Raw genomic sequence first — 72,089 nt, 5'->3', positions numbered from 1 at the left:
GCTGAAATTTAATAAAAATGCTACAGTACCACTATCATAATCTGGCTTTAAGAGAAATCTAATGTTAAAAATGCCAGAAGTGTTTTCATGAATATCAATGCACTACTGAGCCAGCAGTTATATGAATGTACTTTTCTTGCTTGAAAAAATCCAGAAGCTTAGGGTTTTTTGACTATTGAAATACTGAGAAGTGCTTTGTGGTAAAGTACAAGGGCTAGGAATATTTTCAGAACTAGTGTGTGCATACAGGATACATCCTCAAGTCTATGTTGGTCTTTATAGCAACTAGGAAAAGATTTACAAGCATATCCATGAGATGTGGGCATAAGTTATATAAACAATTCAGAAAATATCACTACTATTTATCCAGAGGTGACAAAACCTCTGTTTCTTCTTTAGAAATAAAAATAAGTTTAAATATGGATTTTTGTCAATGGCTAAAACCAAATTTGATTTAGAGACCTATCTTTTTTAGCTTGCTACAAAATTTTCAGTTGTGAAATTTGTTTTCTTGACAGAAATAAGAAAAGGAAGTGTTTATCAATTATGTTGGCCTAAAAAAAAAGGTTATAGATTTATTTTGCGACGCTTTGTTTTGGCTATAGTAGGTTCTTCCTGTCATGCTATTGTCAATTAGGTAATTAATTAACTATTCCTTTTAGGCAGATCTGATAAGACTACATTTAACATATTAGTGTTCAGTTTTTCTGTAATAATGCTATTACCAAAATATCATGGTATTTAGCCAATCTACATAAAATGAAAAAAAGTCATTAATCTCTTAGTGGTCTGCCATCATGTATTATAAAGAAGAAAACCCTACGGTTTGAGATAAGAACTATTTTTATTCTCTTGTCCTAATCAATGCCACAATAGCTCATTACACAGTGGGATAGTACTCTTTGCAAGCACTTTATCCCATGTAAAGAAAAGCCGCCTTCAATTTTATTCTGTCAGGCAAATCTTTACAAGTCTTACCATTTTGCTGAAAGTAGAAGCAATTCTGTAGATGCAGGCCTGCCTTGAGTAGATTAATCAGTGGAAAAGCATACAACTGAACCCCTGAGGGAACTTTTCAGTACTCAGGTCACTTTTTAGGTAGCTCAAGGAGGGAAGAGCATATCCCTCTTCCTCTGTAAAATGAGGATGCTGATACCAACTTCAGTGATGGACTGTGAGAATTAACATATTAATGCTTAGAGTCCTTGGATGTAAGATTCTGGATAAGAATGAATCATTCTTATTATTAGTATTAAAAATAATTAAGAGGAACTATGGCCAATTTCTCCCAGTTTCCATGTTAGTAGTTTGATGTATCTCATTGATTTTTTTGTGAGTCTGTATGGAGAAAGAGGTAATGAGTAATACTGTAGTGCTGAAGAGGGGTAAGTTAACATCTTTTTCCCCCTTTCATTTCCAGCACGTTTTGTGAATTAGTCTTTGTTAAAAGAACTTTTTTTTTTCTTTTCACTTTCAGTTTGATCCTGTATCTTCTCAGGAGTTCTCAACACAAGTAAAAAGAAGGTGCCAAAACACATCTGTTTAGATCTGAAGGCTATGCTACTGTATATCCTTATGTACTGGAAGCACTTCAGAATAATTCTTGTTCAAACTTGTGGCCCTTGAACAAAGGATTATGTATATTAGATATATATTTGTTCTCATGTGGATTGGCATGAGGAAAACCCATTAAAGCTAATGGGAGGTAGAAGAGCATATGTGAAGAACGCATCATCCCTGAGGAGGTAATAAAGATGTTCCATTTCTGCCTACATAAAATGTCAGAACCATCTAGAACTAATCTTACTTATTATTAAGAAAAAAAAAGCTTGAAATACTGTTGGAGAGTGAAAATGCAAGGCTTCGTCTCTATGCTTAAGTGTGATTAGAGGAAAAAAGTATAACTTAACTATTGTTTAATCCATATTTGGTACATGCATATACAAAACTAAGATCATAAATGCCATAAACATACTGTCATGGAACACTCGGCATTACACAGAGTAGCCGTGCTTGAGAAACAACTGAAACAATGCAGCTACTCCCATTAATCAAGGAAATCCATTTATGTTTCTGCTCATCCCCACAGTATTAGCTCCTCTGTTTTTTGGGTTTTTTTGTTTGTTTTTTTTTTTCCTTCTATTCTGAACATGGGTATAAGATGGATTCTCATTTGATGAGTATTTCATTATAAATGAGCAAACTTTTCAGCCTGGTCATAGGCCCACAATGCTTCTGGATTATTCTATGTGTCACTGACACTTTAATGCAGGGCTGAAAAGCTTTTATATTAGTCATGTTCCTTTCTTCGGAGATGGATCTGCAGTGGTAATGATATTTTATCTTTCATTCTTTCACTAAAATAGCATGGGCGTCAGGCTGTCTCAACCAATTAAATGTCAATTCATTTGAATCTTACACATGCCTAGCGATATCACTTTTAGACCAGTGTAATTTTAATAGGTATCTCAGCAAAGACTCAGCAGAAACAGGAATGTATACTGAATGCCTTGAAATTGATTGCGTTGTTTCACAGATTCACATAATCACAGAATGGTAGGGGTTGGAAGGGACCTCTGGAGATCATCTCGTCCAACCCCCCTGCGTGAGCAGGGACACCCAGAGCAGGGGCCACAGGAACACATCCAGGTGGGTTTTGAATATCTCCAGGGAAGGAGACTCCACACCCTCCCTGGGCAGCCTGTGCCACTGCTCTGGCACCCTCGAAATCAAGGAGTTTTTTCTCATATTGAGGTGGAACTTCCTGTGTTCCAACTTGTGCCCATTGCCCCTTGGCCTGTCATTGGGCACTACTGAAAAAAGCCTAGTCCCATCATCCTGACACCCACCCTTCAGATATTTATAAGTATTGACAAGGTCCCTCCTCAGTCTTTTCTCCAGGGTGAACAAACCCAGGTATCTCAGCCTTTCCTCATACAGAAGATGTTCCAGTTCCCCGATCATCTTGGTAGCTCTCTGCTGGACTTGCTCAAGCAGTTCCCTGTCTTTTCTTGAAGTGGGTAGCCCAGAACTGGATGCAGTACTCCAAATGTGGTCTCACTAGGGCAGAGTAGAGGGGGAGGATAACTGCCGTTGACGTACTGGCCTCGCTCCTTTTAATGCATCCCAGGATACCATTGGCCACCTTGGCCACAAGGGCACAGTGCTGGCTCAGGGTCAGCTTGTTGTCCACCAGCACTCCCAGGTCAATCTCAGCAGAGCTGCTTTCCAGTAGTTTGGCCCCCAGCCTGTACTGGTGCGTGGGGTTGTTCCTCCCCAGGTGCAGGACCTTGCTCTTGCTCTTGTTGGATTTCATTAAGTTCCCCTCAGCCCAGCTCTCCAGCCTGTCCAGGTCTCGCTGGATGGCAGCACAGCCTTCCGGTGTATCAGCTGGTCCTCCCAGCTTGGTATCAACAGCAAACTTGCTGAGGGTACGCTCTGTCCCTTCGTTCACGTCATTGATGAATATATTGAATAGAACTGGACCCAGTAAAGACTCCTGGGGAATACCACTAGTTACTGGCCTCCAACCAGAGTCTGCCCTGTTGATCACGATGCTCTGAGCTCTGCCGTTGTCAATCCACCTCACTGTCCTAAGGAGGGACAGGGCACTGTCCTCAGGACAGACTGCCCCTGATGGGGAAAGTGGTGTTTTAACTTCTTGGGTCTTAAAAAAAGTCAGATCTTATAAAATACAGTTTTTTTCTCTTCACTTCACACAAGACTATGGACATTCCCTATCTGTGCATGAACTGCAGGTAGAAGGGGAGAGGCAATGAAGAGCATTGTACACATGCTCTATCCTCGAGGCTGGTAGGACTGCTCATTGAGAAGGGACAAGGAATTACATTAGCTGTACTTTCCCTAACAGGAGCTTTGAAAAGGAGGCAAGTGGCATTCTGTCCATAAACACAAATACACATAAACAAATTATTCCATCCCCTAAACTATCTTCAGACTACTAGTTACATGAAGCATGTGCAAACCATGTTTCACCATTCAAGAAACAGTATCTTGTTTCTTAATTTTTCATCCTATTCGATAATGTTTATTTTTCCTTTGCACCCACCCTCTGGAACAATTTTAGTGAGGGTGCATAACTGTTTGGCAGGTCCCGTGAATAATTATGCCCAAGAATGCACTCCTGCTTCTCAGCATCCAGTTCTCTGAAGATAATTTCATGTGATTTTCTCTGCTTTCCTTTTTCTTTCTTTCCAAAGCTTATATTAAGGTTAAAGTGCCACCTCTTCCCATTGAATTCCCATGTAGTCTGTGTCAATCAGCATCCCTGGTGTACGTTGCTGTGTTTTTAAACCAGTGGTATATTTGGACCTCAGCAATTGTGATTATAAGACAGTGAGGAGATACTGTATTTCAGCTTTAATATATGTCAAAGAGAAATGGGGCAATAATAGAATCATGACACATTATTTTTGACTTTTTAAATGTTCTGCTCCCTCCTCTTGCTTACATCTTACTGACAAAAATATTAAAGACACTTCCTAGTTTGGAATGTAACAAGAGAAAATTTATGTGATTGATTTACACTTCAAATGAGAAGGGTGGTAACTTCTCCCAAATTCGGCAAAATAGCAATATGAAATTTTCATAAGCAAATCAGCTTCTCTTTTATCATTTGAAGATACACTTGCACATCAGAAATGAACAACAAATAAGATTAACATGTTTTATTGACAGAACAAAATCATCACTCTAATAAAATAACATCTCTACCAGGTTGTTGTGGTACTAACAGGCTCTTTGGTCTTGTAGAAACAAAATAAATATTAATAGTTATGGATTTGAGAAAATATCTCCAAGACAAAAACTCCATTTACCTTCCTTGTTCTTCCAAGTTCTCCCATCACAAGCTCACATTTGCTTGTGAGCTATGTGCAGTTATGTGCCCCATAATCTATTCAGGATCCCTAACTGTGTTTGTTGATATCACATTTACATCTCTCTAACATTAACAGGAGCTTTAACATTGCAAGCACCTTTCTTTTTTTTAAATGTCAACAAAGCCAAGCTTCAAATTTTTGTTTTGAGGACTTAAAGTGCTAAAAGAGCTCCATTATATGTTCTTCATTTTAACCTAATGAACTAATACTTTGAAAGTTTTATTAATTAACAAAACCATCTGACCTCTTCTATGTCAAAGGTAAACCATTGCATACTATCCTACTTTTATTTCTGTTGTATAAATGGCAAACTTCTTCAAAAACTCACTTTCTGTTTATGTTATTAGAAGTGTTAATGCAGGCAACAATATTTTATTTAATAATAATTTCTTTGTATCTGTATTATGAAAATGTCTATGAGTGGTAGTCAGAGCTCTTTTACCACATAGACATTGCCTTCTGTTTAACAATCTAATAGAGGTTTGCAAACTTATATTAATTAAGCATCAGAAGGCCCCTTTGAGGGAGACACGGTAAGTGGCATTATCCTTGTTATACAAATAATAAAGAGGTTTCAACTTGCTGAAAGTCACACAGCAATTTAGTTCTAGACATGGAATTAGAAATTAATTGCCCTGTGTTGTAATGATTCTTCCACTATTCATTTTTTCAAGTATGATGGTGATAATAAATAACAAACTAAATACACAATGGATAGCGGAGATCATGGAACAATCTGATTGTTAGTATCTGTCCTTGGCTGCTTCATAGCAGAGAGGTTAATTCAAATGTGGTGCTTTGGGTAACAAATACCAATAAGGGATATGTTCTCTTCTCAGTATGTGTTTGTAAGTCTCATTAATGATAATGGAAGTTATGTGCCTGCAGGAGAATGAAAGGAGAATGCATCTATCATGTCAATGATCCATGAAGTCAGAAGAAATTATATAGCCTACTATAAAGGCGGTGAAGGAGTCATTATAGCCTATTAGGTAAATAATGCGTTTTTTAAAAGTCTCTACATAGAATATGCATGGAGCTAATAAACTATAAAGCTCAGATGGAGCCACTGTATTATTATTGAATTACTGTGCTTTAAGATAGTGATCTCCAGCTGAATATCCAGGCGACGGTTTCAGGAGAAGGACAAAGAGTTTACTGCAGATTTCTGGTGGCTGTGCAAAGGGCCTGTGTTGGAGTGTGCCTGTAGCAACCTGCACAGGGACAGGTGACAGCAGCCATACAACAACTTCTGGGTGTTGACTTACAGATCTTTTGACAGACCCAGTAAATGGCTTGATACAAAAATTCACATTCAAGAAGCCAATTAAGCTTTGAAAGGGGGATAAATATTTTGTTGAAGCAATACAGTGTCAGGACTGTAAGGCACTCTCAGTTGCCAGCGGAGAGGCAGTAGAGTATGATACTTATGATGTAACTAAAGGAGAGATTTTGAGCACTTCTGTAAGGAGTCTGCAGCTTTTGTTTTGTAGCACTTAGCAGTGAGACACCGGGTCTCAGCAACCTGACATAGAGCACAGAGGTTATGGTGTGTAGGTTCCCTAATGGAGAAAGTTAAATGTCTTTGAAGCCCTGTGACTGAAGTCATTACACGCAGCATTAAGGTGCTTTATAGGTAGCCAAGAGGAAATAGGAAGTCAAGAAGAGTGACTGAACTTCCCTCGTCCAAGAGTTACAGCACTCTTTGAGTCCATGTATGGCCGATGTGATTTTTCTTTCTAGCAACCTGGAATCTCAGCCCTTTAGAATATCTGCAGAACAGCCAAGACAGATGGGACATGTCACAAGTTGTGAAGTAACTTGGCTGAAGTTAAGCAGCTGAGTAAAGAGTAGCAGAGCCAAGAATAAAATCCAGGTCTTTCAGCATCTGATTTGTTGCTCCATCCCATAGACTCTAGAGCTCTTTTAGTTCCTGAAAATTGTTCCTATGTCACATTATCTCCAAATGAAAACTATCCTTTTTTTTTTTTACTGCACCTCATTTACTCTGTGTGTGAAATAGCACAGTAACCCCAGAAACATTACACGGAAGAACTTTATCTGTGCCTTTTTAATATGCTAACTACTGCAAAAAAAGAGATGCTTACATCTTCTTCTAGATACATCATTGAGATTCAGCATAATTGTATCCAGGACAAGTCTTACCTCTAGGGGGAAAGGGTATGTATCTATTTAGATCTTCAAAAGCTAATGTCTCTGCAACATGAAAAACTGTGATAGTGGAAATGGACTGTTTCTCACCAGTTGGCACAATAGTTGTGAATAACAGTGAAAGAGCTGTTTTCCAGGTGTTGTTTGTGTCTCCAAAAACCAAAAGAAAAAAGAAAGGAGAGGAGGGAAAGAGCTGTTTAGTAGCTCCCTGCTTACTTGATATGGAAATCCTTCTTTCAAGTCAGTAGGAAAACCCATGTTAGTGATTGCTGCTGAAGTGCAGTCTTTCCAGCATGTGGAAGTCCATGCTGTTCATCATATAAATACTTTTATTTCCATCATGTCTGGCTGCCAGGTTTCTTCTGTCAGCTGGTTGAAATAAGTAAGGGTTTCTGTTTGCACATTTGTAAATAGAGAGATAGTATGGAGTCAGTTACTTTTACAAAGTTGGGGTGTGGACCACTTCCACATTTCTGATGTAGTTGGTGTAATGCCCAATTCTATTGTAAGAAATTATTGATAAAATAAATATGTAGGATTAACTTTTGCGTAAACCTTCGTGCCAGTATACTAAATGGTGGTCTAGCACTGCTGTGCAATGAAAGCTTTATCAGTACTAAGCTGAAACCAAAGGTTTGCAGCCAAATATCTCACTTGGATTCATCTGCTCTGGCAAAATAGCTAATTGCTGCAATAAATTAAAAGAGATGTTGATTAATTCTGTCATCTATGCTCTTCAACATTTGAAATTTGAAACCTATTCTTGTCTCATTAAATTTTGGAGAAGATCTTGCACTAACTTCAGCCAGAGAGGATCAAGCCTTTAGACAGTGTATTTCTGATTTGAGACTGGGAAGATATTCTGTTAATATAATAGACCTCACATCCTGAAATCTGCATTTCTTTTTCTTATTTCAGATGAGATTTAGGCAGTTTTGCCATATGAGTCTCATCAGATCAATAATGGAACACATGGAAGCTTGGTAATTATAATGACTTACCTAAATTGGTGTTACGCCCTCATCATTCCAGGCTAATAGGTCTTCTATAACAAAGAGACTTCAGAAGCACCTAGAAATGTGATATACTATCTGAGAAAAATTTTTAGATTCAAACTGACATGATGAGAGAAGAAATGGAGGTCAGGAAAAGAGACTAGAACTGTATCAGCATGGAGGAAGGAAGGAAGGAAGGATAGGAGGAAGATGATAAGGAGACAAAAGTAGATAACCACGGACATGAAAGAATTAATGAAGCTTGACAGGAAAAAGACTTAGAGTGAAAATAATGTATCGTGCATAAGGACCTTCAGAATTTCATTCCATTTTCTGGTTCTTATGTTTAGAAAAACTTACATTTAGGATGTACGTGAGATTTGTAACAGCAATGGAGGCAGTGGCTGGAGATGAAGTTATAGCTGCTTCTAAAGAGAGAGCCTGGAGTCCGCTTCACCCAATTTAAAGGTGACATCAAGAACTCTTACACCTGAGGAAAGACTGTGGATTAACTTTTAAGATAAATTTTTCAATTATTTGTGAAACGGCACTTAAAAACAATAGTTCCACACTTGTTACGGAAGGCTTCTGTTGGAGGGATACTGCTGTTATGTTATTTACGATCACTTGGTATTAGCATATCTCCCTATTTAAGCATTCATACTGTGGCCAAGTGCAGAAATAGGGGTTTGCATGTGCAGCCAGTAGCCAGTTTTAAAGTGAGTTATCAAGCTTTTGCAAAAAAATTCTGAGCTTTTGTGGGCCCATGACCTGGAAATCTTGAACTGACATACTTATTGAGTGGGACTCTTGTATGGGGGACGCAGAGGAAGTATTGTCCTAGTCTACAGATTGCCTATTAATTAGGACTGGAGCAGTTTTTGACCAATCAATGATTAGTTTTCATCCAATCTATTTTATGAAGCTGGACCCTTACAGATGAAATTATATTGACATAATCTCAATGTAAAAGTTTAATAATGTTTAGATAAAATGCAATGCAAACAGAATGTTTGTCAGCTATTCTTATTGGAATGCTTGTCATTGTGCCTTGATTAGTGTTTTTTTTTCCCAAGTACAGAACCATTCATAAAACTTAATATTTCTAAAACCAGAGATTAAAATGACAAGCAAAATATACCTGCCAGTATTCTGCATAGTAATCAACTCAAGAACAAAAAGTAATGCATTTATGAATTTACATCTTCCTGACAGTCTTCAGCTGTATATCAGTCATGATAACATGTGCCATATCTCCCTGAATCCCAGTCATGCATTTGGAAATTGCTGTAATTTATCAAAGCTGCAACACAAGTCAAGTTTTGGCAATAAATGAGGTTTGAGGGGATTTGATCTCTATTCACAACATGTTTCATTCAGCATCAACGGAGGACCATGATTTTTGCCTATTAATACAGCAGCTTTCAGAAGGTAAAGAAGAAATTAGCAGAATATAAATTGCTAAATTCACCTGTGGTTTGGTACTACATAAAATCTTCTTTTGCCTTTTCTTCTCCTATCTGAAATGGCAGTGACTCAGTAGCCTGTATTTCCTATAATAACACAAGGCTTGCCCCAGTCAGTCGTTGCATATTTGAGAAAAAAACACAAATACAGTTTCATTAAAATAATGCGTATTCTCGCAAAACATCAGGTTTGAAGAAAACCTGATCTATTCCATATTCTGATCTAAACTTTTAGAAGTGGCCAATATCTTTGGATGATGTTATTTGCCTTGGTCATTCTTTTTTATTGCATCAGTTAAAGAATTAACATATTTCAGAAAAACTACACAAATCAGAAAGCATTCCTAGCTAACCTACCTTTAAAAAAGGTACCTGGGCTATCCTAAAATCAACACAAATGAGCAGAAATTGCAAAGACATAAGGAGTTGCTTGGACTGTTGTACGTTTCTTTGCATGAACAAAGACATGTTTTATACTTGGGTTTTTTTCTGCTTGCAGTCTTATTTGCTAGTACAGTTTAAATATTTTGTTTTGACAATGTAGTCTTTTTGTATTTTATTTTCTCTCAGGTCCAGTCCTGTATGTATACCCTCAACTTTTCTAAAGAAAGAGACTTGGTCAGTGATTGCTCTGATAGGTCCAAAGTGAATCCCAGTGATAAGTGTTACCAGGATCTGCTCCAATTAATTCCATACCTCTGCAACCAGATGATGAATTTCCTTACGGTGTCCTTCACTACCACTACAAAGTAGTAACTAATTTAATCTGCCACTAGATGTCATTCCTTTTTCATGCAAACATGAAAAATGCAAATTTCTACTTAAAAATTTCAGTTAAAACATAGGTTTTAAAATCAAAGAATTCATTTGCTGTATTCATACCTAAAACAATACCTTTCTCTTCATCATTTGCAGATGTGAATGGGATGTTGTAAACTTACTGGGGACTTTCAACAGATACCTCTGTGCTTAAAAGAAGATGTGAAAAGATTTCATATGCTCAAGCATCACATTGTTACTCTGTCTTCATAATTAGTGATTCCGGGTGGTAGAGGTTGATCCTGTTAGGCGAAATTCATGACAGTATCAGAGGTTCAATGGCATCTATTTTTATATTTGTTCAGCCCCAAATCCTTTTTCACTAAAACACAGAACTGCTTTTCTTAGTGTATGTCACCTGTCTGCTCAGAACTGGTTTCCTTGCTGTCTTTTCTCACAGCCTCTCTGATCTTTTCAGGCTTCCTTTCATGGCTACCTAAACTTTGCAAAGCAAAAGCCAATGGAATTCTTCAACCTTTTTATGCCTTGCAGGAGGCTTCATTCTGGATAGTGACAGGTGCCTGTAAAGGCCTTTATTCTTTTGATTATCTGTGCCCATTAAAAAGTGTAGCCATTTCTTTCTGTTTTTTGAGATGAAGATTTCTGAAAAATCCAAACAGCCTATAGGAAACACTCTATTAGGTTTTATATTCAGTGCTCACAGATTCACTTTGTAAAATATGTTTTTTTACTTTTTAGAGAAAAAATGACTTATGCAACATTATTTTTACTTATTTTTTTAGCTGTGCTTAAACACAAAGTTGAATGTACACTACAATAATAATAGAAAAAAGTCTTGCAATCTTTATGCCAATAATTGGATAGCCTTTAGCACATATTTCACTGCTCCAGTCACAGCCTTTCATTAAGAGTTCTGGGCAAGGATGCAGCACCAATTTTTCAAGTATGCTCTGCAATCATTTAAATAACATTAAACATAATAAAAATGTATTCAGTGAAGCATGACAATCTACATCCTCTATTTTCTGTAATCTATGATCACAGCAGGGATGATGACTTTCTGGTCCTCTATGAAAGTAAGATGCATTTGAAATGAGAAATATAGTCATTGTTTTAATATGTGCTAATATGTTTTGAACTGTCATAGCCTTTTAGACCACAGACAATTTACTGTTGATAATATTCTACTAAAATACTAAGATGTTATATTGTTGGTATATGAATTTCCTAACACTTCTGCTTTGTATCAAATATTGATGTTTCCTTTAAATTTCACCTCACCTTCATTTCCATCTACTTTATCAGGCTGCAGGTCCTTTGTTGAAAAGCGTAAATCTCTGACATATTTGTATATGTTATTATTAGAAATGCCTTCCTTTTTTTGGAGCCACATTACTTAGTACAAGACCCACAATGTATCGAATTTAGTTATAGTACCAAAAAGCAGATAAGTCTGTCATACAATGCAAAGATTAAAAATTAAATATTCCAGAACCTTTATAGAAATTTGTGCTGGATGTATTGTGAAATATGATTGCTCTTTTTCAACATGGAAACTGAAATTCCTTGAGAAAAGAGAGATTTGATGAATCTCAGACTTGAGATCTGGGAAAATCCAGTTCCTCCATGGATTCCCTTCCTAATCCCTCGACTTGTTATTTTAGACTCTACTCCTTGCAAAATGACCCTCACGGGTCAGCGTTCCTGTGTTTCAGTTAGAAACGTGTTCTGTTAGCACAGTACTGATATAAAGTGGTCTGGGTCACTGGCTGTGGTTTGGCTCATCTTTCCCTACCAGAATAAACTCTTCCATTGAATTGCTTGACCGTAGTAGTAGAAAATAGTTAATAATCTGTTGAAATGCCAGATAAATAATGCCAGTGTGGGAGAAGTTTTGGCATGATCAGAGGTATGGCCTCTTATTGAAACATTCCGTTTCAATGTAATTTATTTTTTCTCTATACTACAGTTTGTAGGTGTTTTCTGAGTCACTCACCTATTCTCTAATTTGGTTTGAGTAGACTTTTACATGAAACTTAGCTTGTGCTGTGTCAGCTAGATCAATAGTCCATAAACATTCAAAACTCTTGACTGGAGTTGTCAATTATCTGGACAATGGGATCAGTCCTGTGATGGCAGGTACCAGGCACTTTTGCTTATTTCATCCCTGCTGGTTGCATTACAGCACAACTTTAAATACTCTGGCCATAAGACTCCTTCTTCTAGGTTCCACCAGTACCAGTATTACCACTTTCTTCCTTTTAAACATTAACGCTACCAGCATATGCCAGATGTCATCTCATTTCCTAAAATCGGGATATTGGCATTTAAAATAGTTCTTGTTATGTACCTTAATATTTAAAGAAATTCTCCCCATACTCCCTCAGTATAAGTTACCTTTCAAATGCCTACTCTGTGACCATGAATTAGCATTCCTTCTGTTTAGTAGTTAATGTTCTTTCAATTAATATGTGTCACACAGAGGCATTTAATAACTCATAGTACTAGTCCCTGAATGTTTCAGGAAATTTTCTACTATTGTTTGGGTAGCAGGAACTGGACCGAAATATTTCATATTTTATGCACGCAGTTAAAACAAAGTATCTTCTACTGATTTATGCTTGTCATGGTTTAATCCCCGCCGGCCAGTAAGCACCACAGAGCTGCTCACTCACTTCCCCATCAGCAGGATGAGGGGAAGAGAAATGGAAGGGTAAAAGTGAGAAAACTTGTAGGTTGAGATAAGAACTGCTTAATAATTGAAATAATAGAAATAACATTAACAATAACAACAATAGTAGTAGTAGTAGTAGTAGTAATAATAGTAATAATAATAATAGTGATGAAAAGGAAAATAGCAAATAGAGAAAAGTAAAACTCAGAAAAGACAAGTGATACAAATGAAAACTATTGCTCACCACCAACCGACAGTGATCTTTCTCCATTCAAAATTGTTCATGGAAGGGAAACCCAGGATACAGACTGTGTTTCACAGGAAATCCTAGTAGAGGCGTTAAGGTCTAAACACCAGTGACTTCCATGGATTCTATATCCTCTTTTTAACAGTAAAGTTTTTTTTATTCTAAAAAACCCCACAAACAACCTGCACTGAGCACTAGGTGTTTTGTCTATCAGCCTTATTCCTCCAGACACCAGGCAGGGGAGCACAGAGTACTGCTACTGCATGTGTTTTCTCCAAAAATTTTAGGAGGTGCATCATTTATAAAGGCTGAGAAAAATGTGTAAAGGACCTGACAGTCTGGCTAACAGGGCAATGTAAACTGCTAATTTCTGTTCTGAATGTGCACGCTAAGTAGGAGCCAGCATCCATCCTCCGTGCCTTGGTGGCTGGTCTGAATGCGACCTTTAGATACTGAGTGCTGAACTGTGTATCTCCATGGATGACTGCAGACAGTCCTGACTGCTGTTTTCTGAGCTGGCTGGATGCAAGCCAGGTCTGTGCAGAAACAATATAGTTGCATTAGTGTAGTGCTGAGTTGGAACTAATAAGCTCTGGTAAATCTGAATGCATTTCATACTCCTAAGTCCCTAATTCATTCTTAAAATTAGGATTTTTACCCTGGATCAACATACGTGCTTAATAGTTATGAAGGCCATTTTATATTATGGTGATCCCTTCAAAATTATTTTTCAAAAAAGGACAGAGGAATAAATTACTTGCTGTGGTATAACTAACTCATGATCCTGAATAATCATGGGAGTTTGCAAAATAGCTCTATAATTAACATTGTCGGATTAATATCCTTGATTTAAGTTCTTAGAAATACTAAGCATCACATTCCTAATAAATCTAACAGTATTGGCTTTAGCCAAATACATTACTCATGAAAAATATAGCTCTGAGATTTAAGAAAGTTAATTCCTCTGCAGTTCTGAACTAGAACAGTGATTTTTCCTCCAATCAATAAATACAGGTAACAGACATTATTAGCATTACATTGAAACTGCACATTCTTTGCTTCATTTTAACTGGAGGTCTTGCACAAGTTTGTTTTATTTAATAAAACTAGATGAGATTGTTTTCAACACCTAGACAAGCTAAACCTGATGTGAAATTACTTTCTCAGTTTGGCAGGTAGATTGTAAGTTATGAAGATGTGAGTACACAGAGGAAGTACTGTGGTTAATTTTAACAGTTTTTAAGCAAGTCAAGTTTTTGATAACAGCAGGGAGATGAAAATGAATATTTCTTGAGCAGAATGCCATATCAGCGTGCTTTTAATCTTTGGTGTAGACCATTGACTGTAAAATCATCAATCTTACATAGCATTTATAGTCAACTTGTTGAAGAAATTAAAAACATTCCAGTTTAGAGAAGTAACATGTGTAGAGTACCTGAACAGATGAAATGCTACAGTTGTAATTTATCTATGTCTTTTACAATTTCATTTCTACTTCTTGCAAGGTACTAAATATTGCTTCAAAGCATACTGCTATGATAAGCACAAATATTTTGTAGTCTGTAAAAGATCACTTATTATGTTGTAGCTTGCTACAAATCAGCAGTTTTTATGCATATTGCATACTATGCATTTGTTATCTGTTCTTCACCGAAACAGGTTTTTAGGGTTTCTTTAGCCAGTATCTTCACTGGTATGATTGTTTTAAGTAATGTTTTTTTTAATTTTAAAAGTTATCTCAAGCAAAATCCATCAACTCCTATAATTATAGGTGACCTTCTATATTTTCCATATAGAGAGAATTATTACAACATTTGTTGTGTTGTGAAGTCCTACCATATACAACAGTAGTACAAAGACTGGTTTGAACCAAATTCAGTTACAGACTGCAAAAAGATTCTCTGGGAGGGTTTAATTTCATCTGACTTTTGATGTGTATATTGTGGATGTGTACACCTGAACTATTCATCCTGAGCTTCTTTTACAGCCGATGAAAAAAAGAGGCACTTCCAGGTGTGATTTATATAACTGGTTTTAGATATCTACTTTGGCATAAGATAAACTGTGTCTATTTGTGTTCATTAACTGTGAAGGCAGCAAAATCAGTAGCTCAGATGTGGACATCTGCATTTGGTTTCCATGGCTCCAGTGGGCTTTGGATCAGGTATCAAAAATGTGCCAGCTCTTTCTGTAGTGCTCAAAAGCAAAACTGCCTCAGCATACTGATACTACAGACAGCAAGAACACTTAATCACCCACAAGTTCTCCAGAAATTTCTGTGAGGAAAGATACGTGTTTTGTTTGACATTGAGTTAGATGATTATAATGGGTCTTTTTTACATAAAGGTTTGTAAATCTGAAAAGATCCCTTGTAGACAATTATCAAAACTTTCTAGGTGCCTTTGCATCAGCATGTGACAGAAATGGTCCTTTGTGAACCTGCCTCAGTTTCACATTTGTGAATTGTGTGGGATGTTAGCGGCACGGCTGCGATCAGTCGGTCTCATGTAATGAGGCCTTTGTGTTCCTCTAACTGAATTCCTCTTTGTGTGGGAACATGCCTTTTAGGAAAACTTTTCATTTTGGTTTTGAGAGTCACTGAGGGACAAAGCTTGACCACAAATACATGTCCTTTGCCTTAGCAGAACATGGGTGCTTTCTGCCATCTTAGAGCCTATTTATAGACTCTAAGAAGAGTCTATATATAAATAGACTAAGAAGCTGGAAAAAAAAAGGGGAAAGGAAGGAAACTGATCATAAAGTTTCTTGTGCCTTCCACTTTGCAGAGTAGATACAGCCTTAGCGTCTCAGTCAGTAAGAAGCATAGTACATGTGCAATAACTTTTTCACTCAGTCACTTAACGTTTGTTTTTTTTTCAATGCTTTAAACCCCAGCCATACACTTCCATAACTGACAGAAGTTGTTAGAGGCTACCTCACTGCCACTGAAGCCTGTATAGATTAAAGGCACATAAGGCAGGGCAGAACTGAGCCCAGAAGGAAATCAAAGGAATTTGCTTCTTGAGCTTTTCTCTTTCAAATCTGTTTAAAATGTCTTCGATATCTTCATATTTAGGTATACAAATTTTTTTAATCAGATCACATAATTGTTTTTCTGAGTAGTTAAGAATAGAAGCTATTATACTTCTTTATGTAAAGAACATTTATTACGCAGTAACTGTATGTAGGCTGTCTCTTTGAGAAAAGGGATTTTAGTCTACAAAACAAAGATAATGTTTACTGAATTCAATTCCTAATCCCTTAACTTTGCTTTAATCTGAAGGAAGCTGGCATGCAATATTTCTTTTTTAGTGTAGTAGTTTTTCATAGCATGTTTAATTATTATCTTCATAACTAAATTCCACCCTTCCACCTTGCAGCAGTACAGCTGGTATATAAAAGGAAGAGAATACAAGCTCAGGAGCTTTTTCTACATGACAACTAAAGTACATGTTACACTGGTTATAATTCCAGTCTGAAAGAAATGTTAGATGAAGAATTAGGGCCACATATCCTTAAAATGACAGGCTTAGCAAACCAACAGATATTTCATAGGTATTATTGAGAGTAGGTTTAGCTGTGACAATATCAGATGGTAGTGCCAAAATTTTTCCTTCTTCTGTCAGTATCTATCAATAAATATCTAACGATACATGACAGTATGTGTTGCAAAGCAAATATTATTCCATTATTATTATTCTATTATTATTCCATTATTCTGTTCTTTCTTTACAGAATATGGAACTCTAAAATGTAAGAAAAATAACAAAAGGTTTGAGAGTTTAAGAATTTGTGGAGGATTCCATCTCCCTCAGAGATCAATAATTTTGTAAATAGTGATGTAAGGATCAAAAGAGCCAATAGACAATATTGCTTGAAAAGTGCTGAGTTAGCTCAGAGGTCCTAGCAGTATACTGTATCATGTGTATCTTTTTTCAGTAGTTTACAATAAGTCTCCAAACTGAGTCATCAGAATGTGGCATAAATAAAATGGATTAGATGCTGTTTCGTTGTGGCATGGATCACAGACTTGTGTCGTTGATAGCCTTCTTCATGTTAGTGTGTTACCATGGTAAAAAAGAAAACAAGAATAGACCAAAAAGAACATGAATAAATAATGAACACTCGTTTTCTGCAGAAGTGGTGTTAATATTTCCAGATCATTTTGTTTAAAAGAAATAGATATAGGAAAAGTTAATAGGTACCAAGCCAATAACCTTTCATCTTAACAAGGACTTCTGTTTATTCTACAGGAAAGTTTTGCATATGCTCCCACTGACTTACCTGATATAAGGAAATGCATTAAAAAAGTGGTAAATCATATTTTAGTTTATAGAGTAAGTCTTCTACATTCTCAGGTGACTATGGAGCATGAAATCTGTCAGCATAGTTCCAGAAGAATATAGATTTCTGAATTCATTCGGAATTGTACCTCAAAATGTGGCCCTTTCAGATACCAGAGAGAGAGAGAGAGGTAGAGGGAGGTAACACCAAATTGCCTACTATTTTCTCAACTGCCTGTGACATTTAGGATAATTCAAATTGATGCTTAACTTTAATTTTCAATTTCAGAAAATCAGGAAGATTTCTTCATCTGAGTATGAAAGCAGATTAGGAAATTCTTTCCATTACAGAAATCCTGCCTATACAAATATTAAAAGTTGTAATGCAGCTGCTAAACTGGCTCTAGGCTAAACCTATGAAGGAAACCAGGGAAAGAAGTTTGTCAGTCACATTTTCTCTACAGTGATCGGGTTGCCACAGACAGACAGGAGTTATTGATCTCACCTAACTTGACCCATGTAAATGTTAGGCATATAGCACTTTTCTTGGCTTCCTCGATATTCTGAGAAGAGATGCTGGCCCCTCAGGAGGACACTCCATCCATTTCTGACTTAGATACCTGCTTGGATGCCGATATTCATGACTTCGTCCATCTGAATTGTTGAGCTGTCTGTCACACAAGAAGGGCATTGCCTATTCTTCTGCAAGTACCTCTCAGGAGGGACAATGTCCAGACTTTCAGTGCAACTGATGCAATGGACTTTCTTAATGTTTTGAGAAAAAAAAGATTTTTTTTTTTTAACTTATGGTACATCCTCTTCATCTTCACTAGGTAAAATTCAAATTCAGTTAAGACTGAAATGCAGGGAGCTAGGAGTGAAGTTGCCTAGTAAAGACACACTAGGGCAAATGAAAACCTACATTAAGAGAATGTATGAAGTGTGAAACCTACATTAAGAGAAATTTTAGCTTCCTATTTTTTGTAGCACCCACTGTTCTACTTTTATTGGACAAAGGTAGAATATTCAACTTAAGTCAATTTTCTGGTTTTGAGGCCTGAGTGAATAAAAAGATGACATTGTGAAGTAGCACAAGAAACCTCTTCCCTTTACAAAGTTTCACACTAGTTTCAGTGAATGTTATATATTGCAACTAGTAATTTCTTCTTTTCTTCCACTCCCGCAATAAAAGTGACAATAAAAATAGTCTTAAAAGTTTCAAAATCCCATTTATGTGGTCTTGAAAATAAGTCTTAGGCTTTTGAATTACACAGACATATTTGAAAATATCAACCTTCCTTCTCACACTTTTTAAATTCTTCTTTGGTTACTCAGAATTCTCTAATTGTTCAAAAAAAAATGTACGTTTGCAGTATAGCATATACAATTTTTTAACTCTCTTGTCTGTAATTCCCAGTTGTGGAACTGAGATAGATGTATGGATAAATACAGTGCATGGATATATACACTATATAAACACATATGTACTCAGAAACTTAGTTTGGAAGAAAAGTATTCAACCTACTTCCAGTAGATATCAGAACAGTACATATTTAAAGGGAGGCAATTTAAAATCTAAGTTCACTGATCAGTGGAGACCATCCATGTGTACAACAGATTAAATTTAGAGTACCCATTTAAGATTCCTGAATGCTTTGTATTTACCCAAAATAAAGGTCCTAGTGGGTTTAGGGCAGAGAGTTTCTTGTTCCAAAAAGAGGTGTATCAGCAGGTATTGGCTAGCTGAAGTGGTGCTTTGGCACTAGCACAAAGACCTCATTTGTTTGATGGGCTGGTTCCATATCATGTTAAGCCAGTTTTTTCTGGTCTTAAAGATCCTCTTATGAATTCTCTGGCTGTTCATTGGCGGTAAGGTTAAAGACAGATAGTACTCGTCAACTTGTGAATTACTTTTACAGTGTACATCAGTTTACCCCCTGACAGCCACCAAAGAATCTTTAAGATGATACCACCACTAGGAAATAATAATAAGAAATGTATATTTTATGCTCACTCTTTGATATTCAACTGAAAGGCACGAAGGCATTTGCAATCTGTCCACAGTTACACAAAACCAGTAGAGTTTATTGCTGTTTTAGGACCTGGGAACCTTCAGGCATAGACAACTCAAAAAAGGAGCCACAACAGTCCAAACAGATTTGTAACAGATTTGAGAGATGAAAATAGAATGTGTCCCCACAATACAACCATGTAGCTCAGAGCTAATTTTAACATAGGAAGCTATCTCACCGTACCGTGGCTTTTTCACAGTTCCAAAGGAAGGGGCTAGTGAATGTGGGGTGATGAAAGAAAAAATGGTGAATCAGGGCATCATAGTGTTTTTCCAACTTCTTCTACGAGGAGAGGTAACCACCCAGTTTAGGGTATCTGTCCCAGCCTATTGGTACAGCTGTGTTAACAACATGTTTGAAGAAGGCAACCAGTCATCCACCCTTTTTCCCTCTCCCTTCCCCCTTTCTGGTGGCACAGGCTTTCCACTTCACACTGGTGCTTGCTTTAAGGCAACTAACACAGAAATATAAAGAAGTCATTTGTGCCTACTGCTTTGTTGTTGTTTTTTATCTATTCCATTATCTTTTTTTTTTTTTTTTTTTTCTGGGAACAGAGCAAATTAATCTAAAAGAAATGCCCCAGTAAAACTGGGCTAAGGAGAAGTATTATCCCTTAATGGTCCTTAATGTAGTATAGCTTAGTACTAATCACTCATTACTCAGGAAGCTGGACTGCATTCATTGCACGCATTAATTCCCATTACTTGTGTGCTCCTAAGGCACAACGCTACAGACATTAAGATTTAAAGTTTGTTTGTTTTTTTTTTTCCTCTTCTTCTGTTTTGTCTTTTCATGGACTTATAAAAGGACCAATAGGTTTAATGAGTTACAATCCACTGGAAATTATCACAGCATTTCTCCTGCAATTCCTCTCCTTCCAGCTAAAATTGATTTTGGAACACTAGCCACATGCATTAGAACCCAGGAATTACTTTATCTCACCATTTTATTCCACAAAATAATAAGTACACTTCAGATGTGACTGTGTTTCTGGCTGAATTTTTAAGACTATGAATTTCTGATAGTCATTTTCTGACAAGCATATAACGAACCTTGCTTTGAAGACTTTAATCTATGTTAAATTGGGATTAAGTCCGACAATCAATTTAGAAGTTACTAAAAATTTACTGAGAAGTTGATGTGGCAGACGTGCAAATAAGGAAACTGCAGAAGCCTCCACTCTTTAAACATGGGATGATGAAAAATTGTCAAACCTACAGTTAACATTAAACCCTGTGTTGGCTTAACATAAAATTTAATGCTTGATTTACAGGTTCATTATATATGAAAGCTAAAAAAACTGAAGGAATGAATTTATAAATTTCCTCAAAAAGGAACTGAAAGATCAGTTGACAGTTTGGTGGTGCTGTTAAGTTATTAGGATAACAAAATCAAAACCCAATTTTTGAGAGTTTTATAAGGACCTCATGATAATTAGTAATTAGAGAATGAAATTGGTACACAGATTTCAGTGTAAATTAATACTGAAAATGTGAAAAAGCTCTTAAATGTCTAGATGCAATACTAGACCATGAACTAAATATTTCCATTTAGGAAAAAGTAATAGAGTATTTCAATGCAAACACACTGTGCTGAGGAGGGGCCAGCAAAATAAGCTGAATCAGAAAAAGTGAACAGAAAACAAACCAGAAAATGGCATTCTACCACTGTAGAAAAAGAATGTCAGCACCTTGGCTGTTGTTCACACTGCTGTTTCTCCAGACAAGGATGTCAAGGATGGTCAGACAGACTGGCTTCTATGTGATGAGTGGCTGAAGACTGCAACATTTAGCCTGGGAAAAATGGTTACACAAAGAATATGAGAAAAGACTGTAGAATCCCGAAGGAGTTAATGAAGAAGTTAAACAGAGATTTTTAACTACCTCTTCATAAACCAAAGTACCTGCATGAAATTAAGCTGATTCAGGACAAGTTTGTACAAAATATAGATGTGAAACTTTTTGACATACTATACCATGGATGCTAAAATTTTATGTGGATTGTGAAAGTAGTTGAAAGGATTCATAGAAGAAATATTACTCCCCAGATAATAAGGTGAAATTGCTAACTCTAGGTTAGGCTTCCTGACCTTTAATTGCTAGAGGCTGTAGTGGGAAGGCTTGCCATACTGCTTGCCATATTCTTTTATCTGTCTCTGATATCTGCTACTGTCTACTATCATAGACAGAGTGTATGGATAGACTAACATTATTTTCTGATCCAGCCTGATCATTTTTATGTTCTCTTCTTTCATCTTCTTTAAAGAAAGTCTGCTTTAACAGTCCATGAGATTAGTTCTTTTTAGTCTTTTGACATCTCTAGAGACAGCTTTTTTAATCCAAAAATTAGCAGCAAAAGCATAAAATTTAAATGAGTGTCTGCCCATGAGTCTCTTCCCAGCACCCCAAGAACAAGTTTAACGATTACTTTGCTATACACCATAAATATTTATATACTAATAATTATATAGATCTCAACCAAAGTGGCCCCAATTCTAGCTGGCAAAAAGAAGGCGAGTATAATTTCGATCTGAAGATTTTGAAACATATGGATTCAACTCTAGGTTTCCTAGGTAGCCTAGTGGTATTTAGTGGTATTTAAGGGACTGAGGGGTACTTTCCCCAGCTAACATTTGGCCTTTAACTGAGTATAGGAAGGTAATACCTCTATGGACAGTTTTGGGTTGATGAAATTATTTGTTAGGCAGAGCTTTAATTAATTTACTTGCTCTTATAATGTGTCTAATTTATAGGGCAGGTGCACTGCATGGTATGCCCCATAGTCCTGCTTCCCAGATCATCCAGATAAGGAAAGCTTCTGTAAAGTGTTTTTACTGATGTCCTGCCTATCTACATCTGTTTCTGCCATTGGAAATCATTTGAAGCAGGGCCAGAGGAGACATGGACATTCTGACCACAGTCTGGATGTATGTCAAAATGACACCTGTATGAACACCCAAGTCAGGACCTTTAAGGCCTTTCCATGTCCTGTATGTGTATATACGAAGCCTGATTTAATCTGACTCCTGAAAGGCACTAAATTTTTTTGGGGTGCTATATTAAGAGGCCTTATAGCAGTATCTTAACTCAGACAGCTAATGCTGTTGTCCAGACAGATGTATTGTCCAAACAGATATGAATCCTATTCCTAAAGACTGATCCAAAACCTATTTAAACAAAAAAAAAAAAAAAAAAAGAGAGAGAGAGGAAAAAAAAAATGGACATGAGGCCCAAAGATAATTTGGTGTTTTGGTGTGGGTTTTTTTTTTTGTTTGTTTGGTTTTTTTTTCCTTTTTTGAGGAGTACTATGTTTTCCAGGCCGATAACTTGAAGGAAAAGGAAGATGGAGACAATAGTCTTCATGGGTCAGAATAAACCATTACTTACAGGCTGTTTTCTTATGAAACTCTTCTCAAAATAGAGACCACGAATCAAGTGTAACATTTCATTCACACTCTATGTAGAATCATCTTATTTCTTTCCTGTAGTGTTTCTCCTGAAACTAGGCAAAGAATAGCTTACAGACCTCAAGGTGATTTCAGACACATAAAAAATTAAAGAGCAGGAACTTCAGAGCACAGGAGATACTCCTTTGGTAAAGAAACCACCCACAACTTGTCTTTATTTTCAGAGAGATGTAATTTGTTCATATATTTTGCAACAAATACAAAATTCCTTTTCTGTTCTGTTGACATTTCTCTAAGTTTATTTCTGCATAATGTTTGTAAACAAAGTCTTTTTTTTATGTAAGAAGACATAGAGTAAATCTTTCCTTCATTTTAAAAGCCCTTTCCCTTCATTGTATTTAGAAAACCTACACTGAGCTTTGACTGAAATCTATGGGAGTTTTACCATTTACTTAAAGGAAAGCAGGATTAGGTCCTTATTGATTCAGTGTGATTAATATGTATGGTGCTTCTGGAGTTAGTGCAGCTTCTTCAGACTTGTTTTTTATAGCTGACAGTAGGAATAGAACAACAAAGATCTGCATTTTTTCGCATATCACTCAACAAACATTATGTCCATCGAGTTTTCCTTTGCTATTGTCAGATCTAAACACAGCTCTTTTGATATGAGATTACTGATGCTGACATTAGTTGATCATTTCTAAAAACAACCTCGACATCTTGAATTTACCTTTAAAAAAAGGAAACAGTACATGGCTTCAATTCTGAATAGAAAAGTAATCATTCTGTGCTATCTGTATGCCAGAAAGCACAATTCCAACCTGCTTTCACGGAGGGGAATTTGGTGATGTGTGTTACTGCCCTGAGGCCTATTTTCACATACTGTAAAACTCTGACTATGAAGTGTTGTACAAAAATATTTAGTTTTGCAGTGCCTTAGGGGTCTTTTAATGGAGTCAGTAGGGAACGGTCTGTATTTCTCCATAAAAAAGAGACAGTTTTTTTGAGTTTATAAATAGCTTATTATATTTACCATAGAAATATGAATTTCTATGGTTTGTTAATTGTTTCAGGTTTAGATACGCATGATGCATCCAGTCATAAGGTATCTCTCTGTATCATTCTTTTCTGATTATTAATTATATTCCACTGTTATTAAAGTAGTATAGACACAAGTATATATTTTGATTCAGAATTGTTAAAAACGACACATTTTAGAATTTCTAAACCATTTAGCTTTTGTTTATTTCATGCATTTCACCCTGAGAATGGAACTATCTTGGACCTAAAAGGTTCATGAATAAGTATCCAGAATTTTAATCCTTGAACATACTGTAGCTCTTCTGAGATTGAACTGAAGACTTCTCAGGTGTGGTCTCCAAAACCACTTATGGTGCTTTATCCCTACAGGTTATAACAGAGGTCTTGCAAGAAGGGGTTTTTGTTCTGTTTTGCTACTTCCAAACCTGTTATGATGAAGTTAAAGAAATAAGTGAGGTTTAAATATAATTCAGCTAAAATCAGGTAAAATGGCTTTCTGTAGCATAGGTGCATGTTTGTATGATCAGGGTGCTCAATACTATTATTTGTTATTTTGGAAGCCAAGCCTTCATTGTGTCATTCTTGTCTTTTACAAAAATAACTGCTGAAACCAACATAGACGGGTTTCTTTGAATGTGATTCGGTAAAGTCATGTGGTATAAGGGAATGCAGAATAAGACCTAATTCTATGATGAGCCCCAGACCCACTGTATCCTGCTAGGTTTTTACCTCACATTGATTCTAATTTAATAGGTTTTGCAGGTAAAGCAATGACCCCATTTGATTTCAGGCTGTGTTGTATTGGGGCCTGTCTCCCTGGTCACCTTTGCCAGGCAGAAATTCCAGTATCACTGCATCACCCTATAGACCCTACAAGATGGCCACATGCAGAGAGGAATTTGTTTCCTAACACTTTTCATTAAAATTTACTCTGATAATATTGACTATAGTTATTAGCTAATCTTCTGGGTAGTGTGAGCAGGTGGTGTTCTCAATCTGCTCCAAATATATTCTAACACACCACAGACCATATTGCAATGCTCTCACCCACACGGAGAGCACATTTTTTTTTCTGCATGTGCTTTGTCCTTTGGAACTTCTTGTGGAGTAACATGCCCTAGTGTTTCATAGACAGCATGTAGAATGCCTTGGCCTGTATGAGGTGCTGGTATTTGGCTTTTTGACCGGCTCCATGAATAACAGTACCTTTTCCTGCTGTATTCCTCTAAATCTGTCATTATCCCTTTCTCCCTCCATTCTTAAGAGGACATGAAACTCAGGAGCCTTACACAGGTTTATAATGGCTGCTCACAGGCTGAGCAACACTGCACACCTGTCATTTAAGGCTTGATACATCTGCTACCCATTTATAGGCATATACCACTTACACTGTGGAGTGCGTCTAATTTTGTGTTTTGTATTGTTTTCTTTTGACTTATTTCCTTGAACTCCCTTCTGCCAGACAGTATTTGTGTAATTTTCAATTTCACTTTTGCAGTTTCTCAGGCTCACATTCTGTATTTTCTTTTGATGTAAAGGAATAATAGTAGGTTGTTAGTAGAATATTGTTTCAGGCTTATTAATATGTATGATGCTTTTTCTTACTGCTCTTTTTCAGTTCCTTGAAATTTACTTTTGTAGTTACTTTTTGGCAGGAAAAGAAAGGGATGGCATGGTTACCAAATCTTTGGAGTAGTAGCAGAGAGTGGAGGAGAATGTTAATGTGTAGATTCAAGTGTAGATTCACAAAATCTGAAAGAGAAAGGAGAAATAATATGGGAAAAAATAGAAAATGTCTGTTGATCCTTGGTAGTGATACTGGAACAAAATGTGAAACATATAAGGGAATTTGAGAAACCGAGCTATGAAAGATGGTACTAAACAACTGGTAGGGGAAAACGGTCTGTAATTTTGAGACTGGAGAAAACTTCAGAATGCAGCATTATGAGATAGAGAACATAATACTGAAAGTACAGCTTTTCTCCTCTGAGAAAATAAAAATTAAGGAACTGACATAGGTAAGATGGGGAAGTGTGGTGAATCTGTCTGATCAACAGAAGGATTGTGAGGCTAACAGGTAGACTTCATTTCCCATGACAGGGGATAGAACACAGTATGGAATAACATATTCTGAGCTAAGGAAGATGTATTACTGGGACAGGTAAATTTAGACTGTGATCTTAACCTTACTTGCTGTGATTACAAAAACCTTCAAAGCATTTTATTCTGTACAGATAAGATGGATGTAAAGCAGGGACCTAAGCCTGAAAATTATGTGCTAGGATTACATACACTGAAATTAGATGAACAGAACAAAACATTGTGCAATTTATGCTGGCTTTATACGTTAAAACATAGACTGATTAATCTCCACTGGCGCCGAATAAATAAACATTAGTGTTATTAGGAATCAGCTACTAAGGTAAGATGACTGCAAGGTTGCATTCCTGAATCTAAAAGTAAAGATTGACAAAGCATTGGCTTCAGAGAGTTTGAGGCATGGAAAAAAGTTAATAGTCTGAAGTGTCTTATCAATAACTATGATGAAAATCTGGAGTAATCCAAATTAATGAATCTTTGTCAATATTATACTTCTACCAGAAATGTTAAAATCAAACACTGCATCTCCAACCATGTTGTTGTTTTTGATCCAGGTTTATTAATATGGGTTTACTTGGATTGTAGTCAAAACACTGCTGATATAAGTGGAAATGTACTAAATGAAAAAAAATCAATGGAATGGTATAGAGGTATTTACAACTAGTGTAGTCTATACTTTAACAATATTCTAGAAATAAAGAAATAATAAATTTAGTTAAAAATGAAAGCTTTCCATAAAGGACTAGGAGGTCTTTGTAGAGGTCTTTGGAGTCAATTGCATATTCCTATCTGTATGTTTGTGATGACGCTGGAAACAATTACTAATACCAGGATATATGTAAATGCAGTACTGCATTCTCTGCCAGGACATGAGCTGGCATATGACTTTGGTTGTGACTGTCTGTGGTGGGTTGGCTCCAGCCAGCAACTAAGCACCCACCAGCTGCTTGCTCAGTGACCCCCAACAGCAAGATGAGTGAGAATAAGAAGAGCAAACCTGAGAAAAACTCGCGGGCTGAGCTAAAGACAGTTCAATAACTGAAGGAAAGAGAGAGAAAAAAGTGATGCAGTGGTGTCCTGGTTTCAGCTGGGATAGTGTTAATATTCCTCCTAGTAGCTGGTATAGTGCTGTGTTTTGGATTTAGGATGAGAATAATGTTGATAACACATTGGAGTTTTAGTTGTTGCTAAGTAGTGCTTTCACTAGCCAAGGACTTTTCTGCTTCCCATGCTCTGCAGGAAGGAACTCAGCAGGATGGTGTCTCATCTTCCTTGGAGGGAGAGGCATAAGTCATAAACCAGACAGTAATCACCCAATCTCTATTCCTGAGTGAGCTGTGAGATATGTGAAAGGATTTCAACCATTGTCCAGGGGTGCGCTTTATCACCTGGCTGCTCCAATGCTGGGATAACGGGGCCAGTAGTCTGGAATTAAAGGGTAAGGAAGCCAAGCAGCTGGGATCCCTTTCTAGGGAATAGGACCATTGGCAAAGCAATTGGAAAAGGGGCACAAGCCCTCAGTCTCTGGAAGCAACTCCTGTCAGGTGCGAAGCAAAGGTATCCCTTCAAGGAAGATGTTATATATCGCTCAGGTTAAGTGGAGGAGGTATCCAGTACCTGAAGGAATGCCATGCTGGAGGTCACTTATGATGACCTGGACAATGATCCAATGATCCAAAGATCCAGGTGAAGTCATGTGCGCATGATCCATGTGGTAGAAGTTGGTACAGAGTGCACCATTATCACATGCCAACTGATTGACAGTAATGACCTCGAATCGACTTCCCCAAGAGTGGACACACAGCTCTATCATTTGCCATGGACTGATCCAGACCGCACTGTAAGAGGGTGAGGCTCTGGAACACCTGCAATATGCTGATGACATCATTGTGTGGGGCAACATGGCAGAAGTTATTTTTGAGAAAGGGAGGAAAATAGTCTAAATCCAGCTGAAAGCCAGTTTTGCCATAAAACAAAGTAAGGTGAAGGGACCTGCACAGGAGAACCATTTCTTAGGAATAAAATGGCAAGATAGACATTGTCAAATCCCAATGGATGTGATTAACAAAATAACAGCTCTGTCCCCACCAACTAGCAAAAGGGAAACACAAGCTTTCTTAGGGGTTGTGGGTTTTTGGAGAATGCATATTCCAAATTATAGTCTGATCGTAAGCCCTCTCTATCAAGTGACCCAGAAGAAGAATGATTTCAAATGGGGCCCTGAGCAACAATAGGCCTTTGAAAAGATTAAACAGGAGATAGTTCATGCAGTAGCCCTTGGGCCAGTCTGGGCAGGACAAGATATAAAAAATGTGCTCTACACCGCAGCCGGGGAGAATGGCCCTACCTGGAGCCTCTGGCAGAAAGCGCCAGGGGAGACCCGAGATTGACCCCTAGGGTTTTGGAGTTGGGGATACAGAGGGTCTGAAGCCCGCTATACTCCAACTGAAAAAGAGATATTGGCAGCATATGAAGGAGTTTGAGCTGCTTCAGAAGTGCTTGGTACTGAGGCACAGTTGCTCCTGGCACCCCGACTGCCAGTGCTGGGCTGGATGTTCAAAGGGAGGGTCCCCTCTAAACATCATTCAACTGATGCTACATGAAGATAATGGGTCTCACTGATCACCCAATGGGCTCAAATAGGAAACCCCAGTCACGCAGAAATCTTGGAAGAGATTACGGACTGGTCAGAAGGCAAAGAATTCAGAACATCACCAGAGGAGGAGGTGACTCATAATGGAGAGGCCCCACTGTAGGATAAACTACCAGAAAATGAGAAGCAATATGCCCTGTTCACTGATAGGTCCTGTCGTCTTGTGGGAAAGCATTGGAGATGGAAGGCTGTGGAGTCCTATACAAAAAGTCACAGAAACTGCTGAAGGAGAAGTTGAATCGAGTCAGTTTGCAGAGGTGAAACCCATCCACCTGGCCTTAGACATTGCTGAACGGGAAAAGTGGCCAGTGCTCTATCTCTATACTGACTCCTGGATGGTGGCAAATGCCCTGTGGGGGTGGTTACAGCAGTGGAAGCAAAGCAACTGGCAGCGCAGAGGCAAACCCATCTGGGCTGCTGCACTGTGGGAAGATATTGCTGCCCGGGTAGAGAACCTGGCTGTAAAGGTACGTCATGTAGATGCTCACGTCCCCAAGGGTCAGGCCACTAGAGAACATCAAAACCACCAGCAGGTGGATCAGGCTGCCAAGATTGAAGTGGCTGAGGTGGATCTGGACTGGCAACATAAGGGTCAATTATTTGTAGTTTGGTGGGCCCATGACACCTCAGGCCATCAAGGGAGAGATGCAACATACAGATGGGTTCATGATCAAGGGGTGGACTTGACCATGGACACTATTGCACAGGTTATCCATGAACGTGAAACATGCGCTGCAATCAAAGCAAGTGAAGTGGGTAAAGCCTATGTGGTATGGGGGACGATGGCTGAAATATAAATATGGGCAGGCTTGGCAGATTGATTATATCACACTCCCATAAACCCACCAAGGAAAGCACTGTGTACTTACAGTGGTGGAAGCAACCACCAGATGGTTGGGAACACCCCGTGCCCCATGCTTCCACTGAGAACACTATACTGGGCCTTGGAAAGCAAGTCTTATGGCTATGTGGCACCCCAGAAACAATTGGCTCAGGGAGTCAAACTGAACGATACAATGGACTGTTAAAGACTACACTGAGAGCAACGGCTGGTGGGACATTCAAACATTGGGATGCACATTTAGCAAAAACCACCGGGTTAGTAAACACTAGGGGATCTGCCAATCAAGCTGGCCCTGCCCAACCAAAACTTTTACATACTATAGAAGGGGAAAAAGTCCATGTAATGCACATAAAAAATATACTGGGGAGACAGGCTGGGTTATTCCTGCCTCAGGCAAAGGCAAACCCATTTGTGGGATTGCTTTTTTTCAGGGATCTGGGTACACTTGCTGGGTGATGTGGAGGGATGGGGAAGTCTGATGTGTACCTCAAGTGGATTTGATTTTTGGTGAGAAAAGTCAATGAACTGAATTGTATGATGTTAATTGTTATATTATACTGTATGTCATCACTGCTATGGTTGCTCTATGCCATATCAACAGTATTACAGTAAGAATCACCTAGATTAATGAAGAATGAACTTTGATGAAACTAAGAAAAGTGTAGCAATGATAGAATCGGAGAAGCGCAGTAATAATGGAACCAGAACTGGCTTCAGCACACAACAATCCAACACCACACACCACCACTCCTGCCCTGAAGGATCGTTATGACAGATGGAGCCCAAAGTCATGGACTAAATGAACTCAACAGACATTTTAGAGGGATGGCTCGTAGACTAAGGGAATGAGATCTGTGTGTATACATCAAAAGACAGAAAAAGTGGTGGTCATTAATTGGAATGTACTGGAAAGTGTAGGACCTGGACATGATGTAGATGGTGTAAATGAGCGGTGGATACTGTCCTGGTTTCAGCTGAGATAGAGTTAATATTCCTCCTAGTAGCTGGTATAGTGCTGTGTTTTGGATTTAGGATGAGAATAATGTTGATAACACAGTGATGTTTTAGTTGTTGCTAAGTAGTGCTTATGCCAGTCAAGGACTTTTCAGCTTCCCCTGCTCTGCTGGGTGCACAAGAAGCTGGGAGGGGCAGGGGCACAGCCAAGACAGATGACCCAAACTGGGCAAAGGGATATTCTATACTGTATGACGTCATGCTCAGTATGAAAGCTGGGGGAAGTTGGCCGGGGGGGCAGTGATCGCTGCTCAGGGACTGGGTGAGCATCAGTCAGCAGGTGGTGAGCAATTGCATTGTGCATTACTTGTTTTTTATATTCTTTTATCATTATTATTTTTATTTTCTCTTCCTTTGCTGTCCTATTAATCTGTCTTTATCTCAACCCACGGGCTTTAGGGTTTTTTTTCCAATTCAATCCCTCATCCCACTGAAGGGAGGAGGAAGCAGAGGGTGAGAAAGCAGCTGTGTGGTACTTAGTCGTCAACTGGGGTTAGACCATGACAAAAGGCAATCACTCATCACCTCCCACAAGCAGACCAATGCCCAGCCTGTCGCTGAGCAATAGCTAGTTTGGAAAAACCAAACCCCCAGTTTATTCATTGCTGAGCATGATGTTATAAGTCTTGGAATATCCCTTTGGTCAATTTGATTCAGCTGTCCTGACTGTGTCCCCTCCCAATTTCCTGCTCAGCCCCAGCCTACTAGCCAGAAGTGGGGCAGAGTGAGAAACAGAGAGTGCCTTGATGCAATTGCTCAACAATAGCTTAAACATTGGCCTGTATCAACACAGTTTAGTTACAGATTCGAAACTGCATCATAGGCTGTTGTGAAGAAAGTTAACCCCATCCCAGCCAGACCCACTACACTTTCTCATCACAGGAACTATAGAGTTTGAAATGTGTAATGACAGTAGTATTCATCTGACCCATAAAAGGCATGGACACCAATGAAAGTTATTACCAATGACAGTCATTACTATACAGAAGATGTTCTAGAAATACTTAATGTTAAATGGAAACTCTTAGGAGAATTAGATACTAAAAGTTATATACATAGCCCTTCGAGTGTTTTTAATATTCTGCTCAAATTTAATTTTGTCCCTTTCATCCTTTCTTCCTTGGAAGATATGTCTTGCTGACATAAGTAGCCTTACGTGCCACATGCAGGAAGATAAGGGATTAACATGGGAGATCTAACTAGTCTTCCTGAAATACCTATCCTTCACTGCCTGCTTCTTCCTCCTGCTGGAGCTTACTGCTCCCTGAGGAGGGGAGACAGAGCAAAGTACCTGCTTGTGCCATAGCTGTCAGGTGCAGAGTCTGTCATCTATCTTAAAACCATCTCTGCATGCCACTTAAGTTAAGCTGCAGAATGGTGTACAGACACACCTGAAGCACACGCACAAAATCCTTCTAGTTGACTCTATTGCAGGGGAGTAATTTCTGAAAGGAGGAGCCAGAGACCCCTTGGGCTGACACCTTAGGCTTCACAAGCACTTTTCTGTCTGTACCCCTGTATAATACATTAGAGTAATCATTAAGTTACCCCCACTTTCTTAATGATCAAAATGGTTTGGAAGGCTGTTTAATACAGGGTGATTTTTAATGCTTATGACATTTATTAATTTGTAAAACAAATGATGCATCTCTTACAGCTTTGCATCTCTTCATTCATCAGCTGAATGATTAAAGTTTCTGTCAATTCTACTATGGTAAACAGGCAAATCAAATCTTCACCTATACTGCAACAAATGAGACAACTTCTGTCCTTGCCTGAAGGGACAATGTCATTGCCTTGAGCTTACATCTATCATTACCATCAGTTAATTAGAATGAAGAAAAGCTTTAAATACCCTCACTCTGATTTATCATTCAGGACTTCTTCAAGCATTAATACAACTGTCAATCATTTCAGTCCTTCAAAAATGTTTATAAAGACTATCATAAGTATTTTTTCTGTAGGGTTCAACAGCAGGAGGTAGCGAGTCCCTTCTGTGTGTTGACATTTGAGCTTTATCTTAAAAGGGCTTTCTCAAGCTCCTTCTAATTTCATTTCCTCTGTTGAAATAATGTCATCTATCTCTTGGAGAGGCAGCATTCTGCTACTTCAGTTACAGATATTCCTAAAAAGTTCTGATAAACAAAGAAATAAAAGCATAAAAATATTTTATCTGAAAAAATTATTTTTAAATATATTGATAAAACAGCTGTGTTATATAATGTAATAAAGTATTTAATTTTTATATTATTTGTCAAAATAAACAGTATTCAAAGGTCTTGATCCTTAAAGTCTTAAAACCATGGCTTTGCATCAGTGAAGTCCAGAGAGCAAAGATGTAAGCTTCCTCCAATCGCAAAAGAAAATAGCATAATTTCAGTGGCATTTTTTCAGTGTCTTTGATTTGTTGTGGATAAATATTTTCTTTCTTTTGGGATGTAAAAGAAGTTGCTGAAAGAATAGTATGCAATAGGAAACTATGGGTGAGTGGAACAGCAACCAGCTGTGGAAATGCTAGCTGCTGGGAAAAGGCAGTTACCATACAAAATTAATTCCAGTTCTACACAGGCCAAAAATCACCTCTGGAAATTATATCCTGTGTTTAAACTCTGTGGGTGTTCACATATACACATAAAATTGAGCAAACAAGAGACTTGCTTACAAATGCCAAATCATCCTACTGTAACATCAGTGGTTTATAAATAAATGCTTGATTATAATCCTGGAGAGGATTTCTAAGAGCAGAGAACACTGAAAGCTGTTTTAGGCAACCTTTAGCCTCTATTTGTAGTATTCAAAAAATGAAATGTCATACACATCAACATCAAACACAGCACTTCAGCAGGAATCTGCTTTACCATAAAATCCACCATAACAGTTTCTCTGATTTTTTTTTATATTTTATTTCCACTTTAAAAATGTGGAATAACTGCATTTTGCAACAGAGGTGTAACAATGATAAGTTTCAAGATACAGCGAAAGAATGGGCTGTATGAGGTAGCAGTATCCTTTACTAGACGCATGGCTGTAGCTGGAAGAAGAAAAGGTTTCAGGCACATAAGCCCTCCAGATGTAGGTCAGATGTAGAAGCAATATATTTCAGGCTAAGTATAGGCTGGGAATAATTACTCTCAGTTTAACTTAATGATGTTAATAAGGCAATCCAAGAAGAAAAGTAGGTATCTGGTACCTATGAGATGTAAGAGCATGACTGCAAAGGGAAGAAACAATGTTTAGATCACTGTGAGACAGAGACACACATCATTACCTCCTGCAAATGGAAGCAGCACAAATTATAACATGCCCTGAAACCAGTGTTTCTACTAAATCCACTGGTTTTTGATGTCCAGTGGAATAAAGGTCTGTAGTTCCCAGCCTCTTCTTCTGAGGTTGAAGTTGTTTTGAGTTTATTGCTCTTACTTGAAGATCAGGACCGAGAGGTCAGAAATAGTGTGGTTGTTTAGTGGAAAGTCTTCCCCCTATTTCTAACCAGATGTTTCTGTCCTATATTACCTGTCTTTGAGTTTATTCTGCTTTGCAGGAGTTGTTTGGTTTCATCCACAGAAGACATTTAATGCGTCAGATTAAGTATTTCTAAAGTGTGAACACAGAGACTCTGACAACTCTTTCAGGGTTAGAGTGGACACGCTGGTGGTACTGGGTATGTGTTGAACTAAACCGAGACAAAGAATTTTAATCTTTCTTCTGTTTTTTTTTCAGCCCACTGGTATGAAATTCAGAATAACATGTATAAATTATTGTAGTTTGTCTATCCCTGATAAAACCACGACATAGTTCCAGCATATCCCACTCTTCCCAGTAAGTAGAAGTACTTTACTCATTATGTATTTCTGCAAACAAGGGTGACAGGCTTTGTATAGCTGTTTTCGTTTGAGTTATGCGGTATTTTGCTTCTGGTGTAGTATTGTATATTGAGCCCAAATTTGCCTTGACCATTTTCTCCATTAGTTGTTCTATAACATTAAATTTTAAGGAAAATTCTGGATATTTACTAAGCAGTAAAGCCAAAGGGAGATTTGTTTATGATAGCTGATGTTAGGCTTAAAGCATTTCTTTAAATGGGGTTATTCTTCAATGGGAATGCCACAACCACCACTTTTTTCAAAAGATCAATTAGAATAAAAAATGTTATAATTCTACCCTTATAAACACTAAAAATGAAAGGACTTGCTGCACAAGAATTTTCTGATTGTTGTGCTAAGCCAAATAAGTGCCATTTTCTCTTTCAGAATCATATTTCATGCTGACTATTGAAGTCATATCAATACTTGAGAGGAAATAGCATACATGTGTGAAGAATTATTTAAATGTAGTGAAACAGGACGTGTGCACTGAAGTAAAGGAGAGAAAGTATGAAGGAGACGTATTTTTTCCTAAAAATACATACTATCTAATCATATTGATCTAATAGTTAAGCCAATATAGCAACTGAACTTGTTTTGAAAAGAACAAGAGGACACCTAAAAAGTATTGCAAAGATGAACCTTGGGAGATTTATTAGAATAGAATAGAATAGAATAGAATAGAATAGAATAGAATAGAATAGAATAGAATAGAATAGAATAGAATAGAAAAGAAAAGAAAAGTTCTAGCTGTAATGGACATAAAATGATCATCTAGTTCAACTGCCTGACCACTTCAGGGGCAACCAAAAGTTAAAGAATATTATTAAGGGCATTGGCCAAATGCCTTTTAAACGCTGACAGGCTTGGGGCATCGACCACCTCTCTGGGAAGCCTGTTCCACTGTTTGACCACCCTCTATGTAAAGAAGTGTTTCCTAATGTCAAGTCTGATCCCCCCTGATGCAGCTTTGAACCACTTCCACACTGGATCCTAGGCAGACGAGATCAGCACCTCCTTCTCCCCTTCCCCTCCTCAGGAAGCTGTAGGGAGCAATGAGGTCACCCCTCAGCCTGCTTTCCTCCAAACTAGAGAAACCAAAAGTCCTCAGCTGCTCCTCACAGGACATGCCTTCCAGCCCTTCTGCCAGTTTTGTTGCCCTCCTCTGGACACATTCAAGGACCTTCACATCCTTCTTAAATTTTGGGGCCCAGAACTGCTCACAGCACTCAAAGTGAGGCCACACCAGTGCTGAATACAGCGGGATAATCACCTCTCTTGACCGCCTGGCTATGCTGTGTTTGAGGCACCCCAGGATGTGGTTTGCCCTCTTGGCTGCCAAGGCACGCTGCTGGCTCACACTGAGCCTGCTGTCAACCAGCACCTCCAGAGCCTTTTCTGCAGGACTGCTCTCCAGCTACTCCTCTCCCAACCTATACTTCTGTACAGCATTACTCTGTCCCAGGCACAGAATCTGGCATTTGGTCGTGTTAAATTTCATGCTATTGATGATTGCCCAATGCTTCAGTCTATCTAGATCCCTTTGCAAGGCCTCCTGTCCCACAGGAAAGTCAACAGCACCTCCCAGTTTGGTATCATCAGCAAACTTGCTAATGGTGCATTCAACTCCTGTGTCCAGAGCATTGATAAATTTATTGAACAGAACTGGCCCTAGAATTGAACCCTGAGGAACACTGCTGGTGACCAGTTACCAGCCAGGTATAGCCCCATTCACTACAACCCTTTGAGCCCTGCTGTTCAGCCAGTTCTTTACCCAGTGCACCATGTACCTGCTCAACTCAGAGTTGGACAAATTGTCCATAAGGATGCTGTAAGGAAGGTTATTAAAAGCCTTACTAAAATCCAGAAAAACTACATCCACCACCTCCCTTTCATCCATTAGGCAGATGACCTTACTGTAGAAGGATATCAAACAAGTTAGAACCCATATTGACTGTGCCTGACAATTGCATTGTCCTTTAAATGCCTTTCAATAGCACCCAGTATGATCTTCTCCATAAATTTTCTATGAGCTGAGGTTAGACTAATAGGTCTGTAGTGTCCTCGGTCTTCCCTCTTGTCCTTCTTGTAAATTGGAGTAATGCTGGCTACATTCCAGCCAACAGGGAGCCTCCCAGACTCCCAAGACCTTTGGCAGATGATTGAGAGGAGTCCCTCTGTAACATCTGCTAGCCTCTGCAGTACTCTGGGACTCCCCATGGACTTGAGAGAATGTTCAACAGATATAGCTGGTCCCTTACAATTTCAGTGTTCACAAATGGAAAGTCACTGTTCCTGCAGTTGCGGTCCTCCAACTCAGAGGACCAGGCAACCCAAGGTCTACCATTAATATTAAAGACTGAGGCAAAAAAAGCATTGAATGCGTCTGCGCTTGTTCTCTATTTGTTAGGTGACCATTCTCATCAAGTATCGGTCTAATATTTTCTTTAAGACCTTCTGACCTTCTCTTACCGTTAACATACTTAAAAAAGAAAAAAGAATAACCCCAGACAATCTTTTTGGCCCAGAATTAGATCCTCTACTTCTGTCTCTAGCAAAAGTCCTCTAGAAAAGCTGTCAGACTTGGAAATAAGAAGTACAGGTAGAAAAATGGAATTAAAGCCTTTCAACTGCCTTGCTTTGGATCATGGGCCAAGTTCTCAAGATGTTTGCTGTAGTCAGTGCCCTCCTTGGGAGAAGGATGAAGTACATGGAGGCACATCCTGATGCTTCATGCTGAGCAGCATCTTGCTCCTCAATTGTTCCATTATACTAAGTGCATGCATTCATAAGGTGAAGATCAATTTAAATAAGTGGTGCAGTTTGGTCCTTACTACTCATATTCCTTTATGGCCTGAAAGAAATGAAATCCCTTTTCTGTAGTGCTCTGAAGTGTCAAACACCTCTTATAGCAGGGTGTTTATGTAGTATGTGGATTTCCTTAAATGATCCAAAATAAATTTTATAAACTATTACTTCACTGTAAAAATAATTTGTGAACTTTCATGACATTTCTTGTTGAAAGTGTCATGCAGGTAAAGGTCAGCTTCCAAACATTGCCAATAAAAATCACTTCAGAAGATTAAATTGAATAATTTACAACAAAATAACTGCAATTTTTTATTATATCTTAAATGTCATGATGACACACAAGAAATCTGCCCCAGTAATTCCATTGTGTAAATCAACTAATGTCTGTAATGTCTCTTATATTTTCATTATCAAATACAAGTTTCACACAAGGAATAAATGTTGGCTAGTAAATTTTTGAATGTCATAAACATATTCATGAGTTCTACTCTAAATATTTTAGTACACTATAAAGGGAATAGATACACCTCTTATCCATAAAATACAGATTTATGTCACAGCAAAACCCCAGTTTTATAACCCTACTAATAGTATTTTAAATCCAAGCTGGGCTACCATACATAATAAATTGTTTGTTGTGCCATTAGATCATGCCAGCTGCAACACAGCGTTAAGGCCCAATAAGAGATGACTGTAATTAGTGTAATTTAAACACATTAGCTAAAAACTGCAATAAATATTTGAGAAGTTACACACTTGACATTTTTAACTTAACTATCACAAATATGCCTTTTAGGTAGGTGTTTAGGTATTGCCTATTGTACATGATTTTAGATTTTAGATTTTCTCACTTTCCTAGCGGTGCACGTAAGACAGTCATCAACCATTATTTTGTAAAGTTAGCCCTGAACTTCAGTGATTAAATTAAATTCCCTGTGGAGACCCACAGTACACATACCTTAAGCCTGACTTAAGGGCAGTCTGCAAATGCAGATAAGCAAATGAGTGTATACATCATTTCTGAATAGGATTCATAGGATAGTCTTTAACAATTATGTGAGATGATTAACAGGCTACCAAGCATTCTGGACAGAATTTACCACATGGATATAGTCACTGGTATCCTGCCAAAACTGCATGCACTAAAGGAAGTCCCATTAGCAGAGAGAAATGAAATAAAAACTGAACTTGTCCAGATGGTTACAAAAGATCATATTTAATAAATTTAGAGACCAGCTGACTGGTCTAACTGTATGGATACTGCTGTAAAACTAAATTGTCTTGAAGATTAAAATAAAATCATCAAACATGGTCTCAGTTAAAAGGTCACATCATGCTTCAGAATGCAGATTATCTTCAGTACTTTATATGAATCAAGAGTTCCAGCAATCTCAGTTCTGCAGAAAGAACCCAAAGTACCTAATCTGCAGGGACACTAGTAAGATTCTATTGTTCTTGGTTTTATTTATTATTTTATTTTATTTTATTTTATTTTATTTTATTTTATTTTATTTTATTTTATTTTATTTTATTTTATTTTATTTTATTTTATTTTATTTTATTTTATTTTATTTTTATTTTATTTTATTTTATTTTATTTTATTTTATTTTATTTTATTTTATTTTATTTTATTTTATTTTATTTTATGATTTAATTTATCTTCATTTAATCTCATCTCATTTATTTCTATGTTGGTCAGCTGGTGGGGATTAGTATTCTAACAGTTAATAACTACTGACAATAATCGAAAATCAGAGTTTGTTGTTACATTTATACCATCTGTAAACATTCCTCTGTGATATGGGTACAAATGATTTATTTAGACAGTGACAGATCTCTGTTAAGTCCAAAGATAAGTGCATGGTCCTTGGTTAGGTGAATCACTAATGTAAATTTTCTGACCTTGTACACCAGGCAGTTGGAGAAGTCACTGAAATTCCTTTCAGGGCAATACATCTAATAAATGAGTCAGCAGTGGTCAAAGAGTTGCTTCTTATTGTCTTGTTTTTTAGCTTGCATCAAGGGGACCCTTCTGGTTGGTTTTGGAGAGCTGCTGTAGGGATGACATGAAGTAACTCTGAAAGACATTGAGAGACTTACTAAATACCTCCGAGTCAAAGAAGGATCAGATATCAAATCTGGACATTTCTGTTCTAACCTCTTATAAATCCCAGAAAATCTCACATGTATAAATGGGTGAAGGCAGCTCCTTTTTTTTTACAGGACACTCTAAATTTATGACAAGGTGGACCACAGCTACAAGATTCAATATCAGGAACTCTTATTGTTTAAAAAAAGAAAAATGCTTAGCATCAGTAACCTGGTTTCATATTTGTTGTGAGTAAGTTTCTGGGCAGTACCCATCCAAATCCTACTGCTGTCTCCTCAATAGGTAGACACAAAATTCTACGAATTACCTGTGGTTTTTATGCCACGGAGAGACATTGTAGTTTTAGCAGTGTGCAGAGTAGTCAGTGTGCATTAGAGACACAAAAGAAGGTAGTTTACCTTTAGTATTCTGAGTGAACACTATCTAGACACAGGGTGACAGCAGTTCCCCACAACGTTGAAAATCAGACTGATCTTGGTGAAATCTTTCATTTTAATTGAGAAAAATCCTTACTTGACACTTAATTCATATGTGGATATTCAGGCACAATAGTCACACATTTTATTTTGGCTATTATATCTACACAAGTCAACAAATTTACAGGAATAGGAGAACTGTGTAATCTTTGTAATTGTTCATGCAGTTAAATGTTCTGTCACTAAGAAGGAAACTTTTTTTCAGAACTATGCAGAAATATGTGGAGGTAATTAAATTTTCATTATTTTTTTCTGATATACCCAATATTTTCAGGCATTTTTCTTCCATCAGAAATTAGTCATATAAATTCTTTCACTTGTGATATAACAAGGGCTGTCTTTTAAAATTAAACTTGTTTTAATGAGGCCATTAATATATCTTTGATAAAAGGATTACCCAATAAGTTTGCTGCTACCATGTGAATGATTACAGGTGCCACTGTACAACTCCAGTATTAAAAAGTCATATTGTCATACTTATTCTTTAGTATTGTGATAATTCACATAAAATTAACTAAAATAATTCAAACATGAAATTGCTGTCACTGTATGCTTAGGACAGATGGAGTTACTGTGTTGAATCTTTAGATACAGTTTATATTTGTGCATTTGGGCTGGTAGAAGAATTCCCAGAAATATTAGCAGTTCCAGCCATGACTGGAAATTTATTTTTGTATCCTTACTAATTTGGACGTGAGGAACAGGCAGACTTTTGTAAGTAAATATTCAAGCCTGAACCTTTATGAAAGGCTTTGTGGTGAGTAGGATCTGCACCTAAAAGGGAACTATTTTCCATTTCAGAAGCTGCTTAAACATCACGTCATTGAAAAAGACTTTATTGGTGGATGAAAGGGAGACACACATACTGACCTTTAAACCCAGAACTGAATCATAAGACTGCTGATGTTGGAGGACTTGTTTTTTTCAGGTTACGATACAGCAGAAAGTCAATGTCTTATTTAAAGTCAAGAACACACACTTTAGAGACATATATGTTACCTTACAATTGGATGCTCCTGGTTCAATCTGTTCTTTTTCTTGATTAAACAACTTGAGAGAGAGCGATCAGAACTAGTGGAGCAGAGCCAGGTACCAGCAGGGAACAGAGTGTTAGAGCTGTACGAGAGAGGGAAAATGGGTTGTTAGCATCTGTCTCAGAGAGGTCAGTAGGGATTGAAGTCACTATCATCAGTGTTATTCTAGAACAAGACCATTAACATCTGTAAGTCTTGCACAGATTTATCTCTAGGTATGATCTACTCCATCCGCTATACTAAATGCCCTAATGGGAAATATGTGTATGAGATCATACAGCCTCTGTGCACCAGAAAGGGTCTGACACACACAGTCAATAAAGGACAGGAGAATATTTTTCAAAAATAACTACTAACATATCAGTCCTGATCTGTCTGTAAAAGACCTTCACAAGAAGAACCTAGTGACTAAAAATCATAACTCCAATGAGTACTAAAATGTATGAACTCAAGTTACACACCAGTTTTACAGTATACTCTTTTTCTCCTTCCAGCTCAGAGTCAGTTTGATGCTTCTCATCAGTACAGGCAAAATTTAAAGTTATCATCCAAACATGAGGAATCAGGTCCAGAGTAGAATGGTTCTGCTCTGTCTGTGGGAAGGGAGGTGAATAAAAGGGCAAACCTGGGACAGAATGTTAACATGCAATCAAAGAAGCATCTGCAAAGAAAGTCTGGTGTATCCTAGGATGTATCAGCAAGTGTAGCTAAGATGTCAAGAGAAGTGATTGTTTCCCTCTGTCTGGCACTTATGAGACTGCATCTGGAGTGTTGTCTCTGGTTTTGGACTCCACAGTACAAGAAAATCATACTTCAGTGAGTCGTGTAGAGGGCCATTGAGGTCAGGGGATGGAGCATAGATGTACAAAGAAAGATTGAAAGAAACGGGTTTGTCCAGCTGAAAGAAGAGAAGGCTGAAGGATAATCTTTCTGCTTCTTCAGCTACCTAATTGGACTCTTCTCAGAGTGAAAAGATGAGAGACAATGGACACAAGTTGGAGCATGGGAAAGTCTGCCTAGAAATAAGGAAGAACTTTTTCACCATGAGGGTGGTCAATCACTGGAAGAAGGTGCCCAGTGGTTGTGGATCTGCATACTCAGAGATAATAAAAACAAGACTGGCAAGGCCCTGAGACACCTATGTAGACTGGCCCTAAGCAGGAGGTCAGGCTAAATGACTTCCAGATATCCTTTCCAACAGAAATTATTCTGTTTCTATGATCCCTAGGAACTCAGGATGGTGTTCCTGTTGGTAGGAAAAGGAAGCACTAAGGTGTCCCTTCACAATAGCAGTAGGAACCATTTCCCATCATTTTACCAAGCTTTGGTGCAGGCGAAAATAGAGCAGCTGGGCTTTAAACAGGTATCTTTTCTGTCATTACAATCTGATGTTCCAGCCAACGCTATTCCTATCAAACCTCTAAACCAAAATAGATCGCTTTTCACTGAGCTTTAAGTTTGCTGCTATGTCAAATGTCATGAAAAGACAGTATTTCTGAAAGCTTTTGTTAATTTTCAACTAAACAAGCTGCTCAAAACCTTGAACCTTTTGCTTTTAAGACCATTATGATTTTAATATTATTTCTGTTATTTAAAGTAAAAATAATTGAATCAGGGTATTATTATCTGCTCTGTTTTGCAAAAATATGCAGTACGTGTAGGTACATATATACCTATTTGTAAAACATTTTCAAGGCTTGAGGTGGAAAGTGCTAAGTAGGTTTAAAGTATTTCAGCTATTGTTGAATTAATATTTGTAAACCTGACGGTGTCCCAGCAAAAGGTCCTCTACTTAAAAACCAGTGTGCAACTTACACACCCTTTTATTATTTTTTATAGCTTTTTATCTAACAATGCACAGCATAATAAGCATTAGGTTATACTAATGACCAGTCCATCCAAGCTAGTTATTAATGTATTTAAATCTAAAATGAAATGAAACAGAAGCTTCGAGCTCAGCATAATAAAACATTCCACAGAGAGTGGAGGAAAGAAAGAGATGAAGTATTGCCAGAGACATAGCAGTAGAAACATTAAGTTACTTTCTAAAATGACAAGCAGGTAACACTTAGATGAAATAGTTCCTGGTTATTCACAGGTTTCACAGCAAGTACTTGTTTCACAGTTTTTTTATACCAGATCAGGATTTCACCATAATGTGTCTGGTGGTGATGTTACTACTAGTCATGTTTGGTTATTTTTGTATTAGTTTTTGAACATTTAGGCTGCTGAGTTTTGTGCGAAGTGCAACCTACATAGTGAAGAGTCTGGGAGAGCTGCCAACAATAAATTGCAATAATCCAACCTTGTTGTTATAAAGGCATGAATCAAAAGCTCAGCATCTTGCTGACACAGCAATCGTCTTAACCTTGTTACACTCCTGAGATGGTAATATGAAGTCTTATCAATATTGTTGATATGGCCCTCTGAGGAAAGCTGAGGGTCAAAAATGACTGGAATTTATCATGAAGAGCATTTCTTTGCAGGATGTCCGGCAGCAGAACTGTGATTTCATATTAAATTGTCACTGAAATGAGAAAGATATAGCTGCTTGCCTGTGGAAGCACAGCAGGATGCAGGCAGCAGCCAAAAATTTATATAAAACCCGGTGAAATGAAATAAAAGCTGCTATTTACATTTACTGATGATTATCTGATTTTAAGGTTGCCCTGTAGGTCTTTACAGACCAAATAGAGTTCTCTAGTCTGCTCCACATTCTCTGAAATTAAAAGTTTCCAGGAAGCCTGTATCTGGGTTTTTACAGTTAACTCACCATAACGATTGGGGGAGGAGGTTGTATTTGTTTCTTAAGGAACAGCTTGTGGTAGAAACAAATCAGATGAACCTAGACAATTTTCAGTAACAGACTCATATCCAGTTGAAGATTAAATGCTTCTTAATTTACATTTTATTTCATTTGTATAGTAGTCTTTTTGTATTTACATATTGTAAGGCATACCTACTATGGCCCAGTAAATCATATTTTTCTAATATTATTAAAAGATTGACTTGACTTTGTATTAACTTACCAATTCCAGCCTGGTGTGGGCTTATCTTAGCAGGAACTGATTTTATGTTGTTTTCTCTGTGATAATAATTGTCTACAGGTGAGTTGAGTGTTGACTGCTTTCTTCTGGTTTAGCTCTCTGTGTATGTCTATTGCGAAGGTGAGCATAGCACTAAAGAAAGTACTAGGAAGTTTATGTGTATCAGTTTAAACTATATTACCAATGAGGCTTTTCTGTAATTTGATAATTTGAACTATGAGTGTTAGGATTGCTGTAATTGGATTAATAACTCTTTGGTTTATTTTTATTAAACTAATAAGACTTCCATTAACTTATTGATAAATTCTTATATCGTCATATAAGGTGTTCTCATAATAGGATTTTGCAAGTAATATATTCCAATATTGTAGTCCCGATTCAACAAAAATATTCTGACAGGTCTTTGTTTGAAGTTTCTGGACTTCCTGATTTCTGATAAAGTTTGGATTTATCTAGATGCCTCCTACTGTATACATTCGAGTAATTGATTCTCTAGACAGAAGAATATAAAAAAGTCTGGAGAGGCAGGAGAAGCTGTTTCCCACTTTTCCAGTCAAGAAAATGAAAGACGGAAGATTGGTTTTAAGCAAACCTTTCCAAGTTTCTGTGACAGGCAGTGGGTTGAAGATACCATTATGCTATGAGATGTATAAACACAGACTTTTTCAGGAAGGTGAATTTCATTGTAGCTACTTTGAAAGCAAAATCTCCTTGACAATAGTTTTTCTCCAACTGACAGGGGAGCAAAGCATTGATGAAGAAATCTTGCTGCATGTTTGGAAGCTAATTTTTAGAAGGGTAAAGCGTCATTGCTGGAACAGACCAAATGGATCTGTGCTAAACCAGATCCAGCTGCCCATGATTTACAAGGTGGGAGACCAGATATATTTTTTTGAAATAACCTTACAGCTATGCATTTGCTGTTTGCCTTTTTACATTCCCATAGTGTTGGGTAATAACCTGAAGGCTAGGGAGGCTATCGTCTTTGCTCAGGTTCCTCTTAATCTGTGTGGCAGCAGGAGCAAATGTGAGCCAACCAGTTCTTAGCTCAATTTCTTCAGTCACCTCATTAAACCTTCCAAACATTTTGGTTCTCTGGGAGATGGCTGCTTTGAATGATAACAAACTATGTGGAGATAATATTTATATTTACAGGATCGCAATCCCCTCCAGTGACCCTAGTTCTCTTGGGTTTCAAGACACAATAGACCCAAAGCCTGCAAGCTCACAGCAATGGCCATTCCATGATAGATTAGTTTCTGTGGGAGGTGAGACATCTCTATTAGAAGGTGACTGGATATTTCTATTTAGGCAATGAGCAGCTGTTTAACCTGCTTTACATTTTCTTTAAAAACACTAGCATTGCAGGAGGTATGGTAGATATTTCTTTCTTTAAGAACAGCCTAGTGTTGTCTCACCAGACCTGAAGAGACATGCTCCAGGCAAGCCAGACTCATCTAGGTGCTGGAGCAGGCAAGCAATGCTGAAACTAGTGAAGTAAAAATAATGCTGGCAAGAGACCAGACCCCAGCACTGACCTTGGCATAGACATAGATCGCTCTTTCAACTTATGCCGTAAAGACCTTCAGCCATGATCACGTAACAGACATGTTGATTGTAAACAGAAACCACTACAGAATGATGCAACTTCTTTCAAGAAAAAGGTTCAAAAGACATTTAGGATAGCATTAGAGCACATTATATTAATGAAAAGACCATATAGTAGCATCACATTTTCCACATAAAATAGCCACACTCATGTTCCCCTGAGATCTGGTCTAAGCCTTTCCATATGAAGTTGAAAGTACTGTCAGTTTTCCATATATACAGAGGAACAAATTGTGCTCCTCCACGGTATGGAGGCATTTTTTAAATGCATTTGCAACCACTGGCTATCATAATTATGCTTTCAAAGGACACTCAGCTTGAACGCTACAGTCTTCCTTCATGGGGTCTTCTCAGGATGGGAAAGATGTAGGAAGAATTTGCTCCATGACTAGTGCTACCCACTTCTGGGCCATGTTATGAGAAAGCCACCGGATCTCTGTACAGGGAAGGAGGTGAATTTGTAGTTTGCAAAAAAAAACCTCCCTCAGGGCAGCTTTTCTTACTACAGATGTCCTTCACCTTTGCCCCACTGAAATAACTTAGTCCACAGATGGCACAATTTCTTGCTAACAAGAGAGAGCTTTTCACTGGCAAAACAGTTCAAGTCAGAAACTGATTTATAAAAGAAATGAACTTGAGTTCAGGCAGTAAAAACAAGATTTCAACTGCTGTTGGAAACCACACTATAGAGAGGTCTACATGAAAGACTTCATCTATGTGGAAATAAAGTTCTTTTGGAGATTTCTTCTTTGAAAAAAGAACATAGTTTTGCACTGGACACAAAAAAGGTTATAAAGAATTTTTTCAATACCACTTTCTAGGAAACCTCTGAAATATTCTTGTTTATCCTTTGATTTGAATTGCAATGGCATACTGGTTATAGACAAATGTATATGACTGTTTTTAAAGGAATAGTCTATCTGTAATCCTCTGTTCTTAATTAGTTACAGTTTATAATGTTTTTGTGCCTTTTGGCAATATAGTAACAGCAATATACCTAAGCATGTGCTTAAGAACTTTGTTAAACTGTAAACTTGCTCTATTTCTTGGTTAGATGTTAAATAATATGGATGGTTTCTTGAACAAAGCCTAAAGGAGCAATGTTCACCTATGTAAGCAAGCCAGAGTGAAGGATTAAATAAGCCCTTTAACTATTTTCATCTTTTTGGAAAAAATTCACAACTGGATACAATTGGTAGGAAAAACAGAGCCACAATCCAGAGATCAAAAGGACCGAAGATACTTTTAAAAAAAAAAAACCCAAACAAATAAACAAACAAAAACACACACACACACACACACACAAAAAGCAAAACCAAAAAAACCCACAACACCGCCTTTTACCCCAGGGACTATTAAATACGTATACAGGAGATAAAATGGATCATCTCTCATATTTGAAAAGGCAATTTGTTGAGCTAAAGTCAACAGTTGCATAAAGTTGAGAATTCTGCATTGCAGCTACTTACTTTGAATCCAGCCTACAGATACAGGTTTCAGCCCAGAACAGTGTCATTTCATCATTTTTTTTAATAAGCATAAACACTGGATTAAAAAAATACGTGTCTATTTTCATCAGTCCTTTCTAGGATCAATAAAATGTGTCTATTGAACACTTTAATACTTGCATTGGATTGTTTCATGTTGTATCTTTTGACTAATAGTGCTATAGAAGTAAATAGCATTTTTGCAGCGCAATATTTCTTTTAATTCATCCCAGGAACTGAGAGGAGAGGGAGAATAGAATGGCCATGCAGAGCAACCTATGTTCTAGATATAGCTTTTTTTCATTACTATTATTAAGACATGTTTGCAACTTATAACTGATTTTTGGATGAAAGGGGATAAAATCTATGATCTCTTAGATTCTGTGATGCCAGTAAATAGCCTGCCAATTCCCACTCCCTGAATGTGTTATAGCAGCACAAGGTCCCCAGACGCTGGCTGGAAAGCCAAACTACAATTACTTACCAAGCAGAGAAACTACTGAGATACAGTGCAGCAATCTCTTTGATTTTTTGTGGTAAATTACTAAAGACCACAGTAGAAGTAGAGCTTTTTTAATAACAAAGCTATCCAAGGACTGCATATAACTCTTCCTGTCTTTCCTTCTGGAAGATGTTTTTCATATTTATTTTGACTTTTATAACATTGCTTATAAAACAGTAGCCCTTTTAAAACCGTATTCCAATAATCAGTTATCTCTTTCCAGTAAAACCAGGCTTCCCCAAAGGTATTAGCAACTGTAAATACTGTAAGCAAGAAGACTGCTCTGCACACGCATGGGCTGTATACTATCTTTGCTTTTATAGGGAATAGAAGACCTGGTAGTGAGTATCGAGCTAATTAGGTCCCCATGGTCTCCTGATACTGACTGAATAAAGTCTCAGTATCTAGGGTCTTTTTCTTGTCTGGATACTACAGAACAAGGCAAACACTGAAGATCATTGCTGGATTTTCTTTAAATTTCCTGATGGGTTTAATGAACCTGTGCTGTTGTTCTAAACTTTTAATTAAGCTGATATATATTTTTCAAATGTTTGTGCAGTATTTTTATTTCCATGAAAATAGTCTGCAGTGACTCTCCATTTGAAAAAGATATTCACAGCAGGGTCACAGTATTGCAGTAGGATCAGATGGGATAATGAAAGGAATATGTACTCTTAGAAAGATCTGGTAACACTCTGGAATTGGGCAGAAAAAGACAAAGCCATGTTAGGTGAAAGTCAGTGTAATTCACTTATTAGCACATAATCCACCTGAATAGCTCATTTAAGAGCCTACAGAATGCTTAGACACATTTGCTAAACACAACTTGATGCTTAAGACTTGTTCCTCCTGCCTTGATTGAGTGCATTGGCCTCAAGAAGTAATTTGTGGGCTTCCTTCTCCAATCTAATTTAATGAAGGGAGGACTACCATTGTCCTTTTATTCTTAAATTGAAATCTACATCTTTACTTTCCAGATGGTTTGGGCTTTGGCACCTGGAAGATTTCAGTATCTCGGAAGACTTCTTATGAGACATGCTTCTGGCCCATTGAAAGCCCTCTCTGCGTCTTCCCACCTGCCCAAGACCAGGAGACTCTGTGGTTCCTGTCCTTCCCAGCTGTTCGCTTCCCTCTTGCTGCACAGTGCAGGGAGGAGAGGGGTTATGTGAGACATGCCTTCCCCCTCATTTTCTCATAACCATCTTTTCAATGTAGAAAGAAGCCCTGTTGCTACCTTTTTTCTTTCCCCCCAGATCATTACAGGGGGAATCGGGGCTGATGGCCTGTTTCCCTCACCTGTTGTGTGCTGCTATTCTGCAGAATCTGCAAGCAACCTCTGGTCAGGCAAGGCAGTTTTACCTTCCACAGACCTGCCTTTCAGATGATGTAAAGGTACATAGCTCCCTTAAAATTAATTAAATTTAAATTGACTTACACAACCGAGAATTTGGCTGCCTGCTGAATTTGCAATGAGTCCCTCACTTTCGTGTCACTCTAATGGATGCCCATGATCTAATAAGTAGCTGCTCTTTGCACAGCAATTTGGAGAGAAGAGCCTCTGCTGGAAGGCAGCTCCTGCTGTCAGGCTCCAGAGGTGACTCCCGGCAGTGGAGCCAGCCCTCCCTGTTGCCCTGTGTGTCCCTGTCTCCCTCACTGCTCCTGCTGCTGGAGCCCTGGAGCCATGCCAGCCTGCAAGGGGAGAGGAGAGCAGGAGATGGACAGGAGGAGGAGTCAGCTCTTTCCAGAGGGGACAGATAACACCAGTAACAAAAAGCACTGAAAGGTTGTATGGATAGGTGCCCCTTGTCCTTTTCTTCCAGGCAGCAATTAACTAGATATTTACAGTTTTTCCCAGAATCACAGGGTTTCCTCTGCGGATTCAGGAAGCAGAAGATGGGGACCAATAGCTAGAAGATATTTCCTATCCTACATAAAATAGAGCTGTTTTCTTTGTTCATTTTCAAGGAGTCTGCTGGTGTAGTAAATGTGGGCTCAGCGCTGAAGATGGATTAGAATATGGCTCTGAAGGCAGAAGCTGATTTGATGGTGCTCTGACTGGATTTTGGCAGTAGAGCCCTTGATGCGTCATTGCCAATTTCTCTGTGTCACTTCGCAGTAAGTGACACTTTCTCCAGCTCTTCTCTGGTTAAAATTCACAGATGCTTCCAAAGAAAGCTTTCCAAAGAGCAGCACTCTGCTTTGCATTGCAGACTTCGTGAGAAACATCCCTGCACAGATTGGTGGAACAGCTGATGCCTACATGGCAGAACATTCAAGCATGCAGTTATAGACATGTTTAAGTGTATTTCCAAATGCTTTGATGAATCTGGCCCGTTGTTTGATCCTAAGGGCTGCTGAATGAAATAAGAGTCATCCAAGCCTGGGCTTTGGCTGGAAGCTATTTGGTGAAATTTTGTCATCCTGAATAGATGTAGGAAGCTAGAAAAGCACTAGCATGGTCTGAATATTCAAACCTCAGAGGGTAGGATTTGACCTGTAACATGCAGACTTGTAATTTTCTGTCATAAGAATAAAGAAATCCAGTTATGGAGCTGTTGTTTTGGGGAGGTAAACAAGCTATATGAATTTAGGGAGTACGGTGCATGCCTGTAAGCATATTTATTTGTTTCTTCTTAAGAAAGGAGTATTCTGCCAACAATAAAGCTGTTAAGAATAAACTTTGATTCTTGCAGTTTCCTTCACTGTATCCATACCGAGATATTAGAAAATGTTGGGGACCCTATGGAAATAATCACAATTATTTATTTTTACTTATTATTAATAAATGTAGCTTTTACATCCAAATCTACTGCATGCTACAGATTATGATGGCTTTTTGTATTCCTTCAAGACTCTCAGATGACAATCCAATCCCACTCCAATCTACCAGAGTACTGTTAATAAAGAATATACAAAAGGTCATTTCTAAGATTCTTTTAATTTTGTTTATCATTTCCATTTCAAAGACCCTAATGACAGCAGAAAGAAAGGGATTAGGATTCAAATTTGATTTTTGATCAAATCTGGGGGAATTTGATTTTGGAGGAATTAATTTTTTTTTCTTGTGTTTTATTTGTGCATGGTTTTTAACTTTTTATGGTGGAGTAAGACTCATTACATTATGCTGGCCTCAAATGGGTTTCTGTGTGCTTAAAGTTAAGTATATTCAGAAATATTCTGCAGATTTAGGAAATTATTATAGGACCCTATTATGCTTGTAGACATTCTTGAATTGTCTATTGTAAATGATTTATTTAAGGCCTTTTCCCTGTTCACATCGTATTCACTGACATACAGAAAAAGGAACTAACTCGTATCTCTGCAAGTGAATAAAAATAAAGATACTCCAAAGGGTAAAAGTTTCAGGTATTATACAGTGCCCATATTTCTGTGTTGTTTTGTCTCTGGCTGGGACCAAAGGCAGTTAGTAAACCTAATGTCAGCTCTACTGCACCCCTGGAATCCCTACGTGTTTTGGATATTTTCTGTACCACTTCAGCTAGCAGCTAAATAAGCTACTATGCAATCCAGAATTAAACCATATACTTTCACATGGAAAAAACCCCAAGTACTTCTGCAACAAAGAATTGTGAACTTTCCTTTCTGAGCACTCTGAGCTGCTAAAGTAGGAATGATAGTTTATACTTCAGGCTTTGACACTAGAATATTTCATATTTAATTTCCTGAAACATGTATTCCTGCTCTTGGATGCTCAGACTGAAAACAAAATGGAATACAAAGGCCTTGGATATGATCTACTGCTGCCATAGTCCTGGAGTGGTCTCTGCAGGCTCCAGGTAAGTGCCAAAGCCTGCCAGGATATCAGCTATACCACAATTAATTTATTCCATATTGCTCCCTTTAATGATCTTTCAGCAGCACCAAACTGATTTCACTTCTGCAGCTACTGTTCTTCCCTGTCTTGTCTTCATTCTCCCTCTCAGTTTGAATCAAATAACAGAGATGAGAGATTTATTTTTGATAGCTTATTGTTATAAAGGCGATAGCTCTGTGGCATTGTATAATGTAAAAATCTTCATTACACAGATATGTTTGAGTGCATTCTTCTCGAAAGCAAGCCGTGTAGTTGAATTAACTCTTAGTATACTCAGCACATAAAACATCACTTTGATTCTGGTACAGCTCAATAAGCACTGTTGAACTGCAACAGGGAGGGAAAAGTCGCCAGCACTTTCAAAAAGGTAGCAGACTATAAGTTTGCTTCCCATAGACATCCTGACACGCTGTAATAATACTCAGCAATCCCAGTTCTGATTGATATTTGAGTGACCACACAGTTGTACAATCACTTGACTGCTTATTGAATTCACATTGAGAATTCTTGTGTATTGCGTCCTACAGAGCTTTTGACTCAGAGGTGCCAGAAACTCATTGCTCGACCATTAATGCTGCTGGATCTTTTCTGATGCCATCTTCAAAGAAAGATAAAGTGCTTTTGGAAAGCTGTAGGGAGTAATTGCTTTTTGGCATATTAGAAGGATTGAGACAGATAGGGAGTTGTATTTCTCTGGAGATAATTTTATGATTTAGTTGTGTGTATACATCCAAACTCTAATTAATATTCTAATTCTGTACAATCAATAAGGAAAGTACCCTGTGTATGTTCTGCTCATTACACTGAATCACTAATAGCTTTGGGCTAACTTGCACCCAGCAGAGCAGAGAGATACATAAGGACAGGAGAACTCCAGGAAGCAAGAGCCAGGAACAGGCATCACTAAAAGTCACGCTTTGCCCCAGCTGCATGGATTGCTGTGAAGAGTGGCATTGCACTGACAGCAAAATGTGGGAAATGGCTATTCCTTTTCATATTGAGCAAAGGAGTGGAAACACACACTGCCTTGTCACTGCTGAAACAGTAATCCCAATCCCCCATTTTGGTCTACAGGAGGCATTGCCCTGAGTGTTCCTGGTGGGATAGCATGGTCATATCATATTTCCTACCCTGAAGGGTACTTTAAAACTCCCATATAATCCTTTAATTGGTTTTAATTGGAGTAAAAACTTCCTGAGCACTTGTTTCTTTTATTAAGATGACTTATATTATCCCAATGCCCAGAAGCTCATTCAAGGTGTTATGCAAGTAAAGGTTATAATTATATATCTTATTTTAAATAGCTTGCAATTGAAATGCAACACAAGATTCAGCTGATGTGGATAGATGAGTGTGGGATGAAACAAAGAGCTGATCCCAGCCAGTCTGTTGTCCATTTTTATTTCTGAATAGCACAGTAGGAGAAAGTTTAAGGAGAATTTGAGAAAAACAATGAAACATCTTCATGAATAGCTTTTAACATCCACTTCCAGAAAAGAAATATGTAAAATCCCAGAAGTGTCTGTTCCAAAATGTAATAAAACCCGGACAGGGGGGAGACAATGCTGTTATTTCAAACCAACGTTGATAGGAGCAGTGTACAGCAAAAAGGGCTTTGACAGTGAATGCTATCAGCTTGTATTTGACATGAAGAAGGGGCAGCTAATAACAGGACTTAAAGGCAGAGTGGAATTAATTAATCATCTTTGGAACAGTATTGCTCCACATACTGTTAAGAGAACATGGGCTGTATGACAAGGTGGGTGACTGTGTAGAAAAGACTGAACTTAGAGATGAAAGAATGTGCAGGGTTTATAGTCTGAAAGCTAGAACTGTCAGTGAAGCCTGAGTCAAAGACTATAGAGCTGAATGACAGGCAGAAGGACAGCCTTGTGCAACAGATCTGAAAAATTAAGATAGCAAAACTGAAGGAGGAGAAAATGAACTCATCTGATCTCAGAATTTCTTCCACAGATATTTCCTAATATAGCAGTAGAAATGGAGGAAGTAATGTCAAAGGTGAGACACATATAAAACTACCACAAGAAATATTGAAATAGGAAGGATAAGGAAAAGACTCAAGGGGGAGACTTAAAGGATAAAGGGAATCAACAACTCCATCAGTGAAAGAGGTTTGAGGAGAGGAGAGGAGGGAAAGGGAGGGAAGGGAAGGAAGGGGAAGGGAAGGGAAGGGAAGGGAAGGGAAGGGAAGGGAAGGGAAGGGAAGGGAAGGGAAGGGAAGGGAAGGGAAGGGAAGGGAAGGGAAGGGAAGGGAAGGGAAGGGAAGGGAAGGGAAGGGAAGGGAAGGGAAGGGAAGGGAAGGGAAGGGAAGGGAAGGGAAGGGAAGGGAAGGGAAGGAGGCGGAAAATTCGAGATCAGGAAATTTAATGTGGCAAGGCATGAAGTGGGGGCTGATGTCACGGTAAGAGAGTTGAAATCATCAATAACAAGAAGTGGTGCTTGGAGAAGACCAAAGGAAAGTCTCTTTGTGGTGAATAGGAGAGCTCCAACCTGAATGATGGGGTTAGACTGTGAGAAATGAAATTACAGGCTGAAATGGTTTATTGACTGAATTCACCAAGGGTAGTACTGAAGGAAGATTTTGATTCCTACCCCAAGGATGATTTTAAATTGCTTTTAATCCAAAACTGATTTAAGTATAAAATGCACATGCACCCCAGGCATCTTTATTAGGAACTCAGTTTCTCAGTTTGACCTTAGTCATACTCTCCATTCCTTTTTCTCTTTCCAGCCTATTACTTTTTAAAAATTTGAGTTTTAGTGAAAAGAGTGAAGATGGTACTTATTCAGGCCAATTAATTAAAAGCTCAGAATTCATATCTCCATAGTCTGCTGCACCAGAGGTGTTGGCCTCTGATCCTACCACAGTTCTTTTTAAAGTTTTCCAGGCAATTCAGTGATCCCACCTAGGCCTGGATCATATTTGACCTTTAGGTGTTAGTATTCCCAGAATAAGCATTTTTGTACGTGGGTGTACAAATGAAGTTAGTCAAAGCCCAGCAAAGATTGGAACTAAACAGAATGATATCTAAATAACTTATCTGCCCAGAGAATGTGGCAGTCCCAGAAAGCAGGCAAGTAGATAGATGACACAGATGGCTAAGACTGGATCCCATTCAAAATATTTGATGTGCAATTCTGTCCATGTGTTTGTAATACTCAGTTATTCACCAGTGAGGCTATTTTACATGTGATCTCAGATTGTTTTACATGACTCATCATTTTAAAAAGTTGTGAAGTGGGATTTTGAAACTTTCTGATTCATATATTTTGATAGTTTTAATTGTTTAAACAGAGGAAGAAAAGGATCATTGTCATCGAACTGCACAAGCTAAGAAAGTAGTGCAATGTAATTAAACTTTATAGCTTATAATATAAGTAAATTGCTTGTGCAGAGCAGGAAGATTTTTTCCCCTCTATTATTCTGAACATTAAATACTGGCTGCTGCCCAAGAAAAGATAATAAGCAAGATGGGACAATGACTTTATCTGATACGTCAAATTCAGGTTTCCTTTGAAGGAGGGAGCTCTAATCTGTGTCTCACATCTCCCATAAATACAAGGAGCCATATATTTAAGCACTGAGCTGTTATTTTTCTGTCCTTGTGTCTACCACAGGGCATCCTTTTGACATTTTGTCAAAATACTTAAATCAAAATTGTTGTGATTACATATCTTGTACACACTGCAGCACAGAGGGAGGTGCATTTTTTTCCAATGGGATAAAGGTGTTAAAGAATCTCTTTTTAGTTTAGGTGTATTTAGTCTTATGGTATATCAAATAAAGTTTTCAAAATGCCTTGGGTCTTTATAAAAGTGAACATAAAACAAGATATTCAGTAAACCGACAGATCAGGTACATGTATAAATAGATCAGCTAAAGCCATGTTAGGTAATTTTTTCCTGAAGACTATCTACATGAATGGGATTTTGTCTCACTCCTGGGAAAACTGAAGTATCTAAGATGCTTTAATATATTCTTAAACCTATCTTAATTCATTTTTTTTAAATCTGATATTGTGATTTTCCCTTTGCAGCTTCATTTTTATTGTCTCTTACAGTTATCCACATTATCTTTCTTGATAGTAACTATCAGTTCATACTCAATTATACTATGATCTTCATTGCTTCATATTCTTTAGATAATAGCTATGAAAGAAAGTACCAATTGTTTTAACTTCCTTTTTTTTGGGGTGATTTCTGCATCTCCTTTAAATTTTTTAAACTCAGAGTTGGAGTCGTGAAAAAAAAGTAGCCCTAACCGGCATTTAGATTATTATCAAGCAATATAATATTGCATACTTGGTAGTACTTAAATTTAGATAGTTTAAAAGCATGCATCAGATGTAACTGGTGTCTATAACAGCTTTACTTCTCTTTGTAAGCTCTTCTACTTATATTAGTCCCAAAACAAAGACTGACATAGTCTTTAGTTCTCTTTAAAAATACAGCAAATTCATAAGTAGAAATAGGATAATTTTTTGCCCTAATTTATCTGACCCTCATCCTCCAACTATTAGATCCTTTCTTACTTCCTTCTATAGGCTGCCTGCTCCAAGGATAATTATTTTGAACAGGAGCAGTCTCGTAGAAGTTTCTGCTCAAAGAAGTTTCTCACAGAAACACTGCGTGGACTCTCAGAATCACCTGTCTCCCTACCTCTTTCTCCAGCGCAATGGCAAGTATAATTATTTTTAGCAAAAAGTAATTAACTTGTGCCAAATGTAAAGTGCTATAGATACGTTTTTTACAATGGACTAAAGGACAAGCTAGGGCTGCTCATAGACAAGTGAGCTGGATTTTGACAACTTCTAACCCCTGTGTTGGAAATTAACCTAGTTATAAAACATCCTCAGAAGGGACCTCTGCAGAAATGGAAGAGGCTCTCCTGCTCATAGTACCTGTTCATTATGTCTTTGGATACCTGAAGTAGAAAAAGTTTGGCCTGATTTATGTCCTAGGTAGTTTATCTTTTTCACTGAATATAATAAAACAAATTTCCTGTGGTCTTAATATCAGCCACTTGAACTAGAGTGTTGCAAAATGATCCACTTCCACACTACCAAAACACATAATGTCAAAATAGCTGACCTAGTTTACTGAAGTAGAAAAATAAATAATTCACTTTTTATTCTGAGATCACAGCTGAACATGAACCTATTCGTGAAACTGAGCTTGCGTGTATGTATTTACTTGATCCTGTGGAGAACTCAGTTCTCATTCCTAATTACAGCTTTTGCTATTTGTTAAAGCAATAGTTATGAAGTTTATGTATCTGTTTATCTTTCAAGGTGGAAGGCCCTTGTGGGGGAATATACATAATTATTCGCAGAGGAAAGGGAAGAATTTCTAAGCAAAGAAAAACAATGCCCCAGGCATTATCATGCCATCCTGTCAAAATCTGTTATGCTACAAGGATCTTCAGATGTGTGTGATAATCCTGCTGACAGTGCTGAGTGTCTTTACACGAGCAGATTACTCCCCAGTGTCCTCTGAAGATGATAGTGACAACATGGAGAGAAACATTTTTCAGCATTTGTTTAAGCCTCGGTCAATGTTAAATTCTATCCTTTGAGTTCAATGAATCAAAACTGAATACTAATAATTATTGTATTTGCAATCCCAGAGGCTTTACAACCCTTGAGACAGAGCAGTAGCATTCAATTAAAGGGATGAAACTCCGAGAGCTGCCTTGTTAATTGGCCCAAATATCATGCAGTTAATGAAGTGTTTTTAAGGTTTCTATGAGCTCATGAGATGTCTAAGTGATATTGTTGCTGCAGACTCTATTAAGAAGTGGAGAATCTTTATCAATACCAATGAAGGCAAATAGTCTAGGCAAAAAGGCTGACACGCATTCCTAGAATGGAAATGAACACAGCCTTGATTCTCTTTTTCTCTGTGTCTTCATAACTTTTTATATGACCTCTTCTTCGTAAACCTTTTTAATGCCGTGGAGAATGTGAGTGGCAGTTAGACCTTCCCACAGTAGGGATGAACTAAACGTTCACAGTTTGCAGTTCCTTATACCCTAGCGTCACATACAAAGACCGTATATCGGTATCAATAACTGAAGAAGATTCTCCAGCTTTGTCCTTTAAAAGAGCAGCTGCAACAGCTCAGTGTCTTGGGGTGATCATTCGCCTTCTAAAAAGGGGAAGAGATGAGGTGGCAGATTTGTCAAAGGAGACACAGAAGGACCTGCTTTTAATGAACAGCAAAGTGCACCTCATCAAGAGGAACTTAAACAAGGAACAAAGCTTGAAAAAGAAAAGCTTTGTGGTCTTTTCTGCACAGTGTTTTTAAAAACGTCCAACTCTATAAAAACAACCACACAACAACTGTTTATAACCATATACTAATACTATTTCAGTTTGTCTTTGCCGGGCACATTGTACAAGCTCATTTACTGATTTTGAGAATATAACCTTCAGTTTAAGAGCAACAGGTAGTGTGTTAAAAAGAGGATTTTTTAAAAATATATGGTTAAGGATATATAATACAGTAGCAAGAAGTATGAATTTTAGCTACTGAAAGGTACAGTCTTCCACCCCTCCAAAAAAAGCCCCCAAAATCTTCCCTTTCTTAACTGGATACAACTGTTAGCATGTGTGAATACTGTCCTTAACCTCCGGTTTTTCTTGACTAAAGGATGTAATATGGTCAAAACTTGAGACCCTGTCATTCCATTTGTAGTTTGTATTTGCCCCAGCTGTGGATTTCTGATCACATCATCTTATTTTTGCAGGATTTGTATGTATGAAACAAAACTTATATGTGAAAGCAATATTGGTATAAACAAGCAAACCCGTCAAACTGGTAGGATATTCCTAAGCCCGCGGTGTCAATCTAATTTTGCTGCCATGAAAATCAGTTGTAAAACTCTTACTGCCTTTGCTTGGGGGTAGAGCTAATCCATCAATAAATACTTTTGAGAATCCCATCTCTGGTACCTTAAAATCTCATTATAGTAGTGAAGGGCAGAAGTAATTGCTCATAGTATAAAGCAATGCTAAAATAAAGCTGTAAGAAAATATGGAATTGCAAAAATGTGGAACATGGTCAAAACACTGTTCAGAAGAAAAGGTGGAACTGCTCCGTGAGCCAAGAATGCAAGTTCCTGGTGTCTGAGTGAATTAATGGATTATGCTTGGAAAATGAATCACAATTAAAAAGACAAAACAAAAAAAAACAAAACTAAAAACCACCAAAGTCAACCTGTAAGTAATTAAAAGTTTTGTACATAGATTGATTTTTTGAAACAATGTTATTTTGAACTTTGGATCTCTGTGCTTGTGACAAGCATTCATCTGGAATAATGAAACACTTTGAAATGGAATTAAAATCAATGTCTTTGACACAAGCCCATTACATACATTGCTTTTGGTTTCTCTTAAAAACATGGCACTTTCTGAGGAGCCTCAAACCAGCATGCAATGAAAAGTGTTTGAAATGTCTTGACAGCAATAGCAGAATGACTGGTTTCCATCCTCCAGCAGAAGATATCTGACCAGTGTGGCAGTTTTTATCTTTTTTCATATTTTATTTCATTTCACTATAATTATTTTATTTTGCAGCTTACTTTATAGCTCTTTATTTCATGTTACAAACTAATTCACAGGCTACCTAGGTGACGGCTCAGTGTAAGTTGTTACTCAATGTAAATAACAGTTTCCCTTATTCTAAGAGAAGAAGGCTCTGTTGTGTAGGTATTTTTTAACAGAATCCGCTCTAACTTGTCCAGGCAAAGCAGCCTTTTTTTAGGTATTACTTATTATAAAGAGCAGTAATTATTTGACCTTGCAATAAAATGCAGTTTTGAAATTTTATGGGAACATGTACATTCATGGATAGATACTTTTATAGCAGCCCCAATTATGATGAAAATTCAGTGAAGAATGTAAGACTGTGTAGATTGAAGATAAACAGCACTTGGTGAAGTGAGAATCATGTCCCCCCTCCCCCCCATACCATGTGGCAACCTCTAGTCCACATGGCAAAGGCTAATCTAGATGGGCACAAACTGTGCAATTGCTTACACAGGAAAATGCTTACACTGCGTAGCTTTAGCATTTCAGTCAGGCAAATTGTCACCTCATCAAAGTCTTTTACAAAACTGTCAGCAAAGCAGTCTGCTTGAATGTTAGTCTTCCAGCCATTTTGGGATCAAATGTGTCCTCCTTTATGCCACTTTGTGCATTGTTCCTTCACACTTCATGTTCCTATCCTGTTAGCACTTGTGATGGACTCTTGACATTTTTGGTTTGCCATGTGGTCTGAAAAGTCACTGTTCCCCTTTTTCTTAGGGGATGTTGAGACCTTCCTCCAGCAAATCTTTCTGTTTAATCCTTGAACTCCATTGAAACCTACTGAAAGAGAGAAGCTAAATTCCAGAGGTCCCTCAGACCTTGGCTTTGGGGGTCTATATTGTATGTATCGAGGGGAGGGGGAAGAAATCCCTGTGGATAGGTACAAGTTCACCTTACCTTTTGCAGGACTTTCTTCTTCTTATCCCATCTAATGTATACACTTAAAGATGAAAACTGTATCCCAGCTTTTTTTAGTGTTGTTTTTTTTTTTAATGCTATTTATTGTAATCTGTGTAATCAGAGACTGGATGTTCTTATAATGCATCTAGGCTTTGAGTTGTTTTAATCCCTTGGCCTCCTTTCTGGTTTGATATACTGTTCTTTTAGAGATCTCATTATACAGCTTAATCATTTGTGCATCTGGGTATTTTAAAGGTTTTACTTCATTGGTTCTCACAGAAAAACTGAATATCTAAGATAGTAAGAAATTACTGTTTGCAAAAGGCTCAGGTTGCTTTATCTATTGAAATTCATCAGAATGTGAGATCGATCAGAAGCATCCACACATAACCATTATAGCAAACAGTCAATAAATCAATAAGAATTTTGGCCTAGCAAGGAATGCTACTGTTTACCCAGGTATAATTTAGTCTGAAAATGCAGAAGTTTATTATCATTAAAGCAGTGAATTTTGACAGCTTTCTAAAAAGGGTAGTGGTGACAATATGCTTCCTCTTTCTCTTTCTCCTAGTCCTCTCTAGCAACATTTAGGGAGAAATTTAAGGTTTATCAGAGAGTTGTTTGTTAGGTGGGATATTTTTTTAGCTTTTCCTTCTAAGAAGGAGCTATTGCACTCACTGGGAATTAAAAATTTAAGCGGGCTTTTAACCATTGCACAAAAAAGATACCTTAGTTGAAGGAACTGGATCATCATACAAATCTAAGTGATTCAACCCCAACAAAGAAGAAGTAAAATTTGTTTATATATACAGGAAAGCTGATACTTGATATAAAGCAGATAAAGCAGAAGCTAGAAAAAAAGGAGACGAGGAGATTCAGACTGGGTTATTGTTGCTTGAGAAAAAATGTCGCAATAAGCAGCATCTTAAGTAGTTGGAATAATATCTACTAGTGATTGCAGAGTTCACAGTCATTTCTTCAGAGAACAAGTGAAAGAGAAACTTCTTTCAGCAAAGGACAGATAGATGTTGCTGGGACAGAAACTGGATTATGCAATGAAAGAAACAAAGCAACAACTGAAGCTAATATCACTGAACAAAATGAAGAGGCAAATGGAGCAGCTCAGAGGGATCATACCGAAAAGACAGAGAACAGAAGGACAAAAAGCAAACCTGCCCCCTTTGCCTGCAAGGAAAGGAACTGAAAATTGAGTGGAAATGATAGAATCACAAGCGCAGCAAATAAAGTAAAGAAAATGGAAGGTAGGAAGGAAGAGTTTTCCCAAACAAGAGGCACTACAGCAGAGACTTATCATGAGCTGACAGTCACATCTTTGAACGATGATAGCTGGAATCAATTTTAGTACATCTGAACATCTCCCTGTATGTGATGTTTCATTGTTGCTGTTCGGGATGCTAAGAAATGATACAGCATGAGAGGCTTCTCCTTGTTCACTTCTTAACAGCTCTTTTCTTGTTCAGAATCCTCCTGGGAATTGACAGCCATTTCTGGCAGCAATTCAGCCTTTCTGCTGCTGTGTACAGCAGGGGTAATGCACTTGTGTTCTGGGCTATTACACAAGCTCATGAAGTTATGGAGGGTGGCTGCTGTTCTGTGTGAGAATGTTTCACACCAGCATCCTAGGTAATAATTTAATTTTGCTGATTTTTGAAAATCAGTGATTTCTAATGGAGAATCTTTTTTGCCAATCTAATCAACTAAATTAAGGCACCCATTTAATTTAAAATTGCTTTTACAGAGTAGTACTTTCTTTTTGCCACTATGCCTATTTAAGTTTGCCATGGGCAAGAATCTAAAAGCTTGTGTTATCAGCAAAATCTATGCAAAACTGTTAGAGTAAGTTTGGAATCTTTAAAACTTCCCTACTGACATAGCAGATTTAGTGGGGCTGGGGAGTGGGGACTGGAAAGACAGAGAGGAGAATCTGTACCCACACCTACAGGCTTATACATAATCCTACTTACATCTTCCTCATTGCAGTGTAGTTGTCCTTTGCCTCACTGTTGTATGAAACTTCAAGTTTTCTTATCACAGAGATATTTTCTTGCTGCTGTGGTGAAAAAATCAAAATGTATTCGCATCAGCAGTTCACTCTAGTGATTTGACATGGGCGACATAGGTGTCACAGTTTGCCATGCATCAGTGCAGCTTGCTTGATTCTTCGTTGCTGCCCCATGGCTGCCTTTTTAAAAGGCAGCGTGCCTGAGTGGGATTTCGCAGAGACTGAGGTGCTCTCAAAACCTCTGTGCTTCTCTGAGCTCTGCTTGGTTACTATAGGGTGTGGAGAAGAATCGAAGTTCAAGTTGGTTAACAGTTCTGTGTTTTAATTGTTTAATTGATATCTTTGACATTCTTTTTTGGTCTGGAATGGTTCTTGAAGGGTATCTAGGATTAATTGCTTACATGCATCCCTTTTTAAATTGTGGGAAGCTGTACCTAAGCTGCTGAATTGCTTTCCTGCTCTTATGAAGGCTTCACTAATCTTCTCTGATATGCTGAGGCTGCATTGTTTAATTGGTAATTATTTTTGTTTCCTTGACTGAACTGTTACTACACTCTTTAACAGCTTTTGGCTGGTTACATGAATTACAGCATTTTGTTCCTTTTGTATCAGGAATTCTGAGTTTTCAGCTGGTGCTGCAACAGCCTAGTTCACACTCTGAGCAAAGGTGTGTACTTGGAAAATATAGTGTTAAACTGTTTTCATATTGCTAATGAGGTGCTGGGGTAAAGCAGACTGCATCTGGCTGGGTAACATCTCACTCCAGGGCAGTGTACAAAAGGTTGTGTAAGCTTGCAGTCACAGACACAGACCAGCAATGCCTCTCCTTCCATCTCTTCCTCATGCTTACCAGCCCCCTTCTGCATCGAGCTAACCTCCTCATTTTATAACTGAAGGGGTCTCAAGATTTGGCACCAGGACCTTGCCACCTTGTGGGGCTCCCAGCCATCGGCACTTAGCTCATCTACAGCTCCTTCCCATGGACTCTCTGGGAAGGCAATTTTCTGAGAAGAAATCATATCTTGAAGGTTAAAAGGTAGCAAGGCATGGCCTTGGAGGGAGGATGCTTTGATATTTGGGTGTAGCAAACTGCACCTTATCCTGTGTTTCCAGACCTAAATAAATAACATGAACTTTTCTTCTGTGCAGACACACTGAGTCCCAGAGTGCCCCAGGCCCTCTGTGAAAGTCTCCAGTAGTGGGCCAGGTGGAGACAGTGATTGCTCTGTAGGAAATAAAATAGTTTCTATGAGACGTGTGGAAGTAGCAGGAGCAGGAAGAGTGGCTGGAGCCCCATGCGGTCCACAAAAAGGGAACTGGGCAGCATCCTCTGAGGGATTGACTTGGCCCTAACCACAGCCAGTAGCAGAGGTGTTGATGCTGTCTTTGAGTCACCTCTTAGAGCTGGTGTTAGACACTGCTGAGTGAGGCTGTCTTGGTGTTAACCTGAGCTTCTTTGGAGGCTGGTAGGGAAAATGAGTAAGGAGGTTAACATGGCCTCCAGGAAACAGCAAGTTTCCTCAGCACTGGGTGAGGAAATACAAGGGCAGACATTATCACTTCTTCATGCATAGTTTTCTCATCTTTTTTGCACAAAGTGACTTTTATTCTATCTGGAGAACATGACTGGTCCCTATTCTACACTCACCCTCACTTTTACTGCTGAGTTTGTTCTTACCAAGCTCTCAACAATTTTAATCAACATGATAATGACACTGTGTGGCTTTGTTTTGAGATAGTCTACCAAGCATAAGTCCAGGAAACAAAGGAAAGCAGAAAAACAAACAGGTCTGACAACAGGGACATATATTAATAAAAAATAACAAAAAACACATCTCCTATTTAACAGGCTGAGTAACACAGGTACTGATAGGAAGTGGCTTGCCTAAAAAGCAATTAGTCAATATCACTTACAAAGCTAAAGAAACAGGAATGGCTGGACAATTAGAAAAACCAATGATGGAGCCATGGTTACCTGGCCTTTCCTGCTCGTTTGAATTTCATCTCTGGCATGTATGCACCATCTAACTGGCTCATACCTGTTTCCCATGTGGAGTCAATGGAGCATATCTTTGATATGGCCTCGAGAGGTGCCTACATGTCCTTAACACTGGATGTTCTTGGCTGTCCACCAAGGATTAAAAGCAGCTGAATTTGGCAACCTAGAAGCAGGGACATAAGAAAGAGGTAAATCTCAGGCTTTGGCAGATAGGTCACATCAGTTTTGTAAACTTTAAACTCTCAGTGGAGAGAAATAGACACTTCAAGATGTGTTTATTCTCTTAATATTGATGTGCAAAATAGGTTGTACAGGTTGTGCTGTAGATAAGGCTGTTTTGTTATGTTTTCCTAAGGGAAAAGTAGCTATTTGCACTGCAGAAAAATTTGGTGACTATAATGCTATCCTTAATACCTTCAAGGAAAAGAAATGAAGGTCACTGGAACATCTCACCTGGGTTAGCCTGGGTCTAGAGCTTGGGAGATCAGCTTGATTTGGCACCTTCTTAAGGCAGAGTGTTCAGGAAGAAAACATGAAGAAGACAGGAAGAAAACATGTCCTATGAGGAGCGGCTGGGGACTTTGGGTTTGTCTAGTTTTGAAAAAAGGAGGATGAGGGGCAACCTCACTGTTCTACACTGCTTCCTGAGAAGGGGAAGTGGAAAGGAAGGTGTTGATCTCCCTGGTACCCAGTGATAGGACATGTGGGAATTGTTCAAAGCTGTGTCAAAGGAGGTTCATACTAGATATTAGGAAACATTTCTTTACCAAGAGGGTGGTCAAACACTCGACAGGCTTCCCAGTGAGACAGTCAATGCCCCAAGCTTGTCATTGTTTGAGAGGTATTTGGACAATGCCCTTAATAAAATGATATAATTTTTGGTCACCCCTGAAGTGGTCAGGCAGTGGGACTAGATGATCGCTGTAGGTCCCTTCCAGCTAGAACTATTCTATTATTCTATTCTATTCTATTCTATTCTATTCTATTCTATTCTATTCTATTCTATTCTATTCTATTCTATTCTATTCTATTCTATTCTATTCTATTCTACCCTAAACCAGCAAGATACTTGGGGAAAAGGAATGATTTAAGTGTAGAGAATCGTTTAAAAGACTGAGTGATTGTTTTCCATGTGCTAACAGACATTATGTGCATGGTGCAACTCTTTGGGTTTCTGTCATGGGAGACAACTGGGAAAACATCTGCAGACAAAGATGGCCCTAAGTAGCCAGTCCTGACCACTTAATGGAAGGAATCAGAGGTGGCCAGATCCCAGACACCAATAACGATCATCTTGAGCATGGCGGTAGTGAACTTGCATATTGTAAGTTGGTGTTGTAAGGCAGGCACCAGGTGTTATCATAGAGTAAGCTCTGTGCTCATCACTGACTGATGTGTGATGAATATTGTTATGGTTAGAGGGGGTAGGTCTCATTGCCTAGAACTTCTGCTCCATGGACAAATAGGACACAACTGACCTTGTCTATGCTATGATTTTCATGAAGAAGTGCACACTCTCCCACCCAAGAGAGTGGAGTCTGGTGCCAAGGGTAGAGTATATGCCAAGGAAATGCTCAGGTCCCTGACTCCTTTGCACCTCACCCTCACATGCTGTCTTGACAGGTGTTTGCTCCCGGTTATGCCCTTGTCTGGTTTCCCAGGAGCTGAAGGAGGTCTGCTTTTGCAGCACGTACGTTTTGTTAAAAAAGCACTCACTTTAGGGCATGCTTGATTCAGGGAGAGTCAGGTGTGGTTAAATGCTGTCATAATGGGATGAAAACAAATTTTTCTTTAGCAGCAAATAAAACTAGTCATTGACTTAATATTCTTCTAAAAACTGACTCTGAGATGCTGCAGAAAATTCATGAACGAGCATAGAAAGAGACAGGTTATAAAATTTGTTTCAGCTTAGCACGTTTACATCTCTGAGAAGGGCTTATCTGGCAGAATGAACCTCTTTTCTTGATAAAACTGTTTAAAAAACTTTTCAAGAAAAAATAAAAAAAAACTGGCAAATGTTTTGAGAAAGGAGAAAAAAAAAAAAAAAAGAAAAGACAGATTTTGAAAGTGTGTAATCTTATTGGTTCCAGAACCCCAGAGGCCTAGTAATGCTCCTTGTTTGAGCTAGGAAATGAGCAGCTGCCTATAAGAGAGGCAACTGAACTGGGAATAGGACAAGTGAGGTAACTCACCTACCACTAAATGACACATTTTATCCTATCTCACACTATAAATACCAGTGGATGCTGGGCTGCATCCCCCAGAGCAGTTACCGCTCTAATCCTGTCAAAATGTTATGGGTTGTGCTGAATTGTGCTGTAAAAAAGTTATTTATAAAAATCTGATCTCTTTGGTTGAGGAATATAGTACTTTTTATGCAAATAAATTGTTCTCCTTTCCCATTCAGTCTAACCCTCATTTTGTCCTACTTTGCCCGAATTCACTGTGGGGGTGGGCGTGAGGTGGGTGTAAAATGTGTTTGAAGATTCTTACAAGTGTGTTGCAGTCCCTGTAGGAGATGTTTTGTGAACATAGTACAGAAATCTAGTACTCCCCATCATGTCTTACTCCAGGTCCACTTCTAGCCTAATTTATACCCACGACACAGATGAAAACATCTCACAAATGACATCTACCTTGGGTCAAGTTAGATGCAGTGCTCTATTTCAGTCTTACAGCTGATGTTCAGAGCTATATTACGGTAGCCCTTGGTACCTGTGAGAAATACAGCCTTTGCATTTCTGTAGGGGTGTTTTTCTATGTTGCCGTGTTGCTTCTTAGAACAGTAAGGAACACAGGAGACTTTGCAGTCCTCTAGAGCCCAGTGTTTCATGCAAGAAGCACATATACCAGTCACAAATATATAAGACATTAAATTTTGTATTCTTTTACCACTTGTAACATAAAGAAACCGTGTTAAATGCAGTAATATTTACACTTTCCTTCAATTGCTTGTAGGTTTGCCTAAGCAGTAAAAATGTAGTTGTAGACACATTTATTCATACATTAACAGCAATACCCTTGAGAATATTTCAAGCAAAACTGCATTTAAATAGGCTGTTTATTTGTTTTAAGGAATTTTTAAAAAATCAACAATTAAATAGTCCATCTGTTCCCCAAACACTTCTAGTTAAACATTTGACTATACAGTTTTGAAAAGGCAATTTTGCTAAATTGAACATTCGGTGTTGCATGTGTATAAATCCTTGACTGCTACAGGGAAACAACAGAGTAGACAAAAGCTTGGATCTGTCACATTAAAATATGGTGCAAGTCAGTGGAGTTACACCCACTTAAAGTACATTAGGTTACACTTTTCCTCTTTCTTCTTAGAAAAGTAGAAGTTAAAATATTCTGTTATGGAAGCTGGGTTAATCTTACAGTTAGAGATCACAATGAATGGCTCTAAAATCTCTGAGAGAGTACTTTCAGCACGTATTTGTGGAAATAACTTTTCAAAGTGGGTTTATATCCCATAGATTTCTTTTTCCTGCATTTCAGTTTTGGGCTAGGACTGGCTGATACTCCTATTAAAATGAGGCTCCACTCTAAAACCAGGGCAAAGACTTGCTAATGTTATAAATGCATACAGACAAAAAAAAATGGGTGATTAAGGATAATTTATAGTTTTCATTAAATGAGCTTACATTATTCTTGGAACAAAGTGCTTTATTATTAATGGAAATTCATGACTGTTATTAATTACACATTTTTATATGCTTTCATTTTAACCTGTCATCAATTTCCCATAGCAAAATGATGTGTTCCAACTTTGAACATTCTGAACTTTACTTTGCTCTTAAATTGTGTCAAGAGTTTTCTTTGGGCAATGGGGTTTTTGGCAAACATTTCTTCCATTTAACACTAACCGTTCCTTCAGTCTTCATCTTACTTCCTCAAACTACTACTTTTAACCTTGTTTTATCTTTTTCTAGGATAGAAATACCTTGAGGATAGTAAAACAAATTTTAAATTGTTGTTTCATTACCCCTATTATTTTTGGGTGCTAACTTGTTCAATCAGGAATAGGAGATGAATTCGATACCCTTATATATTTTGTTTGCATGCAAGTTAATTAATTAATTAGATTAAAAAATAATTAAATAAATAAATCTTCCTTCAGGATATTTTTTACATGGGCTGGCAACACTTCAAGAAATAATTCCTTGAAATTATTGTATTGTATTTGACTTGTCAGAATATATCTTCAGAAATCAATCTGTATATGCAAAACAGACACTTTGCAATCGCAGATGGCAGGACAGATGTTACAAATGTATTACAGTTATAAAGAAACATCAGCACTCTGAGGAATGAATATATTATCAATGTGTCCTGAAGATGCCAAATAGAATTGCATGAGATGAGGCAAATTCTGCTTTACTGTTATTTTAGATGTGTTTCATGGCCATTACTATTTGGCCTGATCTGTCTTTGAATTCCTGTACAAAAATTAAAAAATGCATAAGCCTGTTCAAAAACCAACCAAGCAAACCAGGAATATTTACATGGGAAAAACTAGATGGTCAAAGAATATAGTAACAAACAGTAATAGGAAGCAAGCACTTAAATAGGCATGACATCAATGTGTTTGTCTCATACTTTCTTTCTGCCTCAGTGAAAATTGTCCAGATCTTAGCATACGTCTTCCCAAATGTCCCTACTTTCATCTTATTATTTTTCTTCTTGTATTCTTACCTCTTGTTTTTTGAACACACTCTCTTTTTCTGGCATGTTGCCTCTGACTTTTATTCAATGCATTTATTAATTTCATCCACTTAGGAACTCAGTGTTTGTTTAACTTGTGCTAGGCTGGAATTCTCTTTACAAACAAGTAGCTGATCAATCTTTCCTTCCTTTCCTTCCCCTTCCTTCCTTCCTTCCTTCCTTCCTTCCTTCCTTCCTTCCTTCCTTCCTTCCTTCCTTCCTTCCTTCCTTCCTTCCTTCCTTCCTTCCTTCCTTCCTTCCTTCCTTCCTTCCTTCCTTCCTTCCTTCCTTCCTTCCTTCCTTCCTTCCTTCCTTCCTTCCTTCCTTCCTTCCTTCCTTCCTTCCTTCCTTCCTTCCTTCCTTCCTTCCTTCCTTCCTTCCTTCCTTCCTTCCTTCCTTCCTTCCTTCCTTCCTTCCTTCCTTCCTTCCTTCCCTCCCTCCCTTCTCTAATCTTTTCAAATATTATACAATTTTTAATACGTTTTAAGCTCCAGGCATTCATTCAAAATCAACACCCTTCACTTGCCACATTTCTGCATATCTTGCTTTTTTAGCTTTTGATGATGGGGTATTAGAGCAGGACCACTGGGTGGTGGATGGAGGCTGGTGATTAAAGGGTAACTGCAAAAAAACCAAGCAGAAACAAATCAACACAGTGCAAAAGAAAGGATATTCTGGTCCAAGGTCTAGGGCAGGCATATAACTGGCAAAGAGTTGCGTAGAAGACATAAAGGGAAATATAAGGCTGGCAGAGGAAAAACTTAGAGATGCACGAGGTAAATGGGCTGGAATTTCAAAGTGAACTGGTGGGCAAAAGGGGATGGCATCATGGCCAGCACAGCAGGGTAGAGCAATGGCTCAGTGGCAGTAATGGGAGATTTTGAAGCTTAGACAAGATAATTTAGATTTAGCTGGAAGTCTAGGGAGGAGAACATGGATTTCAGCAAGAATATAAAGAAAGAAAAGGTGATCTAATGACAGGTTGCAGGCTAGGGAAGGAGGACACAAATGAAACCACGGTAAATCAGGAGACATTGCAAATTAAATTAAACCTATGGAACACAGAAGCTGTAGGAGGAAATGTGATGTCTCATATATGGTGATGACTTCACCTATTGTCACAGCACTGGGTGTAAGGATGAGTCACCAGGGATGAATATTACCTTATTAATTTGAAGAGGATAAAATGTTAAGACTAATCTTGAATGCACAAACAAAACAAGTTAAAAAAATTGGCTGCAAGCACTTTATAGAAATTAAATTAAAGGATTTGCTGCTCTTGTGTCTTAGGAGAATTGAATAAAGGAAAACAGGAGGTAAATATGACTTTTTGGAACTTTCTTTTCTCATTTTTGTCTGTGTGGAATATGATTGTTGTAGAAGGCCGCTCTACTCTTTTTCCTTTTTTTTCTTCTTTTTTTAGCACTAGCAAAATGAAATGGACTGTTTGCCAAATAGAAAGAACCAGCTAGCTTTGAAAAGTCAGTCTCCTGCTTCTTTTACTTTACCACAATGATGATAACAGAGTTGCGACCAAACGTCAAAATCTAAACCCAAACTAACAGCAAAACACCTGACAACAGGCAAACTCCACAGATAAAAATGAGGATACATTCTGATATCTTGCATAACCTAAATTTATGCCTACATTATATTTTGTTACATATGTTTTTATTATTATTTAGGGAGTTCCCAAAATTGTGCAAATGCTTTATGGAACAGATGAAAAGTGCAAAGTTCCTCCCCTGAGAAACTGTTTCTCAGATTCAGATGTGAAGCAGCAAGTGAAGAAACAAAAAAAGGGATACGAGGAGGAGGAAGAGCTAACCAACAGAGTAGTCAGGTTGCTTGGCTGCATTTCACCTCTAGGGTCAGCTGGCTAAAGTGGCCTGAGAGAATAAAGAGTTCCCATCTGTCCAGAACATCACACAGGGATAATCTGTGCATTTTATTTTCTTCCTCTCCTTGGATTTAGCATTTTTTAAAAATGTGCGGAGAGTATCCATGTTATATAAGCTTTCCAAAAAGTACTAACTTGGCCAGCAGGGGTTAAAACTAATGTGTGACCATTTTACTGGCCAGTTCTATTAAATAATGAATTAAGAAAAAAATTATTTATCTCAGCTAGCTATGTAATTAGTTATCCCTTTACATGGAGTAGCCACTCTCCCTCACCTACCCAGCAATTTACCTTGCTTTTTGCCATGTAGCCTCTAGACACCTGGCTTTTTGCACCCTGCTTGAAAGTTATTCAGGCTATTTTGGAACAATGCAGGATGCAAGTTTCCAAGTCCTAAGCTACTGCTAGTACCCCCATGATAACAGTTCTCTTTTACTTTTATCATGAAGGCAGTTATGGTTTTCTAGAGTGAGGAAGAGGTGGTCTCTCTGGTGGGCAGATTACAGGGTGTGTTAAGGTCTAAATGTAGTCCCCAATTTTAAGAGAATTGTAGCTATGTGAGCTCTGATTTTGAACTAAGAATGAAGGGAATGGTCACAAAAATATAATGTAATTGTGGGTTTAAAGATAAAGATTTCCTCAGGCATTTAACAGTCAAAGAAGATGGTGTTCCTGGTCACTATAAAGACCACAAGCTTTTTGGTAAGAATAGATAAAAGCAAGTAAGAACATTTTATATTTCCTTGTCTCAGCTGAGAGAGTTAAATGAAATGGTACTGGATAAGTGCAGAGAAAAAAAAAAAAAGACATGAAATGAGTGTTTCAGAAAGATGTTTCTGCTCAAAAATATATATTCTGCCAAAGTGAGATTGCCAACGCTGCATACAGACAAGCTTTGTATTAATTATCTGTGTTCATAAAGTAAGAATGATTACATCAATAAAGGGTGACTCATAGTTAAATGGTGCCTTTCAACCATACGACATCTATTGAGAACAAACACCGTGCTCCAGATTGAAGCCAACTAATGCACTAACAACATAATTACAATGATTGCAGCTGTGACAAGGGGTATGAGTGGCTTTCAACCACAGCATACAACAGCTTACAAGAAATGTATTTCTGTTAGTTAATATGTTGCAGGTTTGGTTATGAGAGCAACTAGAATGGAATTGGAACTATTGGTTCAAACTAGACACCGCAGAAGTTGATAAGAGTGGAAACTATTAAGGAAAAAAAAATCATTTAAAACCAGGATAGCATTCTGCTATTATTCTCATGATATTGCTGTTCTGCCTGTGAGTGTTCATGTTCATGCATATACTGAAGACAGGATAGTTCCTGTTTTCGGACACTCACCCATGAGAAAAGAAGTGGAGGGATGGGATTCTTTTCAATGGATTTGTGAAAGCCTGAGCTAGTAATTCTGGGCTCCCTGTACAGTTACTTGAAATGAGCAGACCCTTTCAGAGTGCGATTCATTTTGCCATATTTTAAACTTCCATTTTTGGCTGGAATTGTTTTTGAA

This window comes from Phalacrocorax carbo, chromosome 1 (assembly GCF_963921805.1).
Source record: "Phalacrocorax carbo chromosome 1, bPhaCar2.1, whole genome shotgun sequence".
In the NCBI taxonomy this organism is placed as follows: domain Eukaryota; kingdom Metazoa; phylum Chordata; class Aves; order Suliformes; family Phalacrocoracidae; genus Phalacrocorax; species Phalacrocorax carbo.
This window is presented reverse-complemented; position numbering follows the sequence as displayed.